This window comes from Leiobunum rupestre, chromosome 6 (assembly GCF_980474605.1).
Source record: "Leiobunum rupestre chromosome 6, qqLeiRupe1.1.hap1, whole genome shotgun sequence".
NCBI classification, from domain to species: domain Eukaryota; kingdom Metazoa; phylum Arthropoda; class Arachnida; order Opiliones; family Sclerosomatidae; genus Leiobunum; species Leiobunum rupestre.
In genome coordinates this window covers 23280513-23352242 of record NC_143389.1, presented here as the reverse complement: position 1 = coordinate 23352242, position 71730 = coordinate 23280513, and the positions used below count along the sequence as shown (strand labels likewise).

General features: G+C 36.2%; 7 protein-coding genes and 1 long non-coding RNA gene across 10 annotated transcripts; 2 read left to right on the top strand and 6 right to left on the bottom strand.

The window, feature by feature from the left end:
* Positions 1-10614: 10614 nt before the first annotated feature.
* Positions 10615-11501, bottom strand: LOC149940429 (uncharacterized). Its single transcript, XM_090179252.1, has 2 exons — positions 10890-11501; positions 10615-10719 (listed from the first exon to the last, which is right to left on the bottom strand). Exons 1-2 carry the CDS (start codon positions 11499-11501, stop codon positions 10615-10617), a joined length of 717 nt encoding a protein of 238 aa, XP_090035378.1.
* Positions 11502-23840: 12339 nt separating this feature from the next.
* LOC149940428 (uncharacterized) lies at positions 23841-24533 on the bottom strand. Its single transcript, XM_090179251.1, has one exon. It carries the CDS (start codon positions 24531-24533, stop codon positions 23841-23843), a length of 693 nt encoding a protein of 230 aa, XP_090035377.1.
* A 3957-nt stretch (positions 24534-28490) lies between these two features.
* LOC149940426 (inositol polyphosphate multikinase-like) lies at positions 28491-38970 on the bottom strand. Of its 2 annotated transcripts, none has more exons than XM_090177608.1 (5): positions 38750-38970; positions 33290-33475; positions 30018-30193; positions 29613-29694; positions 28491-28905 (listed from the first exon to the last, which is right to left on the bottom strand). In XM_090177608.1, exons 1-5 carry the CDS (start codon positions 38904-38906, stop codon positions 28601-28603), a joined length of 906 nt encoding a protein of 301 aa, XP_090033734.1. In that variant the 5' UTR covers positions 38907-38970; the 3' UTR covers positions 28491-28600. The 2 variants fall into 2 exon arrangements, with proteins under 2 accessions (XP_090033734.1, XP_090033735.1); XM_090177609.1 differs by having other exon boundaries at positions 33290-33482; positions 38750-38919.
* LOC149940427 (uncharacterized) lies at positions 31047-32684 on the bottom strand. Its single transcript, XR_016481172.1, has 6 exons — positions 32222-32684; positions 31945-32150; positions 31779-31875; positions 31581-31682; positions 31452-31517; positions 31047-31389 (listed from the first exon to the last, which is right to left on the bottom strand). It is a non-coding gene; the product is annotated as an uncharacterized LOC149940427 (long non-coding RNA).
* Positions 38971-42552: 3582 nt separating the features above from the next.
* On the top strand, positions 42553-43479 carry LOC149940425 (uncharacterized). Its single transcript, XM_090179249.1, has one exon. It carries the CDS (start codon positions 42553-42555, stop codon positions 43477-43479), a length of 927 nt encoding a protein of 308 aa, XP_090035375.1.
* A 1162-nt stretch (positions 43480-44641) lies between these two features.
* Positions 44642-45112, bottom strand: LOC149940424 (B-cell lymphoma 3 protein homolog). Its single transcript, XM_090179248.1, has one exon. The coding sequence runs from the start codon at positions 45110-45112 to the stop codon at positions 44642-44644; it is 471 nt and encodes a 156-aa protein (XP_090035374.1).
* A 3099-nt stretch (positions 45113-48211) lies between these two features.
* On the bottom strand, positions 48212-52686 carry LOC149940423 (uncharacterized). Of its 2 annotated transcripts, XM_090177623.1 has the most exons (3): positions 52536-52686; positions 49332-50336; positions 49079-49252 (listed from the first exon to the last, which is right to left on the bottom strand). In XM_090177623.1, the coding sequence occupies exons 2-3, from the start codon at positions 50309-50311 to the stop codon at positions 49228-49230; spliced, it is 1005 nt and encodes a 334-aa protein (XP_090033749.1). In that variant the 5' UTR covers positions 50312-50336; positions 52536-52686; the 3' UTR covers positions 49079-49227. The 2 variants fall into 2 exon arrangements, with proteins under 2 accessions (XP_090033748.1, XP_090033749.1); XM_090177622.1 differs by having other exon boundaries at positions 48212-50336.
* A 7739-nt stretch (positions 52687-60425) lies between these two features.
* Positions 60426-68419, top strand: LOC149940422 (nose resistant to fluoxetine protein 6-like). The gene is made up of 10 exons (XM_090179247.1): positions 60426-60508; positions 60617-60713; positions 60986-61081; positions 62189-62354; positions 64039-64118; positions 64178-64324; positions 64543-64666; positions 67205-67379; positions 67448-67590; positions 68297-68419. The coding sequence occupies exons 1-10, from the start codon at positions 60487-60489 to the stop codon at positions 68417-68419; spliced, it is 1173 nt and encodes a 390-aa protein (XP_090035373.1). The 5' UTR covers positions 60426-60486.
* The last annotated feature ends 3311 nt before the right edge of the window (positions 68420-71730 follow it).

Below are 71730 nucleotides of genomic sequence, written 5' to 3'. Positions count from 1 at the left end.
TTAATAAAGAGAATAACACACACGTTTCCGGTGTAGTCACGTAGGAAGAAAAGTACTACAACAATCTCTATACTCTACATTCAATACGTTAAAATATATTTACAAAATGCTAATATAGGTAGAAAAATACTACAAAATCTCTATATTTTACCTTTAATACGTTAAATGACACGAATCAGCGCTTTTCCGCTGATTCGTGTATTTTACTGACAAGAGTCTTACCAATCATACACCATCTAATATGGAATTTATGATTAACAATTGGATGAATTCGTGTTTACAAAAGGTTCTTTTAAACGTAACTCAGTACATTAAGTATTTTTAAATATTTGAATATCAGAATTGTATTTTGTTGTATTAAAAGTAGAGTTTAGATGTTTTAATAGTATCTTTCCACCTATATTTACGTATCGGAAAAGTATTTTAACATATTGAACGCCAAGTTAAGGGGTTTTTGTAGTATTTTTCTACCTATATTTGCGTATTGAAATCTATTTTAACGTAGAGAAGGAAGGTTTTTTTTTAGTATTTTACTATCTATATTTGTATTTTGGAAGTCTATTTAAACGTATTGAACGTCAAGTATATATATATTTGTATATCGGAATGTAATTTAACTTATTCGTATACCCATTTGAAATGAGTAGCGTTACGTATATATAAATTTACCAGGTCCTCATACGGAATCACATGTACAATTACAATACTTGAGAAATATAAGTTTCTCAAACTAAAACTTGAGATATTTATTTTAACAAAATGCTTGTGATGTTGGCTAAAGAGCCACTTTGGTATATAGACACTTAATGATATTAAATGGAGTTTATAATTAATTTCATTATTTTTAACAAAACATTTGTGACATAGTAGAGAGAAGGGTCTTTCAGACGACCTAAATTTAGCATTTCTGAACTTTTTATATTAATTATGTTTTGTTAGTTATAACCATATGGATTTCAATACATTTGAAGAAGCGAGTAAAATAGTGGAAGAGTATAATGTGACGTTTCTAGATGAGCAAGAAAAAAGGAAGCATTTGGAAGAAATGGAAAAGCATATTGAAGAGTGGAGATTTAAGCTAGATGAAGCTTGTCAAAGAGAAATGGTACTGAGAAATGAAGTTAAAGATATAAAAACAGATATAATTGGATTGAAAATAATGCAAGATAGTTGGAAGAGAGCAGAAAACTAGAATGAAAAAGTGAAACACGCGAACTAGTTTAAACAGTCTCTCAGTTCGAAACGAAATCTAGAGTAATTGACATCGTGAATCAGTACCATTAGAACTTTTTGTAATGTTGTTTACCATTGAGTGGCTTAACTCCGGATAATTGTGCGATTTAATATTAACATAATAATAATAATATATCAATATTGAAAAATTTATAGAAATAAAAGGTGACTATTGTAGAAAAAAAGAGATCTTATTTAAAACATTTCTTAATTTCTTTATTGGCTTAAAATATTATTTTGTTTAACGTCTTAGTTTGTATGTGAGTTAGTGTACAATTCCCCACCGGGTGAAATATTCTGTCTATAGCCAATTGGAGATAATGTCTGTACAAATTTACAATATTTAAAATTTTTCTGAATGCACTTTTTCTAGGGCAGCGGTTCCCATTTAATATTGGAATATTTATAGTAATAAAAAGTAACTATTGTAGAAAATAAAAGAGGTTTTAATTAAAACATATCTTAATTTCTTTATTGTCTTAAAATATTTACAATATTTACAAATTATTATTTTGTTTAACGTCTTTCATTTTTATTAATGTAATTGCTTGACTTAAATAAAGCGTGAAAATTATTAGTTTCAAAATGATATTTGCAAATCTTATCCACACTAATTTTATTTTATTTTATTTTCATTTTGTTTTTGTTTTTATAGTATCTTTCTTACTATATTGGTGTATAAGAATTGTATTTTACCATATTTAAAATAGAGGCAAGTTGTTTTTGTCGTATTTTTATACTTATATTTACATATTGGAATTGTATTTTACCAATTAAAAGTAGAAAAAGAGATTTGTTTGCAATATGTTTCCATCTATTTACATATCGGAAATAGATTTGATTGGATTTAAAGTAGAGTAAAGATGTTTCTTGTGTGTAGGCTTAGGTTACTATTCTTGTTTGTACTTCAAAAAATATTTATGAATAAATTATATTAAAATAAACTTTGTCGTCCAAACACAATATTGTGCAATTTTGCGATGTATGTCTCTCTATCTCTCTCTTTAACTATACGTTGAAAGTAACGTACCCAAAGTTAAGGGGCCTAGTTGGGTTACTGGGTTTCTTCGGGACATTTTGTAATTTTCTCCAATTTTCACGCGCGTCAATGATTGACATAAAGGAGAAAAGGTTGGGGAAGTGCGAGGAGAGTGGTTTCTACTACGGATTACCGCAAATATATTAAGAAAACCTTTCATTGTCCATCGAAAACTAGCGAATACCTGATGGTTTTTCCGCAACAGTAGTTTTACTCTAGGGTATTTAAGTTTCTCCCTATATTTAGTATCTATGGATCGTAAAACACGAAAAATACAGTGTCATTAGGGTATTTCTTACTACTTAACCTTTGCGAACGTTATTTTTACAACTATGGGCAAAACCCGGCATATTCAATTGGTTTCTTTAAAAGGGGCTCCAGGATGGTCAAAAGTTCACTTTCCGTTCCAAACCCAATAGAAAAATGGTTGTTGGAAGGATTCCATTAACGAGCGAATACTTGGATTAAGGTATTGATGAGTCGGAGGATGAAATTGAAGACGACGACGTAGACAGTGTCTCGTCAACGGATACTTTTCCGATTTTACAGGAGGACGACATGTAAGTAATTAATTTATTTGTACTATTATGACATGGAAGTTTCTTGTAAATAACATATTCGTAATTTTAAATATTTAGGGTATTATTAAATGAACCTGAACCGTATCAACACAGTTCGTTAATTGAGGAATTCCCCGCGAATATTCTAAATATTGATGGTTTTGGGTAAATATATAAATTATTTAAAATTTATGGAAAAAAAATATGTTTATACATTTTTTTTTAATTATCAATAATTATATCTAATTAGAATCATGCTGCTAATCAGATCCCTATTAACCCCAAGTCTCCAAGGAACCGAATGTTATGTTAGAGTGATCCTTGATTTAGTTGAGGAAATTATCGCCTTTAACATGTTCCCTGTGTACGTATAATTAATATAATATATATATATATACATTTTCTTTAATATATATTACTTTCATATTTATACATTTTCTTTAATATATATTACTTTCATATATTAGCCCTTCCCGAAACGCGGATGGCCTCTATATCCCTCCTCCAGAGGGGTATTTAGAGCTAAACGCCGATGGTTTTGCGTATGTATTTATTCTAATAATGTTTATATATATATATATATATATATATATATATATATACTTAACTTAACTTCCCTTAACTAGCGTCCAAACATCTATAACGGCGTTCCTCATCCGGAGGCGGGATGTACGCCATCTTATGACGGAAGGGCGGAGGAACATGCTGGACACTCTAGATGCATCCGTATTGCAACATCTAGGTGCATTTATTACAAGGGCCACCTTGGAAAACTTTCCAAACGCAATTTGAAATTTTTTTTAAAATTCTTTAAAATATTTTTTAATTCTTTAAAATGGTTTTTTAATTCTTTTTTTTAATTTTTAATTTGTTTTTAAAATAAAAAATCAAACTCTTGATCTAAATATAATTTCTTTTTATTCATCTGCTAATTGTTCAGTTACAAGATTGATATTTTTATATAGCCACTCGGAAAATAATGTACTCTTTTCAAGAGCGCATGAATATTTCCTACTTAAAAAGTTCGTTTTGTGAGGAGTAAGACACGCAAACATGGTTCCATCTTCGTCTAATTCATTAACCTTCGGACACCCTACACCATTTAAGTCTATCACTTCGCGGTGTATTAGTTCTAATAAAAATACGCATTTCTCCTCGCCTTTACAAAATACACGGTCATACCCTCGAGTGGCCATTAGCACACACTCTTCCAATTTGTTGTAAGGGGTGAAACCATAGTCCCAAGCAAGGCCGTGCACGTTCTTCTCAACCCAGGTGTTCTGTCGTTGAGTGCGGGAATGGAGGTCAGCTCGGGGGTACGGCGGGAGGAAAGTCCACGATGCGACCCGGGGTGTAGTTTCGGCCGAGCAGGCTGACGCTTCTTTCACTATTTTCTCCGGCTTCTCATCTTTGGTCCGCCCGTCAAAGAATTCAAAATCAATGACTATTGATTTCTTATGCCTATAATAAAAAAGTAAATACATTACCCTCCGAGAAAGAGCACTAAAATATAAAAAAAGGGATTATACTTACATAGTTCTTGTCGGGTTATTCTTCTTGACTTGAGTTTTCGTGTTTGAATGCTTATCTACTGAACGCTCGAGTTTATATTCTCAGCGGAAAAACCCATGGATTTCGCACCACCGCTGAAAGATTCACCACCACTCATTCGCATCTTTAATAATACCGGGGAAATCAGTGGTTCAAATTTAAATCTAAGTTGCATAATAAAATGTTGTTTATTTCTTAATTCGTAGTTTACACGGTCTTCGTACGGTAGAACGTGTACAATAGAATCGGAGAAACGCACGCGCTTCATACAGGCGGTGAAAAAGCGGGGAACGTCAATCAGGATTAAAACTCTTCTTTCTGCAGGTGGGAGCCTTCTATCATTAATAGCGAGAAAGACTTCTACCTTCTATAAGGCTTTCATTTTATCGGGGTACAGTCTTTACGTTTTCTTATGCACCACTCTCTATAGCGTTACACGTTCACCACCAGGGATGATTTAGCTATACTAGTTCTCCACCCAACGAAAAGCGGGGACTGTCAATCAGGATCATAGCCCTTCTTTTCCGCAGGTGGGTAAAGAGCTGACCGTCAACCATTAATACACAGAAAGGTGGCTGCCTTCTACAATTCACCACCAGTGGTGATCTAGCGTTGCTAGTTCACCACCCAGCACCACCCTGCCTTTGCTAGTTCACCATACCTTTTTCTGTTCACCACCACTGTACTCGCGGGCGGGACGGGCGGTGCGGGCGGGACGGGTGGAGGCCTTCCACTGTATACTCCCTGGGACCCGCTCGAAGACCCTACTAACCAGTCATTAATATTGAATGAACACGCACTTAGGTGATAAAGTCCACGATAATACTCTTTGATGTCTTTCCTCAACATGATAATTCTGACCTATGTTGTGAACTTGAGTTTCACTTAGTTGTGAAAAGTCCCAGAATATTAAGTATTTTAAAAGTTGATGATTGGAGCTAACTTAATTATCTGTGCATTCTTTATACATGGGCGTCATCGACAAATTCCTTAAACCAATTTTATTACTCGCCTAAAAATTAGTTTTTTGGTTATTAGCTTCTTTTAAAAATAAGCTTATTTATTTAAGCTACTTAATAACGGATGGCTTTACAGAAGTGCGTTCAGTATGAATTGTGATAGTCAAAGCAGTTGGCTGCTTATTTCAGTGACACACTTCTTATTACGGAACCGAAATCCTTAACTAATAGCAAAGGGTTGCCGGGAGTAGTGGCTCACTCCTGTAAACCCAGGCGTCCGGGAGGCAGAGTTTGTGGATGGTCGTGTGAGGACGACCACCAATCCCCCACCCCTGTCCCCACGTATCTCCCCGTTGGCGTGGCCGTTACACATATCTCGCCCTGATTAATCAGATGGTGTCTTCGCCGGGCTCGCGGTCTTCTCAGACTCAATCAGCCCTTTCTTCTTTGAATAAAAAAAAATAGCAAAGGGTTTTCGTTATCGGTTTTATAAATTGTAATTTGTACAGTGAATGCAGTGGTTGACCAATACTATAATTCAATTATGTGAAATACATGTATTATAGATGTATACCTTTTTTAGGTGCCACTAATTCCCAAGTGGTTACGAATCCGAGTGGAACTGGTACTGCTGAAGTGATGACTAACACCGTTCCGGTAGCTGGAGGAGTAGTGAGCCCTGTTGAAACCCTTTTGGCATATTTCCAATAATTCAAAGCGGTGTCGATTTAATGTATAATTCTGCCAACGCTATGGCAGCAACAGCTGTAAATGCCTTGAAACAAGGCATTGACATGATCTTACCTTCTTAATTCTACAGATGTAAAGAATAACTAAGAAGTGATAAGCACTTAAGTACGTCAATGGTGTTTTTTTTGGTGAATAATGGAATAATGGTTTTAATAAATAGTTTACAGAAAACACATAGCAATCGATAGCTGCACGGCAGTATGGTTTAATACACTCACTGTGATCAAAATAAAGATTTCATAACAAATTAATATTCCAATCAAAATGTAGATAAAGTGTACACGGCCCACATTTTTTCCCTGACTGTTTTATTGTACAGGAATAATAAAGGTATAATTTCTGTTCAACAAAAGGCTTCGCGAAAATTATTAATGAGGTGAATGATTCCATTGTTTCCATTTAGCTAACGCTAATTAAAACCAAATATCCTTAACTTTACTTTCAACCTCTCTATAAAGAAAAAATACAGTAAAATATTGTTCTTAACACTTTTGTATACCTTTTCCATAATGAATTCTATAAGAATGTTATTATAGTTTTTATTATATTTGGGTTGAGCGTAGCGTATTGTAATATATACAATTAAATCAAGACGATTCTACTATCGAACTAATCTAAGTTTGGAATCGATACTAGATTTAGCGAAACTATGTTGTGAAAGTACTTATTTTTCTTTGAATGAGAAATTTTATTCTCAGTCACGGGGTTTAGCGATGGGTAACCCCCTCTCTCCCTTTTTAGCAAATTTATATATGAAACATGTAGATGAAAAAGTTTAAAAAAATATTAGAAACAGTAGGCATATTAAACTCTGGCTAAGATATGTAGATGACATATTTATTGTATTTAAAAATATTAGAGACGGTGCTGATAAATTATTGAATTTCGCTAATTCTATAGATAACTCGATTAAATTCACTTTAGAAATAGAAAGTGAGGGCAAACTACCTTTTATAGATGTTTTAATTGAACGTGCTGAAATAAGAAATAAAGTGAGAAGACCACCCATTGTAAACAATTTCTAAACTACCAGTCTTATCATAATAAAAAGATAAAACTGGGAATTATAAAAAGTTTGAAACATCGGATAGAAGCAATTTCTGATACTGCGGAAGTAGATAAACAAATAATAACAAACCAATTAATTGACTCTGGCTACCCATAACCTGTAATATCCGGAATTTTTCATTCTCATAATTTAAAACTGCAAAGTGTTGTTAATCCTAAGGCGACGTTGGTCCTACCTTATGTAAAAAATAAAAGTGAAAATAGACTCCTTAAAAGTAAATTTAACATCAATCTTGTTGATAGGGGAGGAAAGAACCTAAAACGTATTATTAAAAATAATACAACTAAAAAAGATATTGACACGCTGGATGAGAAGTGTGTGGTCTATAAATTTAATTGAAGTTGTATAAAACCATATGTTTAATTGGTGAAACGAAACGCCCCCTTAAAAAACGAATTAACGAACCTAGGAATTGTATGTAAATGGGTGACCCTAAAATTGGTATGGAAATCTAGAAAAAATGAGCACCATGTGATCAATTTTAACGAACCAAAAATTTTATATAGGGAATCGAATTATTTTAAAAGAAAAATTATTGAAGGTGTTGCAACCTTTTTATAGGAAATCGTCATATGATTTACGGAAATATTACTAGCCCTTAGTAAGAGATATTAATTCACTAAGGCGGGGAAAAATGATGACAAAATGCAAGGTTGGTAAAAATACTGCGTAAAAATACTGAGCCAGAAAAATATTAGTTGGATAGGTGTATGTAGGTTGCAGGATTCACAACACCTTTCCAGGGGGGAAAATACATTATTTAATTAATTAACTTAATTGGAAATCGATGAAAATAGCGCGACTCGCTGCGTTTGCGATATACGTATAGCTGTGAGAAATTTGGCGGTCCTAGGTTGAACGGCTCGGACGTCTATAGAGAAGCAGACGCAAGACAGAAGGCACTTAGGAATATAGTATAGATTAGTATTAGTATTAGTATAAGTATTAGTATTAGTAAAAATTGGGTGGTTGGGTTAGACCAGCACTTCGACCAGAGGTCCATTGTGCAGCCCCAGCTAATTAAACACGGAAAAGCCCAGTCTTAGAAACGAAGCGCAAGATATGTTTTGCCGGGATGTTGGAATATCGCTCGTTTCCAACCTATGCATACCAAGGTACTCAAGCCTTTGAGCCGTGTAAGAATCACAGACACAAAGGACATGAGAGGAAGTTTCCTCCTCTGCAAGGCATGCCCTGCACAAAAGACTCTCACTGATACCAATCAGATGCAGATGTCTATTAAGCTGGCAGTGACCTAAAAGTACGCCCGTAACCAACCTTATACTACTCTTAGAGAGCGAAAGCAACTCAGCTGCTCTATTCATAGAAGGCCGAGGATTAAACTCCTTGGCCTGCCTCTGACCCTCCGTCTCAAGCCAAAGCCTGACATGCCTCTCAGTCATACACTCTTAAAACAGTTGGGTTAAAATCGACCCAAAATGGGTTATTTTTGTAACCCAATGCTGGGTCAGTATTTACCCTACCCTTTTTTGGGTTATTTAAATTTCCACCCAGAAATGGTTAGAACTTGCAACCCAAAGTTGGGTTGTTACGTTTTAACCCACAGTTGGATTACAAGAATAACATAAACTGGGTTATTTTTCGTAACCCAAAACTGTGTTAATATCTAAAACAACCCATTTTGGGTTGCAATAATAACCCAATTTGGGCTCTTTTTTAAACTGAAACACCCCATTTTTGGTTGCAATAATAACCCAATTTGCGCTCTTTTTTAAACTGAAACACCCCATTTTTGGTTGCAATAATAACACAATTTGGGCTCTTTTTTAAACTGAAACACCCCATTTTTAGTTGCAATAGTAACCCATTTTCGGCTTTTATTTACCCAAACCACCCATTATTGGTTACAATAATAGTCCTATTTGAGGCCTTTTTTAAATTTTAATCCATAACTGGGTTAATATCCCATCAATAACAGCCCAATTTTGGTTGCCTTACAAAACAAAACTCTAAAGGAATCCATATTTGGGTTAGAAAGGGACACAAATATAGTTGGTTTCCAGACTATATATAAAATAGTCATAATACTGGACCTGTATTTACTGACATTTAGCTTAAAAATACACTCATTTAGTTTATATCTCTGATTCACCTAATAGAATCCTTTCTAGCCTAAGCAGGTATAACCTAGCCCGTTCATCTACCCTTTGTGAATACAATCAATAAATACCAAACTCAATCACTTAGGAAATTTTTTTATTTTCAAAATGTTGTTGTAAATAGTTAAATTATGTCATTACTGTATTTTAAAAATTATATTGTCTCTGGTTTTTTTAAGTTAAAATTTTAACTCAACAGAACTATTATGTTACAAATTTTTAAGATACCTGTATTTTACCACAACTGTCAGCAAAATACTAATATTAAACTGTGGTAAAACAAATTAAAAATTGTTTATTACAAAACTTAAAAAACATATAAACCATATGAAAAGTAATTTGACTTAAAACTGCTTTTTGCTTCACAAATTATAAAAAGTTCAGCCTCGCTATATAAAAGTATATTATCTTAAAAAATAACAATGAAAGACTAGATTTAAAAGTTCAGTGAAATTAGGATTAAAAAAATGAAACTATAATTACGAAAAATTTTAACAAGTTCTTCAACTTATGTGAAAAATATAATTATTACACATTTTGGCTGAATACATCTTAGATTCACGAAAGTTCAGTCTCACAAATTTAGTGATTTTCGTTAATTTAATTACTTAAAAGTTAAATCTCATAAATAAACTGATGTTCACAATGGGCAACAAGTACCAAAACCTCAGTTACTTTTACAAAGGAAAGAAACCAAAAATCCTAATTTTTGAGAGCAAGATTTGACTAATTATTTTATAAATAGCAACAATGAGTCTGAATTAGGTCAGAAATAGAGGTATGATATAGAAATTATTTTTCAAAAACATTTATAAAAGTGTTAGTGTGGGAAATATCCATAAAAGTACCAAAACCTCAGTTACTTTTACAAGGGAAAGTAACCAAAAATTCTCATTTTTAAGAGCAGCATTTAACTAATTATTTTATAAATAGCAACAATGAGTCTGAAATAGGTTAGAAATAGAGCTATGGTACTGAATTGATTTAAAAAAACAATTATAAAAGTGTTAGTGTGGGCAATAACCATAAAAGTATAATGTGAACTCCTACACATTATAGTACAGTTTATACTAGATTTTTTTTAAATGTTTCGCTCCGCCATTACAGATCTGCTGAATTCGGGTAGCTTTAATGTTATTAAAGCGAGCTATGTGATATTTTCGCCTTTATTATAAGAAACAAATATCTGTGATATGAATTAATGTATTTGTGAATGAAATTTTGAACCATGGAATCTGATAAAGTAATTAAAGTTAAAATAGGTAAGTTTATAAGTGAAAATTTGTATCTTTAGACTTAAGCCTTGGCTGGCTTAGGATTTGGAATAGAACCATTATTTATTATTCTTTTCTTGATAAGGACTAGGAGATACAGAAGTGGAATTTCCAAATCCACCACAATGTTGCGTTACATTGAAGAAATGTACAGCCATAAAAATCTAGTATTAAAAGAATACGAAAAATTTTGGTCTGAATAAATTACATGTTTTATTCAAAATGAATGCAAACAATGTAAAAAAAATGTTCAAAATAGAAAAGAATTAAAATACAAAGTAAATGTGAAACATTTTTCTTGGTTATGAATGCTAATTGTCAAATAAAAATTTACATTTAATGAGATATTATTGGTGACTAAATTACAAAGTGCAGCACAAGTAATAGCAATATCATCTAAAACTTTTAAAGTAGTTACTGGTAATATCTGTTTAAAAATTCTGAAAGTTTTCCACCTGCAAATGACACGCTCAACGTGAATTCTAACTGAAGCAATTTTTCTAGTTCTGTGAACGTCTTCAGCTGGTAGCTGTTTTTTCCCCTTAGTGAAAGCTGGTATATTTAATCTGGCATAACGTTCACTCAATTCTTCTTCAATTAAAAAACCACGATCACACATTAATTCGTCACCTGGTAAAATGAAATCTAATAATCCACAATCATTGGTAATAAATTTGTCACTAGCACGTCCACCGTATCCGTCTGATACAAACATAATAAGACCATTTGGTGATATTGCTGTTAAAAATTTTGCAGTATTTTTCTTTTTATAATTGCTATAAGTTAACGCTTTTGTCAGATGAGATCTAGGTCGATCAATGAATATTTCTGTGCAGTCTAAAATGGCAGTCGTGTTAGGATACTTTTCTTTAAATGCAGTTGGCGTGTTTGTTTGAATAGTCTCTCTTGGTAACCAAACTACCAGGGGTTTTAATGCAACTGACATTTTTCTGATCCATGTATTAAATATGTTGCTAGCAAGGCTTGTTGAAATACCAAATCGTCACCCTAAATCTCCAAGCCTGAGTCGCATAAGTACTAGTAATATTTGGTCAGGAAGTGGAAGTTTGAAAGGAATATCGCATCCACTCATCAATGTAACTAATCGCAAAAATAACTCTAAATTTAAGCCAGTGAAGAAAAGACAGTCAGCGTTGTTTAAGTTTCCACTTGAAAAAGGTGGAAAGTTTGTTTGAGTTCCAACTGAACATGAATCAAGTAGAGGTTTACAATATGAATGGTCAACATGTAGCACATATTGCGTGGCTGATTCTTTCGTTTCGGGTTTCACCGAACATGAAAAATCTTTTCTTACTATAGAGCCAGCATTTCTTTCTTTCTCTTCCCAGTTTTTACTCATAACTGTTTGCTCTTCAAAAGCAGATTCATTATCATTCGTGATGTTCAGAAGAGCGTTACTATTATCTGAATGATCGGAAACTTCAATTTTTTGTTTCTTGCTTTTTGTTAAGCTATCAGTCACTATAGTTCTCTTTAAAACTCGTCTTGGCTTAGGAATAGATCCTACAGGTTGATATCCAAGGTGTTTAGTTGGTATTTTATTTCGATTATTAATTTGTTCTTCTTCAAAATGAAGAGAACACACCTAATTAAATATAAGACTTCAATAAGTTTAAATCCTTTATGAAAGTTATTTATTGTTACTTACATATGTAAATTTAGATGGTTCAAAATTCTTTCTGTTAATAGCTTTAATCCAAGCCTGTTTTAAATTATCCTATTTTGGTAATGAATGAAACGAATAGGGAATCAAACATGGGCAGTCAGAATGAAGCCAAGGCTTATGTTCTTCACATAGGGAATTTTTCCATTTATGTAATTTTTTATTACTGTTTGAACAATTATACACTGCACAGTATTTACCCGAAGAATTTTGGTATGCCATTTTATAAAAACCACATTAATATTAATTAATCGATAAAATTTCATCTCTAACAACAAGACCTATCATTGAAAAACATAATAGCTCGCGGGAAACTTGCAGATATGTAATGACGACGAAAAAAAATTTTTCATGTAGACACTACCGCCATCTAGTGAAAATAAAAAGCGAAATAATCTAGTATAGGGGGAAAATCCTTTCGACGAATGTGTTGGCCGTAGTAGCGCGAAAAGCGCGTGATCAAAGTTGGCCGTGGTTTTACAAAGGCAAGGAAAAAAATGTCCTCTCTCTCTTTAGATCGGCCGGTCTCAGGTTTTTATATTGAACAACAAAAGCAAAAAAAAAAACTAATTTGTCACACGTGACCAAAGTACGTTTGTTTTCCGTGTCGTAAAAAATATGAACGGGAAAGAGACTGCAACGAGGCGGGCGACATCTGTCGGTGTCGGCCGAACCGTTGCATCCTCCCCCACAAAAAAGAAAAGAAAATCGTTTTGGCACAACACTGCGGCCGGAACCCGTATGACATATGTGTATATATAAAAAAACGTTTTTAGAGGTGAGGTCGCTTGACCTTGGGTTTAGGGGCCTGCGGGCAGCGGCTCACACGATGTCCCTTTTGGCGACACCGGTAGCAGGTCATGGTGGATTCATCTATTGGCGTCTTTAATGAACTGGTGGTAGCCGTCGGAGGTTTAGTGTCCATTTTTGTGGTCAGGAAATGGCAATTGCATGCCCCACATACATGGGTGGCATGTGCCGACGTTCCAAAGGATGTCCCTTCTGGTTTTGCAGGTGGAGGTTTGCACGAAATTTTGATCTGTTCGGCGACCGTCTTGCGGGACTTTGCTCGCGGCGGCTCTGAGGAATAGTCACTTTTTGTGGATGTTGCTGCTGCAGAAAACTTCGATGATGCATTGTCCTTTACATCGGTCAATAGTTCGTTCAGTAATTGTATATCAGGGCTGATGGAAAGAGTATCCGGCGATGATGGGGGGGGGGGAGGGTGAGTCGCCCGACATCCATGCGATCGTCGAGGTTCTCGGCTGATATTGTTTCCGGGAGAGGGGTCTGTATGACGTTGGTCAAGGCGTCTTCCAATTCGTACACGAGTGGGGTGACTTGTCGGATGACACGATATGGCCCTTCCCATTTCGGACTTAATTTCGCGGCATGATATGTCGCGCCCTGGGAAAGGTCGTGTGTCTCCAGCCACACTAGTGTACCTACTGGAAGCTCCATGTCCTCTCGTCGTTGATCGTAGTACTTCTTTTGATGTTCCTGTGCTCTTCTCATGTACATCTTAGTTCTTTCGAGGTCATCATGAAGTTGCGTAAAAGAACGTTCGTGGCGAATGAATTCCGGGGGATCGTCTTCGTTGTCCAGGGAAGTCCAAGGCAAGCGCGGTTCACGGCCCATATTCAGATAGAATGGAGAACGGCCTGTCGTGTCCTGCGGCGCAGAATTGATGGCGAATTGCAGGAATTCTAAGGACTGATCCCAACGTCGATGTTCATTTCCGATAAACATGGAAATCATTTCGCCAATTACGCGATTCAATCGCTCTACTATATTGCTCTGGGGATTATACCCGCTAGTAGTTTTCATTTTGACCTTCAAAAGTTTACAAGCAGTTGCCCCGCCAGGATTTTTTCGTGAGTAGGCACTGCGTGATTAAGAGGCCCCCATAAAGAACTCCTTTGTAATTTTTGTTGTTCTTTAACTAGCCAAATTATATATAATTATTTAAAAATTTTATTATTATTATATCAATAAAATTTTTATTATTATTAAATTAATAAAAATGTTATTATTATTATATCAATAAAAATGTTATTATTATTAAATTAATAAAAATGTTATTATTATTAAATTAATAAAAGTTTTATTATTATTAAATTAATAATTTTTATTATTATTAAATTAATAATTTTTATTATTAAGTATATTATTTACAAATAAATATTACCAACTTTACTTTTAATCGAAGAATTCCACCCTACGATTACCTCTTTACCCAAATTCATCTACTTATTTAGGCTTGTCTCCCCCATTGTTAAAGGGGAAGACTACAGTGACCATTGTCTAGTTTCGCGCTATTTCAAGCTGAACTGTTTTATTGTTGTGTTTTAACTTATTAAATTAATATTGATGTGTAAAACAGCCTCTTGTTTAGTGCTTAAAATAATTTTGACAATTTTAAATTTCAAAGTAATCTAATTATTACGTTTTAATTCAGACCCCCGGAGCTAAACACGTTGGGCAAGCGCCCAAACTACCCTATAGTAGTTGAACTCTTGAACAATAATTTTTCTCACTAAACTTGCTTTTAAATGATGACATTTTTTTAAATATCTAATATTGCAATAAAGTTTCCCCTATTCCCAATATTGTCGGCAGATGTGTAAGTGTTCCCCTGAAGTGCTAAATCTTGTTGGGCACATAAAATAATCACTTCCACGTGTGTAGATAGGACCTCTCTGTTTCTAATAACGTCTAGTCTATGGTGGCCGTTAACTTGGCAAACTATTGATCCACGGGATTTGGATTCCATGTAGTCCAAGTACATTTTGTAGGCTAGTTGGTGAGAAGATTTGTTGGAAGTGAAGTGTTCTTCGAATTGTGTCCCCATGTTTTCCAATCCTAAAATCCCTTTAGAAATGCAGTGTTTCTACTGCCTAAAAAATGACGGCAACAAAAACAATATTCTGCATCCTTTGCAACTGAATATTCAATCATTTGATATTTGTCATACCAAGAAGAATTGAAACCTCGATTTTTACCGCCAATTAATCTTTTAGGAAAAGGATTTCGTTTAGGCTGAACTGGAAGGCAATCTTTATCTAGACTAATATCCAAGTTATTCAGCGCGTGTAAGCCCATTTATTTTGAATTGGACACGTTGTTTGATGTATTTTGTGCATGGTTAGAGTTGGGATTTGCAATTACTTCTGCAATTTCTCCTTCATGAGTCAGTTCCATTTCCATATCAGTACTGACGTTTGGAAGAACTTCAGCAGTTTTACTAAAACAGTGACTGTTATCAGTCTCCAAGGATTCTAAACCCTTTCCCAATTCTTTGACTAGGTTTTTCTCAGAACTATAGTTATGGCTTTGCGCCGACGATTTCAAAAAACGTGCCATTGCACCTTTCTGATTACTAACGAAACTATCTTCCCTTTTCCATTTTTCTCGTTTTTGGGACCCAGTTAAAAATTTTCTGTTACTCATATTTGAAAGTGCTACTATTATATACTAATAGCGAAATAACCTTAAAAAGGTTTAAGAAAATAAAGCTTAGTTAAAGCTATATAGTCTTCAAACGGACTTTTTAATAATACCAGCTATATCAAAGCCCTGAAAAAAGCGGTTTGAATATTTTTTCTAGAATAGCTAATTAGCCTTGAAAGAGGCTTTTTGAATAATTTAGCTAGAATAGCTAATTAGCCTTGAAAAAGGCTTTTTGAATAATTTAGCTAGAATAGCTAATTAGCCTTGAAAAAGGCTGTTTAAAAATTAGCTTAAAACAGCTAAATAGCCTTTAAAAAGGCTGTATTGGCAAAGTTAGTCTCGGAAGAGACTTAGAAAAAATTTGACTGGGAGAGAATCGAAATTGAGAACTACCTGTTTGTTCAGGAGCAGAAAACGAAATGAAGAAACGCGCGTTATCTGGGACAAGTCCGACCACCGAAGGTCTAGGTCCTTTCTCTACGATCAGTGGTCACTGATATCACGTGATTTCGCAAAAGGGACAAGGAGTAAAAAAGAAAAAAACCCTAATCCCTAGGACGCTCTCTATTCAAAGTAGTGACTGGTACGATGCTTTACGTTTCGACTTCAGCTCCGCTGGGATTTCCCTTCGTTTAAGCGTTGCAACGGTTTAAGTCGTATTAAAGAAATCCAGTTTCTCACTTTATGACCCCTTTTGTAGAATTCCTAGAAACTAAGCTTATGTTTATTGTGTTGGTTGGAGCTAAGTTATCACTGAGGCGAACAGGTGTTTTTTTTTTGCCGCTTTCCTTCCACGACGGACTTCCCCATCCCGGGCCAGTCTTTTGTCATATACTCTATATCAATGTTAACAGAGTACACTACCAAAAGCAGAAACCACAGAGTTCGCTGCCTTTGGTTGTGTACTCAAGTAATATTGATTTCGAGTATAGGTGGTTCAAAAGGGAACGTTTTGTTAGGGTCATTTAGGCCTCTGTGAAATTGGAATTAAATGGGAGTTCTTTTTTTAGGGGGCTAGATGACCAATTTTTAAAAATAAATAAAATTTAAAAATCACATTTGGAGGCCCCAGAGGCAATTTTTTTAAACTTTTAGAGGCCCTTAAAATAGGCCTAAAATTTTTGAACATAGGCACGTGCCTACTTGTGCCTACTGCTGGCGGGGGCACTGTTTACAAGTACCGTCCCATAGAGTGGATACAAACTGTCGGCCTTGGTCGCCAAAGATACGTTTTGGACAACCCCAGCGCAATATAAGCTTTGTGAACGCATCGCAGCATATTTCTGCTGTGATACGTTTCACCGGAACCAACTCCACGAATTTCGTAAAATAGTCCACGAAGACAATGAGGAACCTGTTACGTCGGACAGTCATCAGTAAGGGCCCTAGAATATCGACCCCTACCATGTCCCAGGGACCCGTTGTTTCAGTGGACATCATTAAACCTGGAGTTTTTCGATTCCTACTTTTATATTGCTGACAAACAAGACAGCCACGTACATAATGTTGCACGTCCTGCCTCATTTTGGGCCAGAAATACCTAAAGCGTACTTTGGCTAAAGTTTTATCGCGCCCTCTATGTGCGGACGTTGGATGGTCATGTAATAACGGGAGAGTTTCCTTCCGAAAACGTAGCGGTAGATATATTTTTCGGGGTAACGTTCCCCACGGCCTACGGTATAGCACGCCATTTACGACTTCGAAAAGTCTTCCCAATTTCTCATTTCCCTCTGCTAACTTATCCATTATTTCCTTAGTTTCCGCGTCCTCAAATTGAGCGGTTTTGACGTCGGATAAGTCACACACATTGAACATAGCGTGAGGAGGGGGAGGTAGAATTATATTTTTCCCCTGATTGTCGGGATTGATATTTCGAAGCTCCATGGCTGCCAGACCGATCGGTGCGCGAGAAAGCGCATCCGCTACTACGTTTTCTACTCCTTTTTTATAAACTATTTTAAATTGAAATGACTGCAAAAACATAGCCCATCTTACTAGGCGTGCATTCGGGTCCTTCACGTTATATAACCACTGTAGTGACTTGTGATCCGTCACCACAGTAAACGGTAAACTTTCCAAAAAACATCGAAATTTTTTGACACCCCAATGAATAGCTAAACATTCCTTTTCCATCGTTGTGTAACGCGACTCGGCAGTGCTTAAAAGCCTGCTCGCGTACGCCAACGGGACCTCAACGCCGTCTTGAATCTGACTTAGCATCGCGGCCACTCCCAGGTCAGAAGCGTCCGTAGTCAATATGCCCGGACTTCCTGACCTATAAGTCGAGAGTGGGCCAGCGCGATATATCGCGTCTTTTAATGATTCAAACGAGCGTTGCTGCTCGGGTCCCCATCGGAAAGGAATATTTTTCCGTTTTAGCTTATTCAAGGGCTCAGCCAAAATCGAGTAGTTTGGAATAAAACGTGAATGCCAGCCTGTAAGACCGAGAAAACGCTGGATTTGTTTTACGTTACGAGGTGCGGGAAATTTTTCGATGGCTTCCAATCTAGATTTGTCTATGTGGATTCCCGTCTCGTTAACTATGTGTCCCAGTATTTTAGCTTCAGTTCTTGCAAAATCGCATTTTTCAATTTTTAAAGTTAAACCGGCACTTCTTAATTGTGCTAGGACATATTCTAAATTAATCAGATGTTGATCCCAGTCATCGGAAACTACGAGAATGTCATCCAGATAGACACATATATCAAACTGAGCGCCATCACGGAATAGTTCGTCCACCAACCGCTGGAATGACGATGGCGCGTTTGTGAGCCCAAACGCCATTACATTGAATTGGTATTTACCGGTCTCCGTGATAAAAGCCGTTTTAGGTGCGCTATCTGGATGCATTTCGATTTGCCAATAACCTGATCGTAAATCTAATGCTGTTAAGAATTTAGCTTTTTTCATACGACAAAGCGTTTCTTCGATTCGCGGAAGGGGATACGGGTCTTTTCTCGTCATCTTATTCAATTTACGGTAATCGACACAAAATCGAATTTTACCGTTTTTCTGATATACCAATACAACGGGAGACGCACAGGGACTAGTCGAGGGTTGTACGACGTGGTCTTTCAACATCTGTTGAATTTGTCTTTCAATTTCACGTCTTTTTTCTTCACTAACCCTGTATGGTCGACTAGAAACTGTAAGTGCGTCCTCCGTGTGTATTTCATGATAAACTAGACTCGTTTTTCCTTCTTTTCGAGAAAATACCTCGGGGAATCTTAATAAAAGGGCTTTTAAATCCATTCGGCGGGAGTATGGCAGATGACTTTGGTTGACCGCTTTTGTAACATCCTCTATAACTAGAGGCAGTGGTCCCTTTTGCACTTTCTTTTTTTCAAAAACAATCTCCTGATTTCCGAGGGTACACGTACCTCGACCGAAATCTATAACATCGGAGACTGTTTGTAAAAAATCACGACCCAGGATGAAATCGCATAGAAGAGATGGTTCGATTAAAAATTCATGCTCGTAGTGTTACTTTTATGGAAAACGACACTACTTCCGAGCCTTTAGTAAACGTATATTTACCATCTCCTAATATGATACATTCAACCTCATCCTGAGTGGGAAAATCTATTTTATTGCCTAATTTTTCTTGAAGTTCTCGCCATTGCTCTAGACTCATAAACGAGGCATCCGCCCCTGAATCTAGACGAGCAATGCGAGAACCGTGTAAAAAATTGACCTTAATTGCTATAGGGGGGTCAACCGATTTTTTCTGAAAAGCGCCTAAAATCTTTTCGGGTTTGTTTGATTTTTGTCGGGGGCGCGGTACCCGTTTTTGCGCTCCCCGCTTGAGTTTGAGGGTGACGGAGATTTTGTCGAAATATGACCGATGCCGTTACAATTATAACATCGTACTTTCGAGTTGTTACCTCGTGGTCCCGTTTTGGAAGATACGTCGTTTTGACTTGGAGCTGTCGCTCCTGTAGACTTTTGATTGTATGTTTCGCTACGCGAATTGGAATTACGCTGCTCGTTGCGCGGCTTATGATTATGCGGACGATACGAATTCTGAGAATGTGGGTTATTATGACTCGGTTTCGAATCATGCTTATTGGGAAAGTTTCGAGGGTTTACCCCTTGTAGTGCTGACTCTATGAAGTTACATTTTACTTGTAAGGAAGCTAAACTATGAATAGAGGTTGTTACAATTTGAAGTCTCATTTCAGGGCGTATATTTCGTTTTAAGATCGCCATTAAGGCTACATCCGATTGTGGATGTGACAATTGTTTATTTACTTAAATAATTCTTCCGAAAAAATTATCAATTGTTTCATGAGGCCCTTGAACCGATTGTAGCATATCAATAATGCTATTCTCTTCTTGTTCAGATGGGAAAAAATAATCCCGAAATGTGCCTTGAAATTGCGCCCACGTTGTTCCCTCTAAAGTACCATTAATTTGGCGATACCACGCCAAGGCCCGATCCTTTAATACTAAAGGTAACATTCGCATTATCGCGTGGTCTGACAATCCTTTATAAATTTTAAAATCGTGTAAGGACATAAGAAATTCGGGTGCGTTCTCGTGACGCTTACCGCTAAAGGTTAGGTCTTTCGGCGGCTAAGGCGGGCCTCGGCTCGCCTGTAACGCTGCCCCTAACATTTGAGCAAAGTCTTTCAAATCCATTTCAATCCTTGCTTAAGTTACAGCCTAAATAGAATTTAAATCGGGCCCCAGTTCGGGTGCCAAAATGTAACCGGTTTCTACCCTTATTTACAAATATTTAAACGGATAAACGAAGCCAACGGTTACAGTTATAGTTTAGACTCGTAAAATCTATTGTTAGGCCTACCGCAAGCAATGACAATGGATTGAATGGAATAATTATTTTATTCGTGGCAATTAACAAAAACATAAACAGAAAGAAAACTCACAATATAGTCCAGGCCATCTATTTCTAATTGTTCGCTTTTTATCATTCTCCTTTTTAACGTTAGAGATAATTATTGAAAGTCGAGAGCTCGCGAAAATGAGTCCTGTTGGTTTTACAAAGGCAAGGAAAAAATTGTCCTCTCTCTCTTTAGATCGGCCGGTCTCAGGTTTTTATATTGAACAACAAAAGCAAAAAAAAAACTAATTTGTGACACGTGACCAAAGTACGTTTGTTTTCCGTGTCGTAAAAAATTTGAACGGGAGAGAGACTGCAACGAGGCGGGCGACATCTGTCGGTGTCGGCCGACCCGTTGCAACTAACTCTTCAGGGAGTTTTACAAGTCTGACGATATAATGGTAAAACTTTGGGACGAAAAACATTTGCGCGCTTAATAGTTAGAAGTTTTACCATTATATCGTCAGACTTGTAAAATTCCCTGAAGAAGGTGGAAGAGTTCCTCCGAAGAAACGTTGGATGTTATAAATAAATACATTGTGAATTTAAAACTGTTTAAGTCTCTTTTAATTAAGTTTTTTCACAATGTGCTTCTCTTCACTTCTATGAGTAATTAGATTGGATATAAATCTCTTTCTGTTTGACCACTTGGGCAGTTTATCGCAAAGAGGTCATAAACAAAGAAATATTGTATGAAATATTTTTGTATTTACCAAGTAGTGTTTTTTGTTCGATATAGTGTACTTTACAGCGTAGTTCCAACTTTCTTCAAAACCATCAGATATTCAGCCCCGTTCGCTATTGAGCTTACAAAAATTAAATTTTTCCCAATGGTTGGATAATATATTTCATCTATGATTTTTAAGTTAATTTGGTAATGGTAGATTATCATATTCAATAATTTTAAGAAGACCATACATCTAATTCCACGATCTAGGCGCATTTGGTATATGTAATAGTTTACTTAAACATATATTATAGAACGCAATCTGCTATTGCAATTGGACAAAGGTCTATTTATTATTATTACTACTTTTTGTTATTCTGGCAACACTTAAGCCTAACACTTTGAAGCATGCATGTTTAGGCTTATTGGGGAAATAACCTTGAATGGACCTGTTCATGGATGACTTTTACCCTAAATATTTATTATGAAGATGCTGCACAATAAAGTCGTTAAACTAATTATCTTCACCGTATAATTGAAAAGGTAAAAAGAATGAAATCAACATTCACTCACTCGAAAAAACGCTGCTTTCGCGCGACTACTGACGCATCGTTACGATAGTGACGTCATAATTAATTATCCCGCGAATTTTGTAACTCAATTTTGGGTTGTAAGAACATGTGACCCAAAATTGGTTAATAACAACCCAGAATGGGTTTAAAAAATAACCAAAATTTTGGGTTAGACATTTCGACCCAGTTTTTTGACCCAGAACAAAATGTAAGAAAAACCATAACCCAAAACTAGTCAATTTTAGCCATTTTTGGGTTAAAACTAAAACAACCCAAAATATTTAACCCAACTGTTTTAAGAGTGATAGCGCCATGCACATGGCTGCGAACCAGGCCATTGGGTATTGGAATAGCAGGTTCAGCACCTAAGAACCTAGCCTCCACACCCTCCTTGGCCAGAGTGTCGGCCATCTCATTACCTTGATGCCCCTTATGACCAGGCACCCAATATAGTTGAACCCTATTATGGGTGCCCAGTTCCGAAAGGAGATCCAAATAGCGAGCTTAGAAGTAATACTAAACTGATTAAGAGCCTTAAGGGCAGCCTGACTGTCCGAGAAAATCTGAATAGTCTTGCCCCGATACTTATGTTTAAGACAGAAGTCTGCACAGAAGCAGATGGCTGAAATCTCAGCCTGAAAAACCGTAGCAAAAACGCCAAGGCTCTCAGAGAAGCCAAACTTCTTAGTCTGACAGTAAACTCCAGCACCCACCCTGAGTGAGTCTAGGAGCCAACCGTGAACCAAACAATTTCGCCCTTGGTTTCAAACACTGTGTCGCCAGACCAGTCTAAACGACTTGGAAAGTAAACACTTAACTGCTTTTCAAAGTGTATCTTTGTATCCATGTTGTCAGAACCCAACCATAAGATCGGTAAGTGACTAGAATATTGCCGAAACAATTTGGTGTGGCTGAATTCCCAATAAGCAGGCCTCCACCAACCATTATGCAGTAACCGATGGGCACTCATAATTGCAACTTCCTCTATATAAAGATGAAGCGGTAGAATATTCAGGAGCACCTCCAGAGAAACGCTTGGGGCAGTTCTCATAGCTCCTGTAATGCTGACACAAGCCAGCCTTTGCACAGTGCGTAGTTCAGCCTGAACTGACTTAAGCACTACCCTCGGCCACCAAACCACTGCTGCATACGTCAGCATAGGCCTAATAATCATGGTATAGATCCAATACACAACCTTTGGGCTAAGACCCCAAGACTTGCTTATGGTACCCCTTACTCTCCAGAATAACATTTTTGCCTTCCTGATATTGAGGTCAAGATGTGGCTTCCATGTTAGTCTACTGTCGAGAATAACACCGAGGTATTTTACCTCAGTGTCGATTTGACCAGGATGGTCCCAAAGAAAGAAATATCATTGAACAAGTCCTGCACCTTCCTTCGAGTGAAAGGAATCAGGCTTGTCTTGTCAGGATTGACGGTGAGGCCAACATCCCTACACCAGCATTCCACAGAGATGAGAGCTTTTCTCATCATAGTCGAAATGGTTCCTGGGAACTTCCCAGTAATTATCACTGCGACATCGTCAGCATAACCAAAGCCACGACAGCCATCTCTGTTTAGTCTCACCAAGAGTTCGTCCACAACCAGGCACCACAGCAGGGGTGAAAGAACACCCCCCAGAGGGCAGCCCCGGCTAGTGGTGACCCTTAGTGATTCTCCAAGCAGGGAAGCCGTCGCGACCCGATCAGTTAACATAGAGTCGATCCAAAGACACAATGTGTCATTATACCAAAACGTTTAGCAGCCTTAAGAATGACAGCCTTAGAGACTTTATCAAAAGCCCCCTCGATGTCCAGAAAAACAGCTAGCGCTATTTCTTTGAACTCAATTGCACGTTCAAGGCAATTAATTATGCCATGAAGGGTAGACTCAGTAGATTTGCCCTTTTGATAGGCATACTGAGCATTCGAGAGGGGTGTAACACTAACAATTGTAAGAACCTCCTCTCTAATATATCTATCAACTAATATCTCCAAAACTTTTAGGAGATATGAAGTTAGACTGATTGGTCTAAATGCCTAAGCCTCGAGATAACTGGCTTTTTCGGGCTAAGGAATAAAGATAACCTTGGAATGCTCCCAGGAGCTCGGAACGTGCCCAAGAGCAATACAGGACCTGTAGATTCTGCACAACACTGGAGAGAGAATATCTATTCCCTCCTGCAACAAGATGGGTGATATCCCATCCGAATCAGAGGCTTTGTAAGGCTTAAATGACTTCATAGCCCACATGAGCTTGGAGTGAGTGACAACTTGTTTTGCCACATCCCAATCTACCTTTTTAATTCTTTTGAACCGAAGAGAAAGATCATAAGAGTCATCTTTGTCAGTGACTTTAGAGTCTGGAAAGTGAACCTCCAACATATGTGCCAGTGTTTCCTTTCCAGAACTGGAGTAACTACCATCCTTCAACTTAATAGTATCTAGATGTTTTTTATTGTCATGTGCCATTATTTTCATTAATTTGGTTGAAGTGGGAATATCAGAGATACTCTCACAAAAATCCCTCCAGGAAGCCTGTTTGGCTTCTCGGATGGCCTTATGATAGGAAGTGAGGGTCTGCTTATAGGCTGACCAATCACCCGTCCTCTTAGCTCTATTAAAAAGCTTACGAGTAGTTTTGCGAAGTCTACCAATCTCATTGTTCCACCAAGGAACTAACCTTGGCTGGTTGGTAGATTTTGCAGGACAGTTTTGGTAGTAGGAGTCGACTATGGACTGTTGCATGTGATCAACAGCCATTTCGAGCTCCGGCACTGTGGAGAGCCTAGAGCCACATCCCCGTAAGTGAAGATCAAGGTCTTCCCTATACCTAGGCCAATTAGTATTTCGGTTACTACCTGGGCAGGTTTGACCAAGAACAACATATTTGCCTATGATCCGAAAGTGATGGTTCATTAGACACATGCCATTGTGTCACAGAGTGTAATACATTTTCAGTGCAGAGTTAAGTCAATAACCTCACTCCTGTTACTTGTAACAAAAGTTGGTATATTGTGTTTATTAAGAATATGAAGTTTAGTACTAACCAGATATTCCATTAAGTCATCACCGCGTTGGTTGCAGTCACTGCTGCCCCATGCAACGTGGTGAGCATCGGCATCGCACCCAATTACAAGCTTCTTGCCCAATCTCTCACAATGGTTCACCAGATTGGCAACCTCCTGTGATGGAGGGGACAAGGCATCATTAATTCGTCTTCTCCATCAGCTGATGAAGAGAAGATTTTTATGGTGGCTGTGTCCCTAGATTGGTATAATGAAAGAGGAAGAGCGTGAATACCCTTTCGTATCAAAATACATGCTCTAGGATTAGCAGATTTGTAGTCATAATAAACAGTACCTGCATTTTTGAGCCCTAGGATCCTTCCATTATGGATCCAAGGCTCCTGTATGAGGACCACGTCTAGGCCCTCTACAACAAACCTGCGACAGAGAACTGCCAAGGCTGCCTTACAGTGATGCCGATTAATCTGTATCACATTCATGTCCAACCACAGTTGCCGGTGTTGGTGCTGGGCTACTCGCCGGCTAAGGGGGTGGGTACAGGACTGACCCTACCTCCATCACCAGCTGAACAACTCGCATCTTCACCTATCACCCCTGGGGGTTGGACAGACCCTTCTGCGCCGGTGGAGGTGTTCTCTACCACCGTGATGTCGGAAATGTCCGACATGGAGCCCAGGGTGATATCACCCAGTTCTCCTGCTAGATCAAAGTCCGACATCTTAGTAGCAGAGTCCTCTGCCACCGCTTAACGCTGCGCTGGGGTGTTAGGATTTTTAAGGACTTTAAAAGTCCCCCTATCCACCCCTGTGTAGGCCGTTAATCCTGCCTCCTTTAAAACTGCGACAAAATCTTCATCCATCTGGAAAATCCACCGAATTAACTTCTTGTCACTGACAGAGGTGACTACTTTCCAACAGCTCGTAATGAGCTTGTTGTTATAGAGGTGCAGCCTTTTTAGAAGGACTTCTGGATTCTTCGTCCAGACATCCTTAGTCCTGAAGGCGACCTTGACTGGTTTCGGTAGTTCACTAGCCTTTATTACTAAAAGTTTCGTTCCCTCCAAAACACAGTCATACTGGTCAAAGGCCTTCCTTAACCACTCCCCGGTTGGGGCACCCCCACAGAGGTATGTGATGGCACCTCCGACCAGCTGGAAATTCCTGATGAGAGGAAGAGGTTCACCCGAAGGTGTCCCATCAACTTTCTCCAGAATCCCACACTGGACTAGTATAGATAGTATAGATAGTTCATTTTCATGAATCATCCCTGGTTTACAAACTGTATATTACTTCGAAGGATCATACTTTTATTATGATCTAGTTCAGTTTCTAGGATCAGACCTAGATGGTAATCTATAGTTTATTTCCAAGAATCATCACTAGATTATAAACTTTGCAACGCTAATTTCTTAATGACGAATAAACGTGTCCATTGGCTTCTCTAGCGTTAGCAAAGTTGGAGGAATCTCGTGAGAAACAACCTTAACGTTAAGAAACCAGGTTCAAGAATGTCTAGGGGTATGATATAGGTAAATATACAACGAGAGTACGGGTGTCCGAAAGGTTTTATATATTGTAAACCAAAATAATAATAGCAATACAAATAACAATAAAATACTTAAACACTTAATAATAAAAATAAGCATTCAATAACACGAACGTCGCGGGGGGGGGGGAATACGCGGGCTCTCTTTCTCTCTCTCTCTCTCTCTCTCTCTCTCTCTCTCTCTCTCTCTCTCTCTCTCTCTCTCTCTCTCTCTCTCTATAACAATAGTTTGAAGCCTGTGGCTTTCGCTCACCGATTTGTGAAACGGTCTGGTGTCGTTCAACTTCTGGCTGGTGGTCTGACTTCCCAAAGACTTGCTCTTCGGCGTGGCTAGCTAGCTCCTTTTCCTGGACTTCGTCCTTGATCGAAAATGTCGCTCGTTTGGGTCTCCTTAACCCTTTGGCTCTGTCCGCTCTTTCACTAGGTCCACTCTCTGGCTCTGTCCGATCTCTGACTCGATCCGAACTCTGGATCTGTCCGAACTCTGGCTCGATCCGAACTCTGGCTCTGTCCGAACTCTGGCTTCTTATTGGAGAGGTTAAAAGGTTAAGGGTAGCTTGGAGTAGGCGGCTTGGCTTGAAGATTATTCGCTGTAGAAGGTTTGCGTATAAAAGTAGAAAGATGAAATCCTCTGGTGTCTTTTCCAGGAAGAAGGTCGCATGACGGTACCACAAGTCGCCACGTGGCTTTCGGGAAGGGTACACATGGTTGTAGTTTTTATTTTTAAAGGTGGCCGTTTGAAGTAACGCTTCTTTCGATAGTTTACTATAGACGTCCGAACGCCGTACAATAGAGCGCGCATCTTTAAGTCATTTACGATATGACATCGATGGGAACGCATATGGTAGGACGTAATTAAGGATGTGAATGTGATAAAAGGTAAAATAGGTAAATGTTAAATGTCATAAGTTTTAAATAACACTAATCTTTAAATAACACTTTTAAAAATGAGCGTTTCAACTTTAGGCTAATTTAATAGACCATCCATTGGGTATAAACTACAATTTATTTCAAAGGGTAATTTGTGGATTATAAAGTAACGTTTCAGAAGTCTTTCAATGCCCAATTAATACACAGCACGATGTTGAGTTATTTGAGTAACTCAAAACCCAGATATAGTTTGCAGTACCTGGTACATGTAAGTTGGTTGGTTAAAATAGCATTTCGTTTTGACTGGCACATCAAATGTAAGGATAAGGATTTGATTTTATCAGTTTCGGGAAATGTTCTTGATTTACATAAAATCTATTACTCATAGATAATTTACAACAGCGATTTCAAACTCTATGGATAGAAATGAACCATTAGAAGACAATTTATTATTCATATAAAAAACCTATTGTCTTTTGGAACGATTTTTCTATTTAATATTTTAAAGATGATCACGATTATGTAATATGACTTCGTAATTAAAACATTGAATCTTACAACGACGGATACTTCATGGTACTAATTTTTATGTTTTTAAATTAATACCATGAAGTAAACGCATCTTTGTAAGATTTTATGGTTTAATTAATTACTTACCATGATCAAGAAATTCTACTTTTACGAGCATGACTTCGTAGTTTTGTGTGCTCTGGTGGTTTAGTTACTAGCATAGCGGATTCTGCGTTTCCCCAGAATGTCGTTTTGTTAGAATGTTTTGGCGAAACTAATAAAAGAATCCACAAAGAAGAATGAATATTACAAGTTTAAAGGCCGACTACATAAATCTTCGGTTTACTCTGTCTTTCACTGGAAGTAGGCTTACTGCAATACACATGTGCCATGCAGTCAGCCTACTTCCAGTGAAAGACAGAGTAAACCGAAGATTTATGTAGTCGGCCTTTAAGAGTGCGGGAAGTGATATACTTATAAGTGGAGCCTGGCTCACTTTCTTCTTCGTTGATAGGCATAAGTGCCTAACGCTAAACTTGCAACTCTAGGCGCAAAACATCATCCTATATTTGCAACGTATGCCGCTTTGAAGTCACAGCTAGAGTATTATATTGTGATTAGAAATTATTGAGAAATATCTGCTATTTAGGTTAAACCAGTTATTGAAGATCAGTATTAAAAAAGTCAAATTAGGGCAGTTTGTAGTAGTATAAGAAATATATACAAGCTATATGTTATTGTTAAAATTGTTATAATAACCAGAACGTTAACACGGAACAATATATTTATTTAATTAATTTTTTATATTAATCTATTTTAAACATATCTTAATTTCAATCATGTTAATATTTAATACTTGACAACAAACACGGCAAGTTAATTACTTAATGAGTCATTTAAAAGTTCGTAAAAGTTTTCAATTAATGAGTTTAATCCGAATAAGTAGTTTTCGTCAGTAGTGTCACAATGATAAACGTGTGCGAAGTCGATCATTTTAACCAGAGGTCGACTAACATCTGCCACCTCTTGACCGTAAACGAACAACAAGGAACTTGAGTAAAACGAAAATCGACGTTGAGTATGAAACCATTGCCTAATGCTCCTTAGATCGTCTGAAAAGTATTCTAGTAAATTCTTGGTTTCGTGTCCCCGTTGATTAGTTGGAAAAAATGAAAGAAGACCTGCGAATAGACAAAAATAAATAAATGAGGTTATTAGGGTCTCAGAATTTAAAAAAGGTGTTAAATTTTATTCATGGCGGAAGAAAGCAACTTCCTAAATATGCTTCTAGAAAGTGTGCATTCGTTTCGACTTAATATTTCATTTTGTTAATGTTTCGATTAGGAAATAATCATTAAATTACATTTGAAAGCATTGTAACTAGGTGGTGAGATATACGGTGACAGAGATTGGTATGGTTAGATATAAAACGGCGACGGACAGGTGCTGTGTAGGGGCGAGGTAAAGAAATCATGCCTAAATATTTGTAAATCTACAAAATAAAAGTTATTCCGATTAATGTAAATCAAGTTAAAAGATAATCCACTTAATAATATACGTTAAGAGAAACTCTAACAATTTACTAAATTGTAAATTTAATGTTTGATAACAAAGTTCTTTGAGCGCTCTAGCTCAAACCAAAATAGAGCAGTTGAGGGAGATTGTTAGTGAGTTAGGTAGGAACGCTTTCTCTTTTGATTTTGTAAAATTCATAAGCAAATTCTAGAATCTAGATCCACTACAGTAACGCCAATAAAAGATTTAGTTAAATATTTTGTTCACAACCAAATATTCTAATATAAAGAATTCAATAAAACGATTTTATGAATAACGAAATGAGTTGGAAGGGTCGTTTCAAAACTTTTCCCACATTAAATGTTTTCCTTACCATCTTTGACTGTTCTCTTATTTAGCTTTAAACCAAATTCTTTTCCATGGCACACGTATTTTCTTTCATCACGCTCGTAAACCTGGAAATTTTTTAAAATATAATTAAGATAAATTAAAATATTTAAACTCCAAATAAAAACTACGAAATTGATTTACTCTCATTCCGACTATTCTAAAAAACTAGGGCACTAACTTACTCTCATTCCCAGAATTCTAAAAAACTAAGACATTGACTTACCCTCATTCCCAGAATTCTAAAAAACTAAGACATTGACTTACTCTCATTCCCAGAATTTGAAAAAACTAGGACATTGACTTACTCTCATTCCCAGAATTCTAAAAAACTAAGACATTGACTTACTCTCATTCCCAGAATTAAAAAAAAACTAGGACATTGACTTACTCTCATTCCCAGAATTCTAAATCCAATTTCACTCATGGATGGATACTTCTTTATTTCCTTTTGTTTTTTCTCGTCACTGGATTCCGGATCATAAGTCCTTTGGCCGATTTTGACGTCCATAACAGAAGGACAAGAAAAATCACTAGTAATATCAGACAACTTCATAAAAGTCACATCTACGAAAAAAATTAAATAAAATGTTAAATGACCGTTTATAAAAGATTTGAAAGCAAATTAATGAAACCGGTACAATGTAATACAAGTGGTAAAAACACTTAGTAATAGGAAGAACCGTTTCATTGTCTATTTTACCTACGAAGCATCCTAGTTTAAAGTTATATCTACATGTTAAACTTTTCAAAAAATAAGAGCTTGTCACTATCTATTAGAAAATACTACTCACTGTACAGTATTATACTCGAATATCCTTTTAAATTAACTAGGAAGCGAAAACTCTCCCAGTGCCAGATTTTCACCCTTTAACGAATCAGACAGCTATTCGATCAAATTATCATGAACAATAAGTAAAGGAAATATACAAAACGATTCTGTATGTGTGTTTTTCATATTTTATATCTATAAAAATGCATATTTTGGATTGGAACCGTACGAAGGGTAGAACTCATCACTGGTACTAATTACTAAAATCTATTGTTTGATTGCAGTTAATCTGTGGAAAAAAATGTTTCATTATTTTTTAAAGATTTCAATAGTTTAGCATAAACCAACCTTAAAAAATCCTGTGCTTAACACATGTTTTTACAAATGCGTTGTCGTAAGTTTAACTCAGCTATTCTGTACAATAATATTGCTATAAGTGTACAGAAACCAAATGCAATTTAGCGGCTATGAAAGCGATATCATTTTCCGAAACCATCAAAAGTCAGTAACCAACAAAAATATCAAAAAGTAAAATTAAGCAAAAAAACGAAAATCGCACTAAGCCTGCTTGATTTTGTTACTCTTAAAATTGAACGGAAATTTAAAAAAAACATAGACCTAATTTAGGGTCTAGCAGTTGGTCATTGTAATAAAAAAGAATCTGAACAATTATGTATCTAATATACTAATATACTATAAGTAATGTTGTAACCGAATCATGTCCTAAAAACTAAGATACTTGCAGTGCCAAATCCAAAAGTTGTTTCTACAAATATAGTTATGCCTATGATATACGTAACTACTCGGTTCAGTAAAAGTTCAGGTAGATTTATCTAAGTCATATTGCTATCAATTGTAGTCGGGAAACTCAACTTCCCAGAGCTGAATTTCAAATAAAAGTGGTCTTGCCTCGGGTTTACAATTACAATAATTAATCGACCTTTCAGAAAATAAAATATTACCTTAGAAATACTGTTCAATAAGCTTTATACTGTGAAATAATAAAATTATATAAATAAATTAAGTTCAATTACTTGACAAACAAAGTACTACCTTAGGAAATCTTGTGTTTAAGTCATGCCCACCCAAATGTGTCGTTTCTAGTTTAAGGCAATCATTCTGTTAAATAATATAGTTACATAAATTAATGGATATTTTAGCTACTTCACATGAACAAAATACATCTTAATACAGTCATTCTGTGAGCTACGATTATATATCCCTGTGCTAAAGACATGACGGTCATGACCACTAAGTTCCAAGAAATCTGTACTGACTGCAACTCTAAAAGATAAGAATTATTGGTAATGTGAGCGAGATTTAAAAATAACTGAAATTGTTAAATATCCGTTTTAATAAGCTTAATGAGTTTAACATTGCCTTTAAAAAGTACGTTTAGAGACTCGGCTATTGACCCTTGTATTTCGTCCAAATTCCCATCAACGTTTCCAACATTAATAGAATTTCAGATACGCTGCTGAAAATATCAAAAGTACAGTATTATAAAATGTGATACAACCAGATCAATCAATAGTAAATGACTGACAATATTTCAAACCATAAATATAGCTTCGCAAAAAGGGGAAACGGCACCCAGTCAAGGACTTCAGTCGCACTGCTTAAAAGGTTCCAATATTGTCCTCTTCTTCCTATGGATTTTGACATTTTCTGCGCAGCTTAGTGGCTTTTTGCGGAAGCTATTGCTGAAATTGTTGTTGTCTTTCGTAATGAACGCGTTGGATGCTCAATTTCCTTTAACATTCAACTTATATTAAAGTTAAGGCCATTTAAGCCAGGGTTAACCATTTAAGTTTTACAATTACCTTTTTAAAATGAAAAATGTAACATTGACTCTAAAATGAATCGCAAACAAGTAATTCCGCTAGATAATAAACACTGTGATTTTAATTAACGAGCTTGAGTTAGAACTTCGCAAATAGTGAGATAGAAAACTTTAATCTGCTAAAGTATTTATCTGTGACGCATACAAAATGTAGGCGGAGTTCTCCAAATGGATTCTACAACTTGTAGTTTGTTCCCCTGTTTGATTTCCGTAAAGCAAATTGATTGATATTTTCAAGATATTTACTAGGAGACGAGGACCATAAAATTTAAATATTTAGGCATGGCACTGGAAGTAGAATTCAAGTCGACAATGGCTATAGTACCCTTTCCCTTAACATGCTCAGAAACATACAAAATGCCTTTTACGAGAGAATATCTATCTCCCTATCCGGCTAATGTTATGTGCTTGAAACACGAACCTTCACAGGCTCCGGCTGATTATGTTTCGGAAGAACAAAAATAGTGCGATAAAAACATCAAATACTAACTTTCAAAAACAATTTCATCGATAAAATATGATTATTTAAATAAAAATCCTTACGGAGTTTAATTTTTTAATTTTACGTCGTTGGGAAGATTAATACGGGTAATAAAATATGAGTATTTTTCCGCGATTTGGCGATATATTTTATCCGATTTAAAATTGCCCCATTTAAGTACATGTTTCCGTATAATTTTAGAGATGAATACTCATCTCGTAAAAGATATCTCATAAACGTCTGATATGATTTGAGCTGGAAAATTCGCCACCTGAAAACCAAAACTACGTTACTCTTTTACGAGCATTTGAAAAAGCTCCAACTTAGAAATTTAATAGAATAATGTTGCATGTGTAGCAGATGATTTCGGTTTTCGTCCCTGGTTTCATATATCGCCTAAGAATTTAAATAATTAAGACAAAACCACGTAATTTAAGTTTTGGTTTTCAGGCTACGAATTGAGTGATACCAGTTGCAAAGTACAATTGATTTCTAAATTCAAGGCAATCTTAACGGAGCATTATAAACCTTGAATTTTCCTACTCAATAGTGGTCGTTTTTTCTTACTTTTTCCGTAAAGAACGGTTTCAAACAACCCGATAAACTCCGGAATAAAGCTCTTCAGCGTCAATAGGTCTCCTTCATTGTGATTCTCCTTGAAAACAGTTTCGTAAAACTGTTTCTCTCGTAAGCCCCGAACGTCGTCTTCTGGTATCGGCTTTAAAACACTTCCGTCCACGTGTGACAACATTCCTACGAAATATATTTAGAAAGATTTTTTATAAAATACCACGCTAACGAGCTGCTATCTATACCAACATTGCTAAAATGAGATCGATTTCGTTAAATTAAATTTTACGACTTTTTTAAGAAACAGATTTTAAAAAAACCATTTCAATAAATTTGGGAACCGAGTTGGCGAAAGTCAGATTTTTCCTTACCTAAAACATACGACTGAATTATTCAACTAACCAAACGCTGACCCGCGAGTCATTTGTGACCCACCGGGAAGTTCTATTGGGCCCGCGTTGAGTTTAACATTTAATAGTAGCAATGTTCGGGTTATTTTTATTTTTTTTTATTTAGTTCTCCACTCGAAGATCTATTTGGTCCGAGATTCGCATGTTTTTGTTTGTTCGAAGACCTATACACTCTTTTACGAAGTCGGCCATTTCATTACAGGCCTAATTTAAAATAGTACAGGCAAGGGCGCCTGCACGTGCTCATCAGCTCGAGACGTCGCGTGCAATGACCGCGTGAAGCGGCCTTGCATGCACTATTTGAAATCAGACCTGTAATAAAATGGCAGCTCTCACAAATAAGGATATAAAAGAGTGTATTGGTACGAGCTATTAGTAAGTTTTTAAATTTCTTCAAATTGGTTTCGGGTTTACTTTTTCTATCCTTTTTCATTATGGACTATTCTACTTATTGCCTTTTTTATCACTCTTTGCAATTCAGTCCATGGCTGGTTCCTCTTAACTTATTTTCATTTAGTTTAGTCTACAATTGCTTTTAGTTTTTATCGAGTCTTACTTTATCTTTCTGAATATTTCGACAGAATGATAGAATAACTATTTTTCGTCTGGTTCAGTTGTAATTATCAGAAGAACGCGTTTACTGTGGATTACTTGTCTAGTTTAAAAAAACTGACAATTGTGGCCAGATTTAATGATTCAGATCTTGAATTGGCCCGCCATTGAAAGTTATTATCCGCGACCGTAGCGTGGCCAAGATTCTGGTTCAGAGTTCGACACACAATTGAATAAATAAAAAAAACCAAAAACAATTTTATATACAACCATACGTTTCGGGGGGGCACCCCCTGGCTACGCCACTGAACAAACCTTTAAGTATTAGCTATATATTTCTAATTATATGTGAGATGTCATACACGAAAGTGTAAGAAACTATTTCTGTTACCCAGCGGTTTTCCATAGAGGATATTAATAATTAAATAATGGTCAGATCCAAATTATTTTTACATATGTATATTGAGCGCAAGAAATGGACTATAAGTAACGTATCTCAAAAAATATTAGCTAAGATAATTGTACAGTTTAAAAATTAAATAATAAATATGTAAAATTGACTACCAGCAATTCTAGGAAGAAGTATTAATAGTTACAATGATCTCCACTAATCCACTATTTTGAAAACGTTTTGGTCTACTTAAATGAAAACTTGAATTATAATATCTTAAACGTATGCAGGAATAAACATAATGTCAAAAAAAAATAGTTTTTTTTGGGCTCTGAACCAAATTGCACACGGTACAATGATAATAATAATAAACAGCTAGGCTAATACCCAAGGCACCACCTTAGGCCTAAGTCATCAAGCGACTTTTAAAGCCATTAATTCAAGTGGTCGGGTTACAATGCATAGGGGGTGGTGGCAAGCCCTTCTAACTATTACCGTTAACCTCGACAAGTTCCTATGGAAGGGGGAAACCGAAGAGCTCGGGGGGAACCCCTAAACATGGGGGGGGGGGGCTTGCAAACTCAACGCAGGAGTAAGTTGTTCCGAGTTGTCACACAGTGCCACAATCTGGGATCGAACCTAGCTGATCTTGCTGCAAGGCGAAAGTGCTAACCACTCCAACACCTTATGTTGGCGAATAGGGAGTTAACAACTGACATAGGTTTGGCGTCATTTTCAAAAATCGGCGCGATTTACACGCCATCTCTCGAGGCATCCGCGAACTATATTTCATAATAAAGCTGTGGTCGGCCATATTGGGTTGAAATTATCTGTTTACAGACATACAGTCGGAGCTCTAAAGATGGTTAAAAGTTGCGGTGTCAAGCGGTGTAAAAGTGTTTTTGGGGCGATAGATAATGAGAGTAAGATAGGATTTTTCAGGATCCCTCGCGTAGTAAAACACCAAGGTGAAAAAACCGAGGAACTTTCAAAAGAAAGAAATCGTAAATGGCTTAGATTTTTAAGCCTTGCACCTGAAGCCTACAGTGAACATATGAGGATATGCTCAAAACACTTTCTCTCTGGAGGTAAAGGTTAACAAATATTTTGGTTAATTAAATAAGTATTCTAAAATATATCCAACATATTACAGCACCATCGTCATTGTTTGACACTTCTAATCCAGACTGGCTCCCGTCTAGATTCGTAAATGGCAATGAAAAATATGAAAGCGTCAACAGTTCAAAACTGCAACGTTTTGAAAGAAGACTTAAACGAGCGTGCCCAGAACAACTACCCAACGCTAAAAGAAGAAAAGTCAAAGCTTCACAATTAGATATTTCTAACATAAGCACCAACATCCTCGAAGATAGCACACTTGGGTTATCATTACAAGAATCGGAGTTAGGAGTTGATACTTCTTTGGTTATGAATAGCACGTTTAATGAAATAAGCTTATCTGAAGTTTCGAAATCTCCTTTAAAAAACATTTCCAATGATTTCGAAACGCAAACTTATATGGTACGGAAGGATTTCAGTGCCCAGGTAACGGTTGGAAAAGAAGTGTGCGACTTCAACGGGCAAACAGATATCGCTCCAAAAGCAAGTTCTGATACTCAAACAATGAAAGTTGAAATTATGGAAAATGAAACCCAAACGCTCTTCAGGGTTATTGAAATGTTTGAATTTGAAGCAAGCAAGCTCAAAGTTGAAGAATCTTTCACCGAAGCTGAAAAATTGAAAGCATCAATTAAAGAGGCAGAAGATAAAATTAAAAATTTGTTTGAAGACAATGTTCAGCTAATTTGTAAATTAGAGAAACTTCAAAATGAACTGAACTTAAGAAACTTCGTTCAATCAACATTCGTCAATGATGATTCCCGCACAAGGTTTTTTACCGGACTAGAAACCTACTCAACTCTCTTGACATTGTTTAACGGAATCAAAAGCTACTTGTTTCAAAATTCCAAACTGACCCCTTTCCAGCAGTTAATTTTGACTTTGATGAAACTCCGGCTTGGGTCCAGCAACAGAGACCTAGCGTATAGGTTCAACGTTTCCAAAATGACAATATCAAGATTATTTTATAACTGTTTGAATGCGTTATACAAACGTATGACAAAATTTATTCACTGGCCAGATAGAGACGAGCTACAAAAAACAATGCCTATGTGCTTCAGAGATAAATTTGGTCAAAAGGTTGCAGTTATCATCGACTGTTTTGAAGTTTTTATGGAAAAACCATCAAATATACTAACAAAAGCCGAAACATGGTCTAGTTACAAGCATCAAAACACAGTAAAATTCCTCATTGGAATAACCCCGCAAGGAACAGTTTGTTATCTTTCTAATCTTTGCCAATCAGTTGTGCCATTTGATTAATATAATTTTCAAAATTAAAATCTTGCTCGTATAACCTGGAAAAATTTGTAAATAAATATAAAGTGATAGTTTTAAACAACTTCATTTTCTTTTATTTTTTACTATGGTTTTTTTACGCTTATTTGATCGATTAACTTTAACACAATCAGGGCAAAATCATTTCCCTTTGGGAACATCATTTATCTTTAAACACTCTAAATGAAACCACCGCAGTACACAATCTGCCTATCTGTTTCGATTGAATATCACGGACAAACCCATTCTCAAAATTATTATAGGCTAAAAGGCTTTTTCGATTATTTAATTGGTCCTCAGTAAATGGTGAAATACCGTGAATTAAATAATGATAAAGATGCCCATATTCTGTAGGCGGCAAATGTTCAAAACCAAACCCTACACCTCTATGTTCTCCATCCCCATGAACTTGTTTCAAATCGTCTGAATTCATTTTATATGGATCGATATTGTTGATTAATTTCATTTTTTCAAGGTACCTCTTTTTAACACGATCAGGGGCCGGGAGTAGTGGCTCACTCCTGTAATCCCAGGCGTCCGGGAGGCAGAGTTTGTGGATGGCCGTGTGAGGACGACCACCAATCCCCCAACGGGTGGTCGGAATACTTCCGCCACGGGTGTCCCCACCCCTGTCCCCACGTATCCCCCCGTTGGCGTGGCCGTTACACATATCTCGCCCTGATTAATCAAATGGACGAGAGGACTGAATTGTCCCACACGTCACAATCGAATAAAAAAAAAAAAAACATGATCAGGGAGTTCATTAACATAATCTGAAGGAACATCTTCCTTTACTTTCTTAGTCCTACCCATGACTAGGTTATTCAACTTATTCTACGTTTCTACCCAATATGGCGGACACTATAGTTAATACAAATTCACGAGAGATGGCGCCAAAATTGCCAGCGAAAAAAAAAACCTCTACGTAATCTTTTTTTTTTCCCCTCGGATGTTAACTCCCTATTGTGTTCCGCGTACTAACGTCGGTAAGGGCTATTACAAGTGTTCCTCAAGTAAAGAAAGCTTCATCGCGCGGGGGACACAGCTTCATAATCCTTGAGCTAATCCTTGGACACTGACCATTATTTAATTTTTGCCAAAAAATGGCATCTTTAAAACTCTGTACCAAGAGTTAATGGATACCAAAAAGCGACGTATTACTTGGGACCCTATTCTGTTACATATAGAATAATTTCGATTCCCTACCATTCATGGTCGACTTCAAAAAAATTGAACTGATATATGCTCACTAAAAAGTGTACACTTTTATAAAACAGAAGTTAAGGTTTTCGACCTGAAACTGGAATTATATGGTATTGTTTAAAAAAAATGATCCCAGTTTGGGGGTGTATACTTCACTGCAAGATAACCTACAAGATTAAAGCTAGGAAATAAACCTTTGAAACATGTTCCATTTCCCTCGGGCCTCTCTATCTTTGTGAAATCTTCAACTCACCGCGATCGAGAGAAATGGAACATTCACGTTAGTTGTATCTGTAAAAACAACATTATTTTTCTCTGTCGCTAGTGCCACTTTCACCCTAAATTTGATACGGAGCTCGCAAATTTAATCAAGGCTCAAAACAACATATGAATAGTCTGAAGTTAATTTTATCAAATTAGTCGAAAGATATTATCATATTTGTGCTCAAATTCAACGAATTAAATTGTAAAATTCTTTCAATTATGATTACTGATTAGACTTACCAAGTTTCTTTTGGGCTTCATCGTGATAATGCCCAGCAATCTGGTGGCTTAATACGAATATATTTTCTGGTAGTCCCTGTTGTATTTTCTCTTTATTATCGTTAGCTGATATACTTATCTCACTGTGAAAATCTTTTATTGTCAATTTCTCATTCATTGTGCTAGTAATCTGACTTTTCCCATAACATCAACTTCGGAATGACCTATTTGCTAAATCTCTAAAGAACTAGATATGTTTCTGTAACATGGGACTAACGACGACACAATAAGTGAGTTTGGACTCAAGTAAGATTTAAAATTTGGTTTTGAGTGCTAAAAAAGCAGAAGTAACTTCTTTTTTACACAAAACCCTTTATAATTCTTTTAAAAAAACGAAGTAAAGAAACTTTAGACAGAAAACAGATAGCGTTGTGGTGTACGTCTGATGTAAAAATTTCCGAAATGCTAAAGAAAACACATTTCCCATATTTCAATGTGTAGAAAACGTTTGTAAAATGTTAGTGGAATCAATGACAAAATAGACTATGCATCATAGATTCAAAAACTGGGAGCTTCTTGATTGACCGTTATTTAAACAAGCGATTACCCACTTCCGGCACAAGACCCTAATAAAATCGGGTTCATCAGCTGTAGTGGGGTATTTATAGATTGTTACCATGGTAACCACGGAGCAAATATTTTGTGAGTTCTGGCACGGGACCTATTTCAAATTTACGGCATGAGGTTTATTTTATCGTTTATAAAATATCACGTAGCTCGTTCCCATCCGACCAATTGTATTCTGCCATTTTTAAAAATTATTTCCGATAACTACCTGGAAAGTAGTAAATTTTAAACAACTCTGTTGTCATTTAATATCGATTCATTTGAATCTCTAATTCAAATTGCCAATAAATTAACATTAAAGTTAATTATATTAAAGAACGTTATCAACCCAATGATATAAAACCTGCAGGTGTCGCAAGAAAACTTTAACATATCCTATTACAATAATCGGATTCATAAACACCACCAAATATAAAGAATTAAATTAAATTAACTTAGAATTAATAGAAATTGACCCGGCCAGTATAATAAATATTAACGGAAATTTATTTCGAAATTATATCAATCCCCAGAAAATGTCACTTTATTGTCATTAAAAACATTTCTTTGTATAAATGATGTTAATTAGATTGCTCGTCTCAATTTCGATTATTTTGAAAATAAATTGTGTCAACGCGTTTTTAATTGAAAAATATTTATAAAATTATTTGGAACAATTTTATATATTTTGAGTTCTGTTCCATTTACAGTTTCAAAATAGACTGCATTTTTTTTCGGTTTGGTTTAAATCGGTAGCAAATAAAGTTAATCATAATTTCTGCCTCATTTTTAATTATGGCTGTAATTATTATTTTTCCTAAAAGTGGTCTAATTTCAACAAGTCTAGTGTCAGCTAAGCTAAGCTAATACCCAAAGGACCACTCTGGCTTAAGTCAACTAGTGACTTGTGAAGTCAATTAGCGGAGGCCGGATTTAAGTGTCTGAATATCATTAATGAGTCCGTAGTTACTTCAATGAGATTGGTAGACTTCGCAAAACTTCTCGCAAACTTTTTAATAGAGCTAAGAGGTGGGGTGATTGGTCAGCCTATAAGCAGGCCCTCACTTCCTATCATAAGGTCATCCGGGAAGCCAAACAGGCCCCCCTCCCTCCCTCCTAATATCACCGGAGATTTTTCAAAAATAATATTTTTAGTGTAAATACGTTAATCTGTGTTTGATTGCGTTGGATTTATTTAAAAAAAAACATAATTTGCTTAATTATTTATATTTAAGACTAGTTAAGACCAGTATTATAGACAGAACGTAGTCTAGAATCACAGTGAAAAAATCGAACAATAAAATACTTAAATTTTAAGTATTAAGGAACTATTAAAATTCGTAAAAGAATATTCATTCAAATTCAGTCCACGGGGACTCATGTGTGGTCTCAAGAGTGACAATTGGAACCAACATGTCCATGTGATTTTCAGTAAAATCATCTGCTCCTTCAACCTCGCTCTGATTTAGCCACTTTAAACTGTTGTCGCTTGCACACAGAAGCTCAGTAACTCGGCGTGTGACAATCCGTGAAGGTCACACTTTGCGCGCTGGTGCAGGTGGTGCTCTGCAGCTCTTGTGAGGGATGAAACGTAGATACCGCATGTATTGCAGCATCTTTTTTTCTGAACACGACGTACACTTGGGCAATAGAGGTCATAGGGCATGCTGATGAAGGTGTGCAATGGTTGAATTACTTAATTTAACCCAGTTTTATCGCAATTTTACACTGTTTCTTGCAGAAAAAATTACGTGATATTTGCCGAAACCCCCCCCCCCCTCCTCCACGGGAGATTGAGTGAGATTCAGCTCGATCCCCTCATCCCCTAAATGCCTCACGTAGATTATGGACGCTCCCAAAGCTTAGACATAAGAAATTACCATAAAGGTATTGGAGCCGGTTCTTTTAATTCGGAGCAGGTTTAAAACACTTGGAGCCGGAGCCGTGGCCTCAGATCCGGCTCCGGCTTTCCCCGGAACTAAAGCCGGAGCCGACTGGAGCCGATAGAGTTTAAGTCGGAGCTGGAGCCGGACTTGGAGCCAAAACCGGCTCGGGAGCCGGAGCCACGTGAAGCACTTACACTGACACATATGCTGGAGGTTCACTTTCCAGATTCTAAGGTCACTGACACAGATGACTCTTATGATCCTCCTCTTCGGCTCAAAAGAACTAAAAACGTAGATTGGGATGTGGCAAATCAAGTTATCACTCAATCCAAGCTTATGTGGGCTATAAAATCATTTACGCCCTATTAGGCTTCTGTTCCGGATGGGATTTCGCCCATCTTGTTGCAGGAGGGAATTGATATTCTCTATCCTGTGCTGTGGAGAAATTCTACAGGGCCTGTATTGCTCTTGGGCATATACCGAGCTCCTGGAAGCATTCAAAGGTAATCTTAATTCCTAAACCCGGGAAAACCAGTTATCTCGAGGCCAAGGCATTTAGACCCATCAGTCTAACTTCATTTCTCCTAAAAGTCTTGGAGAAATTAGTTGATAGATATATTAGAGAGGTTCTTAGTGTTACACCCCTCTCTGATGCTCAGTATGCCTATCAAAAGGGCAAATCTACTGAGACTACCCATCATGGCATAATTAATTGCCTTGAACGTGCAATTGAGTTCAAAGAAATAGCGTTAGGTGTTTTTCTGGACATCGAGGGGGCTTTTGATAAAGTCTCTAAGGCTGTAATTATTAAGGCTGCTAAACGTTTTGGTATCAATGACACGTTGTGTCTTTGGATCAATTCTATGTTTCCTGTACGGGTCGCGACGGCCTCCTTGCTTGGCGAATCGCTGAGGGTCACCACTAGCCGGCGCTGCCCTCAGGTGGGGGGGGGGGGGGGTGTTCTTTCACCCCTGCCTGGTTGTGGACAAACTCTTGGTGGGGCTAAACAGGGATGGCGGGAACCATTTCGGCTATGATGAGAAAAGCTCTCATCTCTGTGGAATTCTGGTGCAGGGATGTTGGCCTCACCGTCAATCCTGACAAGACGAGCCTGATTCCTTTCACACGAAGGAAGATACATGACTTGTTTAAAGATATTTCTTTCTTTCAACTGAGGTAAAATACCTCGGTGTTATTCTCGACAGTAAACTAACATAAAAACCACATCTGGATCTCAGTATCAGGAAGGCAAAAATGTTATTCTGGATAGTAAGGGGTACCAAAAGCAAGTCTTGGGGTCTCAGCCCAAAGGTTGTGTATTGGATCTATACAATGATAATCAGGCCTATGCTGACGTATGCAGCAGTGGTTTGGTGGCCGAGGGTACAGCTTAAGTCAGTTCAGGCTGAACTAAGCACTGTGCAAAGGCTGGCCTGTGTCAGAATTACAGGAGCTATGAGAACAGTCCCAAGCGTTTCTCTGGAGGTACTCCTACATATTCTGCCACTTCATCTTTATATGAAGCAGGTTGCAATTATGAGTGCCTATCGGTTACTACATAATGGTTGGTGGAGGTCTGCTAATTGGGAGTGCAGCCACACCAAATTGTTTAGGCAATATTCTGGTCACTCACCGATCTTACTGATGGTCTCTGACAACATGGCTGCAAAGTTACACTTTGAAAAGCAGTTTAGTGTCTACTTTCCAAGTCATCTAGACTGGTCTGGCGACACAGTCTTTTCAACCAAGGGATACATTGTTTGGTTCACGGATGGCTCCAAGACTCACTCAAGGGTGGGTGTTGGAGTTTACTGTCAGAATAAGAAGTTTGGCTTCTCTGAGACCTTTGGCATTTTTGCTACGGTTTTTCAGGCTGAGATTTCAGCCATCTGCTTCTGTGTAGACTTCTGTCTTAAGAAGAATTATCGGGGCAAGACTATACAGATTTTCTCAGACAGTCAGGCTGCCCTTAAGGCTCTTAATCAATTTAGTATTACTTCTAAGCTCGTTTTTAGCTGTCTGGATCTCCTTACGGAACTGGGCACCCATAATAGGGTTCAGCTATATTGGGTGCCCGGTCATAAGGGGCATCAAGGTAATGAGATGGCCGACACTCTGGCCAAGGAGGGTGTGGAGGCTAGGTTCTTAGGTGCTGAGCCTGCTATTCCAATACCCAATGGCCTGGTTCGCAGCCATGTGCATAGCGCTATGGCTGAGAGGCAGGTCAGGCTTTGGCTTGAGACGGATGGTCAGAGGTAGGCCAAGGAGTTTATTCTTGGGCCTTCTAAGAAAAGAGCAACTGAGTTGCTCTCGCTCTCTAAAAGTAGTATAAGGGTCGTTACGGGCCTACTTTTAGGTCACTGCCACCTTAATAGACATCTGCATCTGATTGATATCAGTGAGAGTCCTATGTGCAGGGCATGTTTTGTACATAGGAGACTGGGCTTTTCCATGTTTAAATGGCTAGGGCCGCACAATGGATCTCTGGTCGAAGTGCTATGTTGGGTCTAACCCAACCACCCCAACTCTTACTAATAATAATAATACTTCAAATTTAACCCCCGATTTTTATATAGAGGCTGTGCGTAAACCCGGTCCTGGATAACTGAAAATTTTATTTTGAATATTTTTCTGCTCAGCTTACCGTTATCGTGTACGACACTTGTATTTTAAACAAATTAAGTTTATTAAACCATTTTCACATTTTCATATTTGTTATCCATACAAAAACATACAGCCCTGCATCGCTTTACAAATGTAGTAACCTGAACCAACAGCAGGAACCCGCCAATGGGTGAAGATGTCTTTGTCAAGAATTTTAACCTACTAAATTTCGAAATGGACTTATTTTATTTGGATTCAATATTAAATTTATAAAAAAATAGTCTGCTAATAAGAATCAATAAGTATTAAAAGTCGTCACTTACGTATTTCACATCGGTGAAAAGGGGCCACTGAACAATTGCAGAAACGTAAATGGACAAGGCCTTTAATAGTGCAATTTAGTATAGCCACCTTTATAAAGTTGATAACTTGCCTCTTCACAAAAGGCAAGGTTTTGATAATACATACTTAAAATACTTACTTTTATTTTACAAAAAAAAATATTTTTCGATAATTCGGTAGAATGACTGTGTGGGAAAACGGTGAGCTAATAATAAAAATAATCAGCTAGGCTAATGGCGGACTGATCTAAAATTGTTTTTAGGGGAAAGGAGCTTACTTTTCTAACACGAGGGTGGTTGCGGCGTCATATCTACAGGTAAATTAAAAAAAAAATTGTATTTATCGCTGTAAAAAGATTTTTTTACTACGTATGGTCGTATTAAATACAAAATAAAACACATTTTCGTAGAAGAATCAAAATTTAATTAGTTCATTAGTAAATTTACAAAATAATATATCGGAAAAACGCGACATATTAAATACTTGGAATTTTTGAAGTTTGAGCGCAATCTTGACTAACTGGAGATCCCAACTGCTGGCGAGACATATGGCTGTGGAGAATGTAGTAAGCCTTTTTAGCTCTAAATTTCCAAGCCACTTGCAACGGAATCTGATCCTCGGCATTTTTAGCGTGACAGTCAGCTCCGTGGTCCAATAACAGGCGAATCAATTCCGGGTTCCCCAGGTAAGCGGCGACGTGCAAGGAAGTGTTGTTCTTGGGACCCCTGTCGTTGACGTGAGCGCCATTACGTAAAAGGTAGGACACAATCTCGAGGTTCGCGTTGGACACGGCGACGAACAACGGCGTCGCGTTCCGGACTGGGTTCCTCGAATTAACGTTGACCCCAGAGCGTAGCATCTCCGTAACCCCGTTTCGATCTCCAATTTGAGCAGCGTCGCACAAACGAGCGTTCAAAAATAAATGTTTGTTATGACGCGGTTTCATATCTTTACAATCAAAACAGCTTTTTATTACAATTTTCGCCTTACGAAAATTGTAATCGCGAGGACACCAATTAAGAGCTCTGACTACCGCGGTGCCGATTTAAAACAGTTTTGGGAAATAATAATTTTAAACGAAGCGCATCTTTGCAGATATGTTCGTATGTATTGGACTTTGAACCGCTGGCGTCATTGTTTACATAGGAAAGAGAACGTTTGTAGTGATAATCACTTTTTATTTGCACGGCATTCAGGACTGTGCATTCAGATTGTCCTACCAGATTTGCGTTGAAAATAGTCACGATATTTGAAATATCACATCGTTTTAACAGATAATCAAGATTCTACTTCGTATAAATAACGAACTGACTAATAATTTTAGTTTAATTTAATTATTAACTTAGAAATTGGTCGCCAATTTCTTCTGACACCCCCCCCCCCCCCCTGAGAAACTCAAAGGAAGACGCAAAAACATTCAAAGGATGAGTACTGAGGCGCGCGTTTTAATTTGTAAAAGTGAAGACGTAACTATATTCGGGATAAACTAAACTCAGCTAAAAGTTTTCCCGTTCACGTTTTCGAGGGATGGATTAACCTGTCTTCTGTTTGACTATTTGGTATTGTTCCTTAATTAAATAAGTAGCTTCGCAAGAGCTAACATCCCAGTGCACAGCTCGCGTTGGGTCGATGTAATTTATTTTTCATTCCCCCACTCCTTCTACCCCTTCTCTTGCCAGGGGCAAACCGGATATGAAATTGTTGCGCCACCTATTTTTTTTTTTAAATATCGTCCACGTTTGTCGTATTCGTCTGCTATTTTTGGGAACATCACAAGCACGCTGGTTTGTTTGCCCTCGGACAGAACTATAAAGATTATTCACTTTCGTTTTGCAATCAGGCGCCGCCAGGTGGCTACGTTACAGGGTATTTTTGCGTTTTTTCGCACGTGGAACATCCTCTACTATGTAATCCCTGCTTTTATTAGCACTATCCATTAACTACATTCTGCGAATATTTTAGCATTCTACAAAATAAACAATACAGAATTTAAATTGTTTAAAGTAATCAAACGTGATAAAAATACACTGCGCCACACTTAAAAATATAAATCAGCAATTTATGTATCGATATTTTGTCTCTGGTATTTATTTGTTTGCGTATTAGACTTCTTTTCGCGCCAAAACGTGGGCGCCGAAATCACCACCATTTCTGGTGACCATTGTTAATAATAATAATAATCAGCTAGGCTAATACCCACTTTTAATGCCTTTACAGTGGCGGACTGGCCATAGAGTGAACCTGCCCGATGGCAGGTGGGCCCCACGGACCGTTCATGAAGTGGGCCCCTCAAACATGATAGCGTTATAGTTGTTAAAGCTGGGGCCCTTTGTCTTCTGGCAGCCCGAAATATTAGACCCAGTCCGCCACTGTGCCTTTAAACATGTGGCCGGGTTACAATGCGTAGAAGGTTGGTGGCAAGCCTTTCATGCCACGCTCCCTAAACTTCCTACAAATTTTTAAGGAAAGGGGAAACCCAAATTCTCGGGGGAAAACCCCTTTAAGCAGTGGGGAAAGAACTTGCAAACTCGACACAGAAGGAGTGGGTTCCGAGCTTTGACCCAGTGCCACAAGCGGGAATCGAACTTGGTTCCTCTTGCTACGGGGCGAAAGTGCTAATTACTCCGCCACCCCACCGGGAGAGAAGTAGTTGACGGTTGTATTGCTTGAAGGTTGTGGTTTTAAGAGAAATTCCCCGGTACTCCCTTATTCGTTGGCTACTGTCTAGTTGTTGAGCAATCAGGTTGATTAATTTAATATAAGTAAGGAAATCTTGAGTATATTCCAAAATCAATCTCTATTTTAGGGATAACATTTACTTCATCCCTAAGATTTCGATGTGAAATTTTTATAATTTGGTTTATTTATCTCAAAATCCATGTTCAGCATGAAAATACGTCACCTTGATAGGGTATATAAGACACTAACAATTGTAAGTAAGTCTGCTATACCTCATTATGTAGAGGTAGTGTCGAGCGCAAAAACGTAACTTCGGCCAATTTTAACAAAAATTAAGATATAAATACAATATAATAGTTTATTATTATTTCGTAGATGATTCGAGGTACTATTTTTTAACGTAAATTGGTGCAACTGCCAACTAACCGTGTTGCCCTTCGTGCTTTGTTCAAAATGACGACATCCACGTTTTGGAGCGAAACAAAGGTCCATTAGACATTTGGTCAGCAAAAAAACTGTTATCATGAATAAATTTGTTTTTAAAAATTTATTAATACAACGAGATAACGTAATTTCACTGTACCCAGCAATGGTTAGTGTAAACTTTATTCGGTAAATAATAAACAAACCTTCACCCCTTCATACCCAAAGTGAGATATCAAATGCTGTAGGAACAGCGCAGGAATTTCCCAAAATTTACACTGGTCAACAATGCCTCCTAAATGAGGGACAATGGCGGACGTTTTGGCGCGAAAGAATATCAATATATCGCAATTTAATCATATTATCTGTAGATAAAATATTTTCCCCTAGATAAATAGATAAAATATAGATCAGCGACACGAAATTGAACCCCAAAGCTGTCGAACGGCCTTGAAAACGTCATCGACCTTAATAGTACAACTTAAAATTGAAACCAATATTTGATGAGATTGAAGTTTCAAACGTGTAAATTTAACGATATTTGATAAACTTTTAAAAATAAATTTGTCGTAAGGCATTTAAAATGAAATTGACGTTGTTGACGAAATCTGTACAATGAAAAAAAAACCCGCTAGGAAGCACGGATTTGATAAATTCGAAGACCACACGAGTTTAAAATTAATAGACTTCACAAAGGTTAGAGAAATGTGTACTTACGTTACATATGAATAACAAAATAAAATATTACAAGTTTTAGAAAACCATAGACGTTGCTTTTCAGTCTACGAACGCAGCCTATATACACAGATAATTCGATGTCTCTTGCTATAAAAATTATAATTTACATAAAGGTTTATATAATAATTAATTAAGTATTAGTTAATAATAGAAAAAAGACTATTCAAATTTATTATAATTTTAAATTATTTCAATGGTACATCAGATATACATTCACTTCTGCTAAAAATATCAAGTTTTATATTGTTAATTTCTACGTTTGTATATTATTATAAAAGTTTAAAATATTCAACTCTAATAAAAATTTAAGTAAAACAAATTTAGACGAATAAAACACTTGTATGTCAAACGCACTATTACAACCGATACAGTCGCTATTATCAAAATTATTATAATAAACTTACAAGTCTAATAAGCTTGATCTATCTATACGGTTAGTTATGTGACCTGCTCACGCGTTTTCTTCCACAGAGTCTATTGGCTGGCGTTAATTATGCTTGATATATTATGAAAATATAAAATAAGATTTAAAGTTACCCAAATCAAAAATTTAGCCGGACATTCCAACGGTACATGGGTTACGGTCTTTTGTATCGTATTGAATTCTGGCTTTCCTCGGAGATCTACCTGTATGTAGTAATATCAAAAGAAAATGAACCGAACTTATCAGACTGCTATATTCCCCATGTTGGAGGCGTTTTCCTTATGAAGTTACATTTTGACCTCGAATTTGAAATTTTGCGCGCTCCTAGAAATAGCTATACCCACAATTCCCAAGTGCAATTTATCGCGTCAAAAGACGGGGATGGAAATTAGCTTTATTTGACTCGATTTTCTCATCATTTTTAAAAGGAAAACGCCCTCCGATTCTGAGCGCTATTTCGATAACTTCGGTTCATTTACTTCTGCTAATATATAAATGTACATAAATATACAAAGTTGCCCTATATGTGAGCTGTTCATTGTAAGTTATTAACTTTCGACATTAGCAACGTCGTATCTAATTTGACAAATTATATAAAATTTTCTTAAAAATATAAATTTAAACATAGATTCGTTACTGTTATGGTAAAGGTTCTGGACCCCAAGTGAGTACAACAATGACGGTACTGTGGTTATGAATATACGAATCGTAAGTCTGGCTTCCCGACTCCGCCTCTGGTAGATACGTGATTCCAATTATTTCTCTCGTGTTAAACATACCGTGACTTTTCATTCCTATTAAGGGTACATTGGGAAATATTTCCTGAAAGCAAACGGATATTACGTCGTGTCCGTCATACTGCAGCTTTCCAATTTTCGATGACGTAAAGAGCAAAGCGTACGTTTTCTCGCGCATTCGTATTCCGCCTTGAAGAAGTTGCAATTTTGCCAATACTTGTTCCTTCGTGGTTACATCTGGCATGAGCGTGATCGAAGCGGAATCGAACAGATCGCCTCCGATTGCCAAGCCCACTCCGATGTAGCGTTGCGTACCGTCGTCGGAAGGTACGGAAGTACTGTGTATAAAATGAGTGAAACCCGCCTGAGTACCTCCAATAGCTAAGCGAGAATTGTTACGTTCCATGTAATAGTTCATAATGGACCTAGCGGGATCCAGCAGTAAGTTGGACCGTACGATGTAAAATGGAGACGCCTTAAATATCAAGAGACACTTTATTTGTTGACCCTTGGGGATTTTGGTGACGTTGGGAATCAGATCTGACGAAGACATCGTTGGCGGAAATTCCTCTAAAATTTTGAACGGGTAAAACTGAACACCTGGTAAATGTTCGGGAAAGAATAGGGCGGAAAAAGCTGGTAACCGAAGGTGAGGTTTTTCTTCCGGCCATCGTGTTGCGCCGGATATACCCAGTAAGGCCGCTAGTCTGTAATAACTAATGCAAAAATTGGACATCCCGCCATTGCCAACGCCCAAAGACGTTTCTATAATTCTAACGTCATCTGGTTCTACATTGCAACAAAACACTATCCCGAAACTCAATGGTGAGTAAGATTCGCGAAGAATTGATTTGAATTTAGCTATAAGAGCTGCAGAGTTGAATTTATCTCTTTTTCCAGGTGGTTGGACTATCGACGCCGTCTCGAACACTACCAACGGTTCTTGTCTCCGTCGCTTGACGATTTCGGCCGTGTGTTTCCACATACTGCACACTTGTCCGCAAATGTTCAGTTCCCGCGCATTCAAATACCGAAATACAATTTCCACGACGATGGGTGTAAAAGTGAGAATACATCCGCTTACGTTCTCCGTTGGCTTCGAACCAGAAACGGAAGTCTTCTTACTACGCAATCGTTTGAACATTTTAGTAGTTGACTAGAGCCATCTTCTGAAATTAAAGATATGAAGTTCCGTAATTCTTAAAAGCAAAACAAAATCATGCGCTATATATGTCATTTTAATCAACTGTTCTGCTTGACTTTACACGGCGAACTTTAACCTCAACATTCTCACGTTATATCTGAAAAGTGATTAAAAATTTATATTTGAAATTTTCATATTTAACAAAAATAAATTATATTATATGCAATATAGTATCTATTATTATTTATTTTTGTATATACTTAACAACTCATATATCATAAGTCAAAGTTTATTTTTTAAGACAATTCAAATGACGTAAAACGGTTTATGCCTTATAATATTAAGAATGCATTTATTTAAGTGTAGGAAAGATGACTATTTTGAAACCATTCCTGGAACCATCGTCTATATTTCTGGCGTGTGTTTCCTTGACGTACTTTCTCTAAGTATATCTAATCCAATCTATAAAATCAGAAACTGCAATATGTAGAAAACTGAAATAAACCCACTAAACCTCATACACATAATACTAATAACTGCTTATAAATTAACCCCTTTAGTTACAGAGTTTAAAAAAAAAGCATTTGCATTTATTTTCAAAACATTTTTATTTAGGCTAGGCCTATTAGTATGTCTGAGTAGTTTTCCGTCTCCGAAACTAGTTAAAATGTTTTTAAAATATATACAAATTTTACGAAGTTCTTTCTTAATCTATGATTACACTTTAGTTACGTAATAAGAATGATTGAATTAAAAATAATTAAAACAACGACTAGTTTCGCACTCTGTATAGAGGCATTATCAGGTCCTTTTCATTATTTTTAATTACATCATTTTTACTACGTACCTTGAGTGGTTTTTAATTTTTATTACCAAATACGTAAGAAATCACTCATTTTTAATATGTAATTGATTTTTCACTACTTCATCTGCAAAATAAGGATTTAAAAAATGTAAAAACTCTTATTTAGCACAGCCATTTTGTAAAGACATAATTGTATGTCAGGGATTTATTATTTTGGTTTTTAAACTGGCTATTTGTAAAAAAGATATTTGTATATATTGTATTTGTATATCTTGTATATATTCTATTTAATTAGCGAGATATACTGTATTAGTTTATCGCGTATATTTTGTCTTAGTTTCAAATTTGTGAAATTGTAAAGATTTATTTGTTTATTGAGTGTATCAACTTGTTGATACGTATTTGTATTGTTTTGATACACATTAACAACCATTTCATTCCATAAAGGAAAAATCCAATTTGAAGCCATTGTTCGCAACTTAATTGTTATATTGCAGTTTTTATAGAACTAATGTAAGACATGATAAATCTTAATTATTTTAGTGGGCCACTTTCAACATCGAAGTGGGTTACGAAGATTTTTTTTCTTATTAATTTACTATAATTATCATTTATAAAATTATTTGTGATTTTTTTTGTATTGCAGTAAGACTAAGTAAAACTAAAAACTTTTACACTTTAGAGATGGCGTAGATAATTATATTTATTAATAATTAACTCTAATTATATTATAAATAACAATTATAATTTATTACAGTATTTAGTTATTATTAATTTGTATTATGTAATTTTTTGTGTCCAAAAACATTTCACTTTAGAATCGTCGCGTTGCTAGCTATACCTACATTTCAACAATTTCAAAAAAGCAGAAACGGTTAAGTTACCAACACATCTGCTGCTTTGTCCGTCGTTCAAGATAAGGTTTGAACAATGAGGAATGATTAAAATTCACAGTAATTTCGAAGCGCGCTTTCAAAAATGAAAATATTTAAATTGATGAAACCTTTAAACCGTTGAAAAATACGGAATGATATTTTGTCAACCGTCTCACAGTGTCTTTTAAACAGTCATTGCTGCTGGACCACTACGGCGGAAAATATATTCTCTAGGTAAAGCAGTCTGGTTGGGAAATTAGTCACAGTTAAAATGATAGACTAGAAGGGTTTATAATGCTAATAAAAATGGCTTCATTAAAAATATGGCCCTGATACGAGCAGCCCTGATACGTATGAGGAAAATTTTGGAATTGTAAATAGTTTTTTTCTTCTAGTAAAGTTGATTGAAAGTTAAATGCCTTGGGCTAATATAACAAAACGTTCTATATTTCTTAAATTAAAAAATGGAATTGTACAAATATATTTTAACATAACGTTAATTTCTTAGTTTCCTTACATTGTGTTATCTTAATTTATTACTAACCTGATTTTGTAGAAACTGAAATTGAAAACGCTAATTTGATTGTTATTCCGAAGAGTTTCGTAATGTCTGGTCATCAATGTTACGAATGGAAATGCTTATAATGGTTTTTTAATGGGTACTTGTAGATAACGGCGAACCAACGACTGATAAAATGACTCTCGAATATTTCAGTTGTTGCTAAAATGGAATTTGGAAGAAAAACGTAAAATGGCTTCACAAATGTTGAATAATTAAAAGTAGTTTATTAACTATTGCGAAATGAGATTTATATCGTGAAAAGTCGGAAACAAATTTTTCTATAGGCATTTAATTTCAGTGTCGTAGTTGAAATATGACAAACGTTAACGCATTAGAGGTGTTTAGAAATATTAGAATTTCACTAATAGGTTTTTCTATAAAATATGGTTTATTAAGTTTCGTGTTTATTTTAAATATATGTACGTGTTGTAAATAGAACGGTTTTTTTTTCGTATAGAAATTTATTGGTGGTTTCTGACTTGTATTTTTGATCAGAAATTCGATTCATTAAGTATTTTTATGGCTGAAAATAACCAGTCTGAAATTCATTTTTAAGGGGGAAAACTACAGTGGCTATTGTCTACTTTCGCGCTATTTCAAGCTGAACTCTTTTAAATTTGTATTTTAACTTATAAAATTAATATTTATGTGTAAAACAGCCGCTGTTTAGTGATTAAAATAATTTTGACAATTTTATATTTAAAAGTAATTAAGTTATTAGGTTTTAATTCGGAGCTAAACAAGTTGGGCAAGTGCCCAAACTATCCTTTAGTTAGGACTTTATATCTCGTTAACTATTATTATTAAAAAAATGTAATTCAATTATGTAATTGTTAAAACAGAAACGTTCAGCTTGAACGAAAAAGAGGCTTTTACTGTATTCTTCCCCCTTAACATTATCTTATTAAAAAATTACGCTTATATTTTATTTGTATTTATTAATGTATGTTTATTTATGGATATCGACTAAATATTTGTTATGACGTTTTGCGATTTTTCTAAACGGCGTCTAAATTTAACCAAAATGAACCAACCAATCAATATAATCACAGACAAATCATAAATCAATTGCAGGAGTTTTAAGGTCGTTGTCAGAGTTGGAAACCGCGAACCCGGGGTCGGAGTCTTGGTCGGGGTCCCACTATGATAATTTATTTTGTTTAACATTTATATTCTAAACTTAATATAAACTCTTAGAAACTAAAGCGTGGTTTTTTAAACTAGGTTTACATTTTATTATGTAGAATCCCTTTTTTTTGGCTCGTGTGGCTTGAAGCTCCTGCCACAGCCTTCCTACGCAACCCGGAAACCTGAATTATTAGGATTAAAAATCGATAGATGTCTTGGGCCTAGTTAATTATTAGTTTCCGCGTTCACCTGCGCACGGTGAAATTTCTATTGACAGTTTTTCTTTCGAGAAAAAATTGACTTTTGCCTTGAATAATTATATCAAGTGTTATCTCTTCTGCATTTCCCTTCCAGACTCATTTCATGTTTATTAATAACTCACTGTAATTATAAGATAAGCATGTTATTATTGAATTTTACGAACAATTAAGTAATGGACTTTCTAATTTTCTATTGATCACATTTAAAAGCTTTTATCTGTTGTTTTAAAGTTTTCGAAGTATATTAATATAATTTGGGAAACACGTTTTGTGTGGGTATGATAAAGTTTGGGAAATATTTTACTAAAATTTCGTAAGTGGCGTTATCACATTGGGTCCAGCATTTATTTTCCGCTGCTCCTGGGATATCAATAACCCTATATCACCGGTAATCTAATTATTATGTCCTACGACAGCGCCCACAGCCCGGACAGTTGACGAACCACCACGGGCAGAAGGATAACCCTTCCGCTGACGATCCTTCCCACCTCGCCAGCAATCTAATCCTCTGGAATGGGGCGACCACTCTTCACACAGCCATGGGCTTAGGGCTGGTTTATGTATAACCACTGACCAACTTTTAGACCACAAGAGTTTTAGGGTCAATACCCAGCAAAGAAGACACCAAAGGACGGGACAACGGGCGCAATTCTGTCCAGCGCCACCCGCACAGCTGGGGACCATAGGCTGCCAGGCAAGGGCCTCATGGAGACCAACACCGTCAGAGCGTTGACGTTTCAAAGACCACCCCGTTCGCCTGAGCCGCCGCTCGGTTACCAGTTCTTAATGGACCGAAGGTGTAGTAGGACCAAGAAGCTAAGGGTCACATCTCCCACTGCGCAACCAACAAAAGTTCGTGATCAAACCCTGACATCCATAGCCCGTTTAGGGCTAGTGACGTCATAACAGGAAAACATTCTCTAGCGAGACCCTGTTAAAGGGACGCGAGCGTAAGTGGACCGACAATAGCAACGAAAGCCGCTCTGCAGTCTGTTATCGTTGTGAAAATATCAGTAAAACTGTCGCTTGTAAAGAATGAGAATTTTCCTACTTATTGAAAAATTTATTTGCTTATGTCTAATCTATTTTGTCAACACACCGGCCGGGTTCGATAAACTTCATTTCCTATACACCTTCATTTTCGCCGCTAAAAACATTGAACCTTTTTCGATATTTTCCTAGTTTTACATCGCTTTAGAAATTGTCGGCTCCACCTACTTGCCACATGGGAAAGTTAACGCGCAATGTGTCAGTGAAAATCGTTTCGGGCATCTGCTTTTGAATCCGCGGCGCGTAGAGGATAATATTTTTACTTCCAATGAGTTTGTAAGGCGTATGGAGTGGAAAGCGAGTAAATCTGTTTAGATTATCTTATTTTAAAATATTAATATGCATGATTTACTTATATTAGTGTGGGCAGTTATGTTAGGCTCTTGTCAAAATATTCTTACTAATCAACCATCATCGAATCCATCTACCAATTTCCTTACCGTATTTAATAACACTTCCGAGAAGGTAGAAACCAATAGAATTCGACCCACACAGAGAGTCGGTGTAACAACGGGAATAGAACAGCCGTTTAAAGGTATTGGCGATATGATGATGGGTTTTCTCTCGCCCAAGTCAAATGAAAATCATCAAACAAGTCCGTCATCTGAATCCGGATTACTAGGAAATGGCGGCATTAATAGCTTACTTATGTCGCTGGACTTGGACTCCATCATAAACCAATTTGTACCAAATGCGTCAAAGGACATGCCATTCGGCGACACCAGCTTCTACACTGGTGATTTATTACGAGGAATGTTTGGACTCAAGGGAGAAACGAAGACCAAAACTGCACCAGCAAACCCGCTGTCATCCATGGCTTCCAATATGTTTTCGAAATTTCTTGGAAGTTCAGTTAACACGTTAATGAAACAACAAAATTCCACAGATTCCAAAGATTCTTTCTTGAATTTGTTAAAGGTAGACTCCGGCGTATCTTTGCTGAGCAGTTTATTCACGATGGACAGCGCGAAGAGTATTTTTTCCGACGTCTTCGGGGCTTTCACGGAGGAAAAGAAAGTGTTAAAACTTTTGGCCGCTACTGGTGGAGTTCTGAACTCGGAGCCGGTTCGCGCTGAGGTATTGCGTCAAATGAGCATCAGGTCGAACTTTTTCAATCAATGCAAGCAGGATGTATTGCATCTGTTTACCCATATGCACCAGAAATGGGCGAAACGAAGTAAGATAATAGCGGAAATATATAAGACAGTCGAGTAACTTTAGTCGAAATTTTGGCCAAACTTGGAAAAAATTGTTACTAGGCTGAATTTTTTAAGGCACCTTCATTTAGTCGTAATGTAAAAAATTTCAAAAGTTCCCATAATTTGATTGTGAGCACAATTTTTATGGCGGGAAATAGGCTCACAAAAATGGGTTATGTATTGTATTTATGGTTATAAACTCAATGATGAAAATTAGGGCCAGGATATTTTCTACAAAAACGGTTATGTGGAATATTTCAGTCGCAATCGCAGTTTACAAGTTGGCGCCTTCCTTGACTACATACGCGGCCACAATCTTGTGAATTTATGTCACGTTTTAATGTATGTAGCTGCGTTTAAATTGGATAACTCAGCTAGCTATTGCTGTTTCTGTAATAAAACGCTTAAAAATGAATCTTCTGTGACGGTTATTCGTGGATTGAATAATCTGATAGAAACCAGTATTGAGAGGAAAGATGGCTAAATCGCGTTAATGCGCAATGTAACTTCAATTAAAGTCCATATAGAGAGCAAAAACGATGGACAAAAACGTGGCAATCAGACGTAACAAATTCACGCGATTGTGAAGGAGACCGGCGGCCGCGAATTTAGTCCGGAAGTTGTAAAACGCGTTTTGGGTACAACGTTCAAACTGCGATTGCGCAATATTAATGGCTCGTACCAAAATATTTAACAGAACCATTTTTGTAGATAATAGCCGGACCTTAATTTTCGTAATTGGATTAATAGCCGTTTATACAATACAAACGGAGATATTAGCCAAACCAAATGAGAGGGACTTTTGACATTTCATATATTATGACTAAATGAAGCCCAGTAGCAACTTTTTCGAAGTGAAACCCTAAAGTTTCTGGACTAAGCGGTAGATATTTGAATAAAAACCAATTAATTTCCAGGCTCCCGTTGAGCTTGATAAAAAATAATTAAGTACGATAAAATTAATTTCCAACTCGGTAAATATACCATTGCGCTCAAAGAAAACTTTATGTATCAATTTTACGGACTCGATGGATACGTTTTTGTAGAGTATGTTATATATTTCTGATAATAGTTTTATACTATACCTTGGTATGTATAACTACAGTTATACGAACACAATATTTCCCATACCAAAAGCATTTTTTTATATTAAGGTGAGCTCCTTCCGGTAGACGTTACATAAAAGTACTCATAGGAAGCCGATAGAAAGCTTTTCATTTAGTTTCTAAACTAACTAGAATTTGAGTAATCTTCCCTTTACGCGTATAAATACGTGCCACGGACTGGTCACATAGGCATTTGGGCAAAAAACCACTAGTCCAACATCAAATTTTGAATTTTGTGGGCAGGTCGCTTTGGGAGGGTGGTGGTTTTAATTCGCCAGTAGCCCACACTCGTTTCTATGGGAATCATCCAGAGCAACCCAATCTTTCTTATTCGTTAATAATTAAAACGTCAATTATTTTCCGGATTGAGGTGTCTTAATGTTCCGTTTTGTATTTATAGTGGTAGATGCATTTGGAAAGCCAGCTAGTGGTATTTTGGAGGGAGCCACTGCTTTCTACGGCTCGTATAAAGAATGCAAAGAGGTGAAAGTAGTGCCATCTTCTGATGTGAATTTTAAAGGATTTAAAGGAAAATATTGTTTTTTGATTTGGGGAGTTGATTCTTTGGTACGTACTGTTTTTTTAAGTCGAAATAATAAAAATAAAATAAAAAGACATTTTAAATTGACAGGAGCAGGTGAAACAAATATCATCAACTGTGTGCCTTCCCGATTCTTGTTATTCTAAGGACATTATTGAAATGTATCCGATTGCAAATACTTTGGCCAGTAAGAAACTATAATATGTTGACACAATTGGTCGTATGTTCAAGAAATTTTATTTAATTATGGTCCGATATTTTTGTATTAATGGCAGTGGATCAATCGTATAATAGGTAATCTTGCGCGAAATTATCACTCGAAAAATCTAAAAGGAAGCGGCCCCATCAAGCTATTTCCAAATTTTTAAGCCGTTCAAAGAGTATAGTTTTAACCTGCCCGATTTTATTCCTTCATTGTTATTTTTACGTATTAAATAAATTTTGCGTTGTAATGAGAATCTACTAAACCACCGAATATTTCTATGTATAAAGACAAGGACGGTCTAAACTAAAAAATTGATGGTAAGAGTTGGAAATAACGTAGGCTTAATTAACTTAACCGCAGTATACTTGGGCAAGATATTTCTTCATAGTGGCACAAGGTTTAAACTCTCGGCTCAAAAATACTTTTAATGCTTAATCAAGTTTAATTTAGGTCGAACAACAAGCTCGAGATACCCAAAGAGTCCGTTTTTCATTAACTGTCAATCCCTACCTTGAAAATCGCGATCTTGTCCTTTATATTTTTTTATATCAAAAACAATTTTACAAGAATTTTATCATATAAAAAAGAAATTATTGTAATGATTAGAGCTCAACCTTGTAAATATCGATCACGAACTTTTAACTTAAAACCTTTGCCTTACTACAAACGAATTAATTAAAACAAAACAGACCAATAGTTTCTTAAAAAGAGTTTTTGCCTTTACCTTAGCACTTAAAATAAAATATTTTTAGAGACCGAAATTCCAGCAGTTTCGAACGCTTTGAAACACATCAAATTTATCGCTGCCACTTGCAATAAGGAAGTTCCCAAATTGACAGCAGCTGGAATTGCCTTTAAGTAAGACAAGGAATGGTTTGAATATTAATTCATACATATTATTATTGTTATTATATTATAAATTTAATATCACCTTTTTTTTCATTTGAGCACATGAGCTTTTGAATTGGATTTACGTTTTTCAGTCACTTTGACCTAAGATTTTTGAACCAATTGACCCTTTCGGGCTTGTAGTTATTTTTTAAATCATCAGTTGGAAATATTAACATTATTTTTATCATCGCGTACGATATATAAAATAATTGTCGAGCAGTGTGGCAAATTGGTGACCTCGGTAATTTAAGATTTAAGTAACCCATTTGAGTCTTTTGTAAAATATATCGATGAAATTTAAGGTGCTCTCCGACAGAAAATCCATTTTGTAATGACTAATGCAAGACAAAAAGGTTTAAGTTTTTTTATTTCTTTTACGTTCTAGTTTAGGGAAAGTCCGCCCTAATACTAATTAAATGTAGGGCTAAAGGCTTTTCTCACATTCTAAAATAATTTAGAGACTGGCCTAGTATATCGTTTATTATACTAAAAATTACGTTGTTATTTCGCAGCTGGTTTATAGGAATTTTGCTTCTGACAATCATGTTGTGTACTTTCATCGATCGAGTCATCATTTCTCAAGAAGAGAACGTCGACGGACCACCCTTGAAGTTGCCACACGTTGCTTACCAACATGCCCATAACAGCGCAATCGCGGAAAAGGAAGTGTTCTTTCGAAAGTGTCGACTCAAAAATCGTCGCTGTGAGTATTTTTTGTAAACTGGGTATCTACAGGCAAGTTCATTTTTAATATAAGAGCGAGCTGTTAAAGTCGTAGGATAAATATTATTTTTCTAGTGTAAATTTTGAGAAAACTATATCGTCTCCGCGGTATAGGAATACAACTATTATTTTATTGAGATGTGTTCTGTGACTCATTTGGAAGGTTGTTTCACCACGACAATACATTTTTGATACCTTTGTTTAACTATTTATTGAGGGGCCAAACTTGCCTTCTAACGTGGCGGCCAGTTAATATAAAGATATCAATAGATACTCTTAGTATTTTGACAATCTCATTAAGGTCAGCAGACTTGTGATTGCTTGATATGATAAATTTACTATGATGTGATGTATTAAATTAGTAGATATTGCAAATGATATTTAATTCCAAAAGATTAGTATTGCTATAATGATTCGACTTAAAGATAATTTCAATAATCAATAACACGAATGAAATGTACTGCGTTAAGTAATATTAACATCGTTATTGCGAAATTCCGGGGCCTCGTTCAGAAAACATTTTATTTTTACCGCTGCCAGGAAGGGAGAAATCATAGCTATCTGTTGTTTTATTTAACATAAAAATAAAGGTAATATAGCACACGACCTCTTACTTTGTGAAATATGTCCAGTATAATGTTTCTTACAAAACTAATTATAATATTTTTTTTAACAATTTTCCAGCTCTACCCGTTCAGTTAATTCTGAGCTTTTCCGCTTACCAAAATGTCAAGAGTATACTTCGAAACGATTCTTCGGAACAATGCTTAGAGTGTCTTAACGGAATCCGATGCCTTTGCTTAACATGGATTATTTTTGGACACGTCTGCATGAATGCCTTATTTGTCACAAGTAAATATAAATAATTTAATTAAGCTGTATTTTGACATAACTTAAATAGTGATAAGTGGTAATTAAGTTCTGAATATTGTTAATTATAGTGATTGTGATTTATAACAGATAATTTGGAGATCTTGAGCAGAGAGGCGTCGTCTTCCATTCTCGCGTGCTTAATTACTCAAGGGTTTTACGCGGTGGACACCTTCTTCATTATGAGGTAAATTTTGTTAAAAGGTATAGTTTTATCACGGATTAGGGCCGTAGCCGCGATATTTCATTTCGGCTGTCCAAATTTTAATTAACGTTTTTGAATCATTAACCCTTGGAAAATTAAATCTTCGTCGAATGGCTTACGCGTATTTCTAATAATTATGCTAAAATTCATTATCTGATTTAGTATTTGAAATACACCGATTAAAAGCTAGGAGTAGGGGCTATAGGAATTGATATCATACTTCATGCATTATTTTGTGTTTTTCTTGATTTTAGTGGTTTTCTAGTGACGTATATTTTTTTCAAGACATCTACCACTCACACGTTTGGAATTAAGTCGTGGTTTTGTTTTTATATTCACCGATATATCAGGTAAACATTTAACTGTAAAGTATGCGGTGACAATTAAAAGATACTTATGCATGACGTTAATATAACCACGTAGAAATGTTTCCTCGATATCTTCAATACTACACTCGCGTATCATTATCAAGCTACCTCACGATTAAAATTTAAAGAATGGAAAATATTCCTACATATTTTCTAATACCGAGAATGATAAATATTTACACCAACTTAAATGTTATCGACTACTACAGTCGATTCCACTTAATTGGGACAGCCGCTTATTCGGGCCAATCTTGAAGTCCCGAATCTAAACCATATAAATAATATTAAATAACTTAGTTTTTTTTGGAACAAAATTTCGTTTAATCGGGACAAAAGATTTTCGGCTAAAGTATAATTTTGAACAATTTTTTTAAAATGTACTTGAACAAATCGATCAAATTTTTTTACGAGATCTTCAACAGCTAGTGACCTAAGCGCAAAAATTAACATTTTACAAGCAATACTGAGAGCTGGCGAGCTTTAAAATCCGAAAACATACAAAATCCTCTTAGAGTTGGTGGTTTGAATCCTTTAAATATTTCAGTGAGTACAATAAATATTAAAAATGACGACCTATTACAAGTGAAAATTGAAAATAATGGGGAATTTGTTGCCATAGACAACAATTTACAATAATACGACGAAAATAATTCATTTAAGGGAGAAATTGCTTAAGTAATGAAATCAAAAAATCAAAACATAGATGAGGATGAAGACAGCAATTTATAGCGGGTTTACAGCGTTATTTCACGCAGATAGGCAACGACGAAAGGCCAACTTGGCTAGTTAGAAAAAAAAACAATTATTTTAAATTATTTTTTCACTTTTTTTAAAAATTGGGTCAACCGCTTTGTTGGGACAAAATGGTCTGGCCCCGATCTATTACTTTAGCGTGGTTTAACCGTATAAAATGTATTACTAACATTTCACCTTTGTAAGGGTATTACTATCCGAAAAATATAACCTTGTCATATATAGTAGACAATCTTTGTAATATATTTAACGTGATTTTAGAGATATTTAAAAAAGATCGTAGTTTATTAACAATTATAAAATTTCAGTATAAAATTTATAAATATTTTGATTTAGGCTGACACCATCTTTTGTTATACTGAGGTGGTGGGCGCAAACTCAGTGGCTTACTATCAGTGACGGTCCAGTATGGTTCACGATATCGACGCAAATTGACAAGTGTGCCAAATCGTGGGCCTGGAGTATGTCATACCTTAGCAATTTTAACGACGATGCTCATAAAGTAAGCCGTGCATATCTGTTTTCTGGCATAGAAATAACAAAAGCTATACATTTTTAATCGATTTTAATCTTGAACAATTTTTAAAGAATGATTTTCATTTATCGCGTTATCCAATGGACTTATCCATTATCAGCAAGCGAGTGACTATTTGACTCTTTTAGAGGTTTGGTTCGACCCAATGAGGTAGAATAAATAGAGATCCAAACAAATCTGGGATTCGCGGGACACGTTTTATTTGAGTCGGAGAATTAGGCTTAAGTTTCAACTTTATCCAATCCTGTTGGCGCCATCGGTTTCTATAAGCAGACACTTTTGCAAAGTATCTTAAGGTTTAGTTTTCCAATAACACGATAGATGGCACCAACAAGATTTGATTAAGTTCCTTTACTAGGACTAACTCTCCAACTCAACAAATACTGTCCCGCGAAACGGTAGGTCCTGGAAGGCGGATTTTGATCTCTATGTATTCTACCTCATTGGATCGACCCCAATTTCTCCCCTAGCCGGTGCGATAGGAAATCGGGTTTTTCGTTAGGGTTAATAATAATAATAATCAGCTAGGCTAATATTCAAGGCACCAGCATAGGCCGAAGTCATCAAGGTACTTTTAATTCAGGTGGCCAGGTTACAATGCGTAGGAGGGTGTTGGCCAGCCCGGCGTGCCAAGCGAGCCAACAGCTAACTATTACTGTTAACCTCTACAAGTTTTTAATGCCAGTTGAGTGGTGCCTACGTTCACTCTATAGTAGAAACGCGGGCTTACAGTGAGAAAATGGCAGTAGATTTGAAAGAGCCAACTGCAGTCACACCAAAGAATATAAGAATGGTTCTTACTTACTACTTTATCTTATTCTTAAATAACGTCTCAAGTTTCTTCAAGCTCGATGTGACTATTTTATATGTTATATATAATTATTTATTATCAGTGGGCAGGCGGATTGGTTAGCACTCCCAGCAAGAAGAGCCAGGTTCGATCCCAGCTTATGGCACAGGGTAAAAACTTGGAACAAATCCTTCTCCCTAGTGTTTACAAGTTCTTTCCGCACAGAATAAAGGGGCTCTCCCCCAAGTTCTTCGGTTTCCCCTTTCCATAAGTATTTGTAGAGGTTTAAGGTTATAGCTAGCGAAGGGAGCTGTTGACTCGCGTGCCATGGTGGACTTGCCACCACCCTCCTACGCATTTAACCCGCCTTCCTGAACTAAGTTGCTGGGTGACTTGGGCCTAGGGTGGTACCGTGGGCTTTAGCCTAACTGATTATTATTTTTTGTATTATTGACTAACAGGTGCTGGCAGTGTAAATCAGCAGGCGTCTTAAGGACTGTTCTTTGTCCTTCTTCCGCCACGGATGAAACTACCCATACCACATAATATGGCCCCGTTTTCGTGCCCTTAAAGCGTGTATAGCAGGACAAGCGGTCTGATCTGCCCCATAAGTCCCTTTTGAATACCAGTTTGATTAACCTATTAACGTGAAATGTAGAATTGGTTGATGAGAATGGGAATAATAAATAAAAATGTTTAGATATTTAAAATCGCGGGAGGTCTATTAGTTGATCAATAAGTATATGGAAATGATACCGCCGAACCATTTAAGCGGTTATTAGCTATACTAACTTTAAAACTATACACTTTATAACTTAAGACTATTTTTTGTTTTGTTAAGTTTTATTTTATTTTATTCAGTGCCTCTCATGGACATGGTACCTATCGAATGACTTTCAATTTTACGCGATAAGTCCAATAATTTTGTTGTCTCTTAAAAGGTGGGTATACAAGAAGTACTTAAGTATTTGACGCTTTAGTTGTGTTTGTCTCCAAGCAGATTTCCGAAGCCATCTTTAATCATAATACCGATATTAGTTGCCATATCAGCGATTTACACGGCTGCTCTTAATCATAGAAGAGGATTTCAGTTGATACTCACATACGTACAACGTTACGCGCATCGCGGTTCATCCACTACGGCAGAGTAAGATGTATTTATTAAAAGTTTGGGTAGATGCTTGGTGGTATAAGCCATTGCTCATCCTTTGATCCAGTGATTGTGGGTGATTATTTTGAAACATTCCTCTCACATTCGTACAGTCATATTTTTTGCTGCAACTTATGATGAAATCAATTTTGTCATAATCGTGACTGATTGCCACGCCAAAATATTGTTTCTTAATTGAATGTTATTGCCCACAGAATGTCTGACATGACGAAAGAGCTATACGAGAAACCGTACTGTCGAATTGGACCGTACCTCGTTGGTATGATGCTGGGATACGCCTTGTTTCAAACGCAACACAAGAAACTCGTCATAAGAAAGGTAATTTTATTTTCAAAATCTTTCTTTGGGGTTTCTGAAGTGATCTACTGAAATCTACCTTACCTTAGTGGCTGGTATTTATCTTGGGCGAAGTTTCATGAACCGTTCAAGTGATGGCATTAGTCATCTTTTTTTAGTGACGAAAATTTTAAATCGAAACATTTGCGCTGTTGCTAAACTGACGATTTACACCCCACCAAACAATATATGTCATTCAGAAAAGTTGGTTATCTTGCTATTGGTCTTTTATTAATCTTAAAGGGGCTGGAAAGTGAGGTTTTGAATAACGTCATCCGTGACGTCATTAACGAATTTTGTCGCGTAGAACTACTTTTTCTCAAGTTCGCGAAGACGTAAACAGGCACCGCTGTGTTGGGATTTTTGTATGATGAAATCCAGCGTGGTCTTGGTTAGTGTTAGCTGAGCTCATAGGAAGTTTTCAAATTTCATTAATCCTTATTGAGATTTAGTTTAGTAAACAACAAATGTTTAACGAAAAATTCATTTGAGCGATAAGGTCTTTTGATAGTAATGTGTTCGTAATTTTTTTAATTATTATTTCATCGAATTTGGTAAAAAAACGCTAGATGAATCGAAGCCAATTTCTAAGGGCCTTGGTTTCATTGGAGCATTTTGATAAACCTTGGTACTCAACCACAGTTCTTTTGCCTTTTCCCACTTATCTAATTCACCAACAAGAGATATTTTTGTATCATCACGTTTCCGTTTATTATTTGAATTAAACTCGTTCATTATAAATAAATAAATATTGAAATACTAGAACCAAAACCACGTCCACAAAGGCCCGAATATCTTAGCTCGCGTATGAATACCTCTCACTAGTCTCTCTCGGGTCGCTCCTCACTATTTTCAAAACATCTCCGTCAGAGCCAAATTCCTCAAGCGGTGAAAAAAGAAAATAAAGCAGGGTCCGAATTTTTTTGGAGATACCACGTCACTAGACGATTTCAAAACCCCACTTTCCAGCCCCTTTAAGACCAACAAATAAGGGACGGCACCCTCAATGTTAAGGCAAAGGTTTGAAATATATCTACTCTTGTATTACGTTATCAGGTCTGAGCTCTTTAAGATTTATCAAGTGTCGGCATCAGGCGTTGCGTTAATCTTAAATTGGTATTTATTAATTAACCGGTCCTTATTTATATTTGAATTTCAAAAACCCAATAAATTTGAAGTTAATTATGTAATTAGTAACTTAAAAGCAACAACATCCACTTCTTATACAATAAAAGTTTTTATTTTAAAAAACGACCACTAGTTTCGTTACCCCTTCGGGAACATCATCAGGTCTAACTCCAGCGTAGTACGGTTAACCAATATATACACAATTCACAATAAACAGGTTGATATACATAAAAAGCGACGTGTCGGGTAAAGAGATTAAAAAGGCTAGGATGCCTGGACCCTCTCCGTTAGCCTGAGCCGAAGCCCAGTATCCAGCCCCTGTATACCTGACCGAAGTCGGAGGTGGAGTTTTAAATAAACAGGTAGTTTTTTCAAAATCAAGTTTGTGTCCAGTGTTCGGCTAGGGCTGATTCATTAATTTTTAAATTACGGACGTCCACCTTGTGCTCATTAATTCTGAATTTAAAATTTCGTTTAGTTTGTCCTATATAGACAGAGTCACAATTACAGGGGATTTGGTAAATTTGATAATTATTTAAAAATCAATGTTTAGAGAGTCGTTAGAAATAATTAGAAAACTTAATTCTGACGAGGACCTATTAAAAAGAGATGACGGTCCAGGTAGTTTTATCGCTTTGTTTTGGTATAAGCATCTGTTTTGATTTGCTTTTTAACCTTTTTTAATCTCTTTACCCGACACGTCGCTTTTTATGTATATCAACCTGTTTATTGTGAATTGTGTATATATTGGCTAACCGTACTACGCTGGAGTTAGACCTGATGATGTTCCCGAAGGGGTAACGAAACTAGTTGTCGTTTTTAAAAATAAAAACTTTTAGTGTACAAGAAGTGGATGTTGTTGTTTTTAAGATATTTTATTAATTTTAATTATATAATTAGTAATTTAGAAAATGTTTTACTCGTAATTTTTATAGAATAAAAAACCGAGTTTTCAATAAAAAACCTTCAGAAATGGGTAATTTTTCGTTACATTTTTTATAGAAAAGGCCTGTACTTAATAGAAAAAAGAGTATATTTTATTTAAAAAACAAGTATATTTTAAAGAAAAACCAGTATATTTTATAGAAAAAACCAGTTATTTATAGTAGTAAACTAGTACATTTGATAGAAAAACTAGTATACGTTATAGAAAAATTAATACATATGAGAGAAAAAAACAGTACATTTTATATAAAAAATAGTTAATTTTTCCTAAAATGTACTAGTTTTTTTCTATACAATATACTAGTTTTTTTTTAAATAAAATATACTGGTTTTTCTATAAATGTACCCAGTCGATAATAATTTATAATTCTTTAATAATATTCTGAGATCCTCAATAAAAATCCATCGTTGCATATATTTTTTAAATGATATTTTGATTGAATTTAGTGTCTGCAAGTCATTTTGTGGTTAATCTCTTTGACAACGATGTTCACAATAATATTTGGAATATACGGTAGAGAACTTACGCAGGGTCTGGCAACATTTTACAATGGTTTTGGCCGAGTAGCATGGGCAATCGCTATTAGTTGGCCAATTTTCGCCTGCGTTACCGGACATGGAGGTGAGCTTAAGATTGAGTTAAAATTATTATACGCCTTGATTTTCTAATAGTTTCGTTTTCATTTTTAGGAATGCTTAATGTATTTCTGTCGTGGAAAGCTTTTTTTCCAGTTAGCAAAGTTAGCTACGCAATTTACTTGTTGCATCCTGTCATCATGTTCACTTATTTTTATTCTGTAGCTAAGCCAATACAGTTCACAAAATTAGTATTTGTAAGTTTTTCTAAGAATTTCAAATTACGTACTTTTTGCAGTAGTTTTTTTTTAAATTGTTGGCAAAGGGGGAAACGGGAACTTGACGCGAATTTTTGACGTTGAACATACGCTCTGCCGAACGAGTAACAGGTTCTAATCGTTAGTTGGATTACCAACTTAGATCTGCTTCGATTAACCTTAATCCCCTGCTGAATCAAACATTTTGATTATGATATGGTTATATTTACTTTGCGACTGAAGCGAATTACTTTGAATAAACTAAAATGGTCTATTTTTCTTTTAATTTGGTGGGACCCTCATTATGTCGTCGGCGAGGAATCTGGCCTTTAACCAAACCAACTTGAAAACCAATAGAAGCATTTATAACTTCGGGCGTTAACTTAATTTCTCAGCTAGAGGAGGAACTAAAAAAAAAACCTTGCTGGTCCCATTTTGCCCGTATTTTGCCCAGACTGACGTACCTGTATTTCCTTATTTCCATGCTCACTACTAGCTGGTAAAAGTACTTAAAATCCGCTTCGGCTGTAAGAATTTTTATGTTCCGCGTCGATCTGTTTCTAAGCGATATTATCAAGCTGGAAAGTAGCAGAAGCAAATTTTCAGGTTGTTTTACCAGCTACAGTAGAGCAAGGGTATTTGATTATTGATTTTAAAATATACATTGCGTATATAATAATTTTTCATAATTTTTGTTTATTTGCAGTTTTATTTATCTGTTGGAACAGTAACCATATCAATTTTTGTTTCATTCGTATTTTCCATACTCATTGAAGCTCCCGCCATGAAAATTGAAAAAGCTCTTCGCAACAGTATCGCGCCAAAATAATAATGTACTTCTAGCTATTTTTTCTTTTTGAGATGAGGCAAAAATCTTATATAATTAATTTAAATGAAGAAACGTTTTATCTATAAATTTCATATTGTCAACCAATTGTTTGGGCTCATCGAAATAAAATAAAGCGAATTTCAAAAGATCAGGAATTTGAGTGCAAATATGATATATTTGGAAAAATAAAAAAATTACTTTGTCGGAAAAACTGTTTAAAACTAGAAGAGTTCTTTTCAAAAAACCCTTAGCGAACCCCAAATTTTTGGTGTTTTAACTTCGCATTTTATGTCGTTCTAACTCCCTATCTCAACCACTACTTTTATCTTTTTACGCTCACCAATCTTAAAATATTAAAAAAAATAAATTAGTAAACAATGTAGGAATTCCGTAGCCATGTCCAAACGGTTCCAGTTTTTGTCGCTCATAGTATAGAGTCTTCCTTTGATTAAACAATATCATATTGCTATAGCCATGAAAATCAGTAGCCTTACGTTAAGTGTGAAATTATTCATGTAGAATGGGGATCTGATATATTTTGAAAAGGGTGCGGCTATTTAAAACGTTTTTCATATTTCGCCGATTAAAATGAATTTTACATAATTATTTTTCGTAAGTGAAATTTTCGCAGTTCCTCACACGATAATGATTTAAGCCTAGGTATCGCTATGCCGAATCTATTTGATTATAGTTTTAATTACCTTAAAGTGTTTATAATTGGAATTTAATCTATATACGACTTATGTCCTAACTAAACCGTAATTTTTTTCTTTTCAACGTATATATGTATACAAAGAAGACCAAGAATTATTTGCTATAAATTATTACACATTTGTTTAGTTAATTACGATGGAAAAAGTATGATCTAATTCAAAAATCAAATTGTACATAAGTAATTTTGTGATATAGTAATTTAAACGTTACAAAAGCTATTGTCTTGTTCATGACCCGTGTTAGAGAGAACTGCTCCATTTTGGTTGAAATCCAACACAATTTTCTAAAATAGTAGATGAAATTCTGGCAGTTTCGGTTTCTCTTAGCCTGATCGTTATAAACGAGATTCAAGTATATTCTAGTGATATATTTTGCGTTTTGTTTTTATCATAATGCTTTCCTTGTTAGGCAATTAAAATTACTGACCACGATCACGCCAGTTCATATTTTGGCTGTAAATGCAGACACAAACTGAAAGTTGAAAATACAGCCAATTGGTGAAAACTATTCACAGGCTCAAGGCCGTCCAGGGCTTCACTCACAATTGTAAGTGCAACCAGCGTTTTAATTCATTCGAAGCACGTTCTTGTCTAATGATGGCCAATTTTTAAACTGAATACAATAATTCAAAAAAACTAAGCGTTTTATTAAATAACGAGCTCAATTCTATATTCAATACATTTTAATTTTTAATTGAAGGAATATTAAATAACCGTTTTATTGTAGATGAGCCAATGCAGTTTCTAGAACTCGTAGTGCGTTCTTTGCAAAATTCTACGTGGATTAATTGGAAATTTGAACGTTACCGGGTACCTTAATGCTACCTATCATTCAACTTAGAATTTAAATGGGCGTGGACTAAAAGGGCTATTTTTTAACACAATCTTGAACTCAATCATATCCGGTATATTTAAATAACATTCCATTTAATTCGTAAGCTGATTTCAGTGCTGTTCATTCAAGAGTGGGGTGCCTAGCAGCAAGAGGAGCCCGGTTCGATTTCCACTTGTGGCACCGAGGTGAAAACTCGGAACTACTCTTATTATGAGTTTGCAAGTTCACTCCCCAAAGGTTTCCCCTTTCCGTAAAACATTGTAGACGTTAACCTTAATAGTGAGTGTAGGGAGCTGTTGGCTCGCGTGGCATGAGAGTCTTGCCACCACCCTTCTGCGCATTGTATTAAAAGTCGCTAGAGGACATGGGCCTAAGGTGGTGCCTTGGGTATTAACCCAGCTGACGTCATCATTAAATATTCGAATGCACGATGAACTTGAAAAATTAAATATTACAATAAGTCCCAAACAAAGTATAATCCTGATTTAGTTAGCGTAAAATGTGTTTTTATCAGTTTATAGAGCTTATTTAAATTTCTGAAAGGCTAAAAGGGAAATTAAGACTAACATGTAGTTTCTTGTCCTCACGGTGATTGTCCCTCTGTTTGGAGATCTTTTCCCTTTTTGTCACTGATAAATTCAACGTTAGTTTACTTTGATGATTTATTTCGATAAAAAAAGTATCGTAGTGTCGTCCACAGAAACTCCTGACACAAATCATATTAATTTCCGTTTAAAAATCAAGGATTTTCAGTGTAAAAAAAGAAGAACAAGTACAAAATTCTTTCAAAAACTGCTGTTTGGTACCTTAATTAAGATTTTGGTCCACGAGTTTAAATATGAAATTGCTGTAATACACTGTAAATAAAATTAAATAATATGCTTACCAAAACGCGTGGCAGTTTATTCACCTAATACGGTTATTGGCCTTAAGCCCTTATACTGGTATCACCAAATATATGTAACGGATATGAAACACTTGATTCGTATCTACGAACTTCACGCGGGGAGGAAATTGAACTTCATGTCGTTTAATGCCCAGAAGGTAAAACACGCTGTGCAATGACCCTTAACATTTTTATAAATTCATGTGATTTACAGCTTTTATTATCTTTTACGTAAATATTATTCATACACGTACAGTAACTGAGGTAAATGTAGAAAATCCACGTGTTAGCCAAGTTTTGGTTTTGAATGTATTATTTCACGAAAGCAGTCCGCGTACATTGCGAGGTGACGAGACTTCCTCTCTGTTTCGGTCTCTATAATGAACTGCCTTCAAATATAACCCTAGATATATCGTTTACTCATATATTACACTTATCATGAATATTTTAATTCTAATTATTAGTTTATATTTATCTTTCGGCAACTTGCCGACTATAACGATTGGTGTAAATAGCGATTGGCGAGTTTATTTGAGGAAAGGTGAAATCATGTTGAATGACGACAAAGATAAATTCACAAAAAGCGAGAGCGTTTCCATTTCGGCCGATGAGAATGGAAAAACAGCTGAAGCTACTTTGATTTCCAAGGAAGAGAGTCCGTTAAAGAGCCAAGTAGCCTCTGTTCGTTTCATTTCAAAAAATGATGATAAGAGTCGTAGCCATGGACAAATTATGTCGAATCGCGAGGATGAGAGAAATTTACACAGAAGTTTATCCGACGAAGTACCGATTTCGAAAAACTTTTCAACGGCGAATTTTATTAAAAATCTCCGTAAGGTAGAAGAAAATACGAAAAATATAGTTGGTATAAATTTTT

Bases quoted from the DNA above. Each gene is read 5' to 3' on its own strand.
- LOC149940429 (XM_090179252.1), bottom strand. From the start codon at position 11,501: ATGTCAGTTGCATTAAAACCCCTGGTAGTTTGGTTACCAAGAGAGACT. The intron at 10,720-10,889 runs GTAAATTTTTAT...TTTTAATACTAG, and splicing joins CCAATAATATCTCATTAAAT to ATTTTTATGGCTGTACATTT.
- LOC149940428 (XM_090179251.1), bottom strand. From the start codon at position 24,533: ATGGCTGTTGATCACATGCAACAGTCCATAGTCGACTCCTACTACCAA.
- LOC149940426 (XM_090177608.1), bottom strand. From the start codon at position 38,906: ATGAATGAGAAATTGACAATAAAAGATTTTCACAGTGAGATAAGTATA. The intron at 30,194-33,289 runs GTAAGAAAAAAC...TTTTTTTCGTAG, and splicing joins AACCGTTCTTTACGGAAAAA to ATGTGACTTTTATGAAGTTG. The intron at 28,906-29,612 runs GTAAGGAAAACA...GTCTATTCGCAG, and splicing joins TAAGAGAACAGTCAAAGATG to GTCTTCTTTCATTTTTTCCA.
- LOC149940425 (XM_090179249.1), top strand. From the start codon at position 42,553: ATGATAATCAGGCCTATGCTGACGTATGCAGCAGTGGTTTGGTGGCCG.
- LOC149940424 (XM_090179248.1), bottom strand. From the start codon at position 45,112: ATGAAACCGCGTCATAACAAACATTTATTTTTGAACGCTCGTTTGTGC.
- LOC149940423 (XM_090177622.1), bottom strand. From the start codon at position 50,311: ATGTTCAAACGATTGCGTAGTAAGAAGACTTCCGTTTCTGGTTCGAAG.
- LOC149940422 (XM_090179247.1), top strand. From the start codon at position 60,487: ATGAATGCCTTATTTGTCACAA. The intron at 60,509-60,616 runs GTAAATATAAAT...GATTTATAACAG, and splicing joins GAATGCCTTATTTGTCACAA to ATAATTTGGAGATCTTGAGC. The intron at 67,591-68,296 runs GTAAGTTTTTCT...GTTTATTTGCAG, and splicing joins AGTTCACAAAATTAGTATTT to TTTTATTTATCTGTTGGAAC.